The 71178-nt window shown below is 39.5% G+C and overlaps 5 protein-coding genes across 9 annotated transcripts in view; 2 read left to right on the top strand and 3 right to left on the bottom strand.

Moving 5' to 3' along the window:
- Positions 1 to 12488: 12488 nt before the first annotated feature.
- On the top strand, positions 12489 to 24626 carry gpr173 (G protein-coupled receptor 173). Of its 2 annotated transcripts, XM_034695455.1 has the most exons (3): positions 12489 to 13029; positions 13330 to 13440; positions 18050 to 24626. In XM_034695455.1, exon 3 carries the CDS (start codon positions 18222 to 18224, stop codon positions 19413 to 19415), a length of 1194 nt encoding a protein of 397 aa, XP_034551346.1. In that variant the 5' UTR covers positions 12489 to 13029; positions 13330 to 13440; positions 18050 to 18221; the 3' UTR covers positions 19416 to 24626. The 2 variants fall into 2 exon arrangements, 1 of the variants encoding a protein (XP_034551346.1); XR_004632938.1 differs by lacking the exon at positions 18050 to 24626 and adding an exon at positions 13578 to 14779 and having other exon boundaries at positions 12489 to 13440.
- A 5230-nt stretch (positions 24627 to 29856) lies between these two features.
- LOC117821288 (histone-lysine N-methyltransferase SUV39H1-like) lies at positions 29857 to 37471 on the bottom strand. 2 transcript variants are annotated; one of them, XM_034695452.1, is made up of 6 exons: positions 37355 to 37471; positions 36295 to 36440; positions 33777 to 34439; positions 33339 to 33485; positions 33100 to 33229; positions 29857 to 31650 (listed from the first exon to the last, which is right to left on the bottom strand). In XM_034695452.1, the coding sequence occupies exons 1-6, from the start codon at positions 37371 to 37373 to the stop codon at positions 31517 to 31519; spliced, it is 1239 nt and encodes a 412-aa protein (XP_034551343.1). In that variant the 5' UTR covers positions 37374 to 37471; the 3' UTR covers positions 29857 to 31516. The 2 variants fall into 2 exon arrangements, with proteins under 2 accessions (XP_034551343.1, XP_034551345.1); XM_034695454.1 differs by having other exon boundaries at positions 30209 to 31650; positions 33777 to 34436; positions 37355 to 37396.
- A 1658-nt stretch (positions 37472 to 39129) lies between these two features.
- si:dkey-16n15.6 (organic solute transporter subunit alpha) lies at positions 39130 to 43268 on the bottom strand. Its single transcript, XM_034696395.1, has 8 exons — positions 43155 to 43268; positions 42978 to 43073; positions 42715 to 42866; positions 42550 to 42623; positions 42303 to 42458; positions 41518 to 41629; positions 40763 to 41015; positions 39130 to 39931 (listed from the first exon to the last, which is right to left on the bottom strand). The coding sequence occupies exons 2-8, from the start codon at positions 43042 to 43044 to the stop codon at positions 39501 to 39503; spliced, it is 1245 nt and encodes a 414-aa protein (XP_034552286.1). The 5' UTR covers positions 43045 to 43073; positions 43155 to 43268; the 3' UTR covers positions 39130 to 39500.
- A 2116-nt stretch (positions 43269 to 45384) lies between these two features.
- On the bottom strand, positions 45385 to 53978 carry LOC117822072 (protein-serine O-palmitoleoyltransferase porcupine-like). 2 transcript variants are annotated; one of them, XM_034696699.1, is made up of 13 exons: positions 53896 to 53978; positions 52222 to 52364; positions 51880 to 52072; positions 51540 to 51583; positions 49671 to 49852; positions 49459 to 49589; positions 49184 to 49309; positions 47963 to 48063; positions 47788 to 47864; positions 47612 to 47675; positions 47380 to 47465; positions 46521 to 46631; positions 45385 to 46056 (listed from the first exon to the last, which is right to left on the bottom strand). In XM_034696699.1, the coding sequence occupies exons 2-13, from the start codon at positions 52355 to 52357 to the stop codon at positions 45955 to 45957; spliced, it is 1353 nt and encodes a 450-aa protein (XP_034552590.1). In that variant the 5' UTR covers positions 52358 to 52364; positions 53896 to 53978; the 3' UTR covers positions 45385 to 45954. The 2 variants fall into 2 exon arrangements, with proteins under 2 accessions (XP_034552590.1, XP_034552589.1); XM_034696698.1 differs by lacking the exon at positions 53896 to 53978 and adding an exon at positions 53677 to 53886.
- A 6146-nt stretch (positions 53979 to 60124) lies between these two features.
- Positions 60125 to 71178, top strand: part of myt1a (myelin transcription factor 1a) — a 24031-nt gene continuing 12977 nt past the window's right edge. For both annotated transcript variants that reach the window (XM_034696098.1, XM_034696097.1), the window contains exons 1-7: positions 60125 to 60358; positions 63562 to 63648; positions 63792 to 63846; positions 65213 to 65255; positions 65350 to 65415; positions 65768 to 66015; positions 68595 to 69737. In XM_034696098.1, the coding sequence (XP_034551989.1) occupies positions 63792 to 63846; positions 65213 to 65255; positions 65350 to 65415; positions 65768 to 66015; positions 68595 to 69737 (1555 nt within the window). In that variant the 5' untranslated portion in view covers positions 60125 to 60358; positions 63562 to 63648. The remainder of the gene's footprint in view (positions 60359 to 63561; positions 63649 to 63791; positions 63847 to 65212; positions 65256 to 65349; positions 65416 to 65767; positions 66016 to 68594; positions 69738 to 71178) is intronic.

Genomic DNA, 71178 nt, shown 5'->3' with positions numbered 1-71178 from the left:
TCAGTGCGTGGGATTCAAAGTGAATTTTCTATTGTCAATGTGCCAAATGATTCACACCTTCCCTCACAACACTGGGGCTTACTCAGCACATACTCAGGATTTCAAAGAAAAAGGCTTTCTGTCAAATTTTTCAATATACAAACTGAATGTCTGTGGTTTGAACGTGGGAAATAGTTTTATCTGTATGTAGTATTACTCTAAAAAGTGTGTGAACAAGGTCAGTCTTCACTCGCTGCAGATCTTCTCTTCTTTTGTGTTTGGATTGCAAAAATGTTTCCCTAAACCTTCTGACAGATAAATGAGTTTAAACTGAGCTTGGCTGGGCTTACTCCATGCTTACACTCAGAATATCAAACCCAACTAGCAGAACAGTTTGCAGTCAAAAGTCCCATTTGCAAAGAATTAGTGTTTTTCTTATGGATCTCCATTAATTGGGGTTACAAGATATAACTGTGGAGGTTGTCTCTTACCTCAGTCCAGTGGAACTTAGCATCTCAATGGAATAATATTTTTTTCCAGCTTTTTTTGTTTCTATTTTTCTCTTTCTTAAGTGAGAAATATGAGGGATGAAATGGCAAAATTGGGAAATTTGCAAATACAAGAGGGCTGTTTACATAACACTGAGAAAGAGCAGCTTTAATCTAGAGAAGAAAAATCTCAAGCCACATTCAAAAAGATGATGGCAGCCTTCGGTAAGGAACATTTTTCGATCTTTTAATGGCCTTGAAAGTTGTTATTAAGGTGATTATTGATCGAAAGGTGGGGAGGGAATGTTGTGTGGAGAGGGGATCATATTTTTAAATAGGGTTCAACACAGACTTGCATGAATCCTTAAAGGATGGGGGACATTTTTAAACCAAGAGGTTTACTGGTAGAATAGGGTCGGTGTCGACTAATGGCAGTTTTTGCACTGGAAGTTCCCACAACCTCAATTTCAGTGCTCGTCTCACCAGCACCTCTACACAGCACTTTCAATTCCCTCTGTAGAGACCCTTAGTTCCGTTTTAATATTTGCTTTATTTCATAGAAAGTTTAAAAAGAGAATGTAAGGGGAGTTTCAGAGTCAGAGAATGCACTGGTGGCCTAATGGTCTAAGTGCCCCACATACAGAGGCTATAGTCCTCGTTGCAGAGGTCGCCAGTTTGATTCCCGGCCATGACCATTTGCTGCATGTCCTCCCCCGCTCTATTCCCCACATTTTCGGTCTATCTACAGCTGTCCTATCAATAGAGGCAAAAACACCCCAAAATATAACTTAAAAAAAAAAAAAAGAGAGAATGTCAAAACAACATTAAAGGAGAACTTCACAACGTGGAAGTTGTACCCTTGAAAAATCAAGCTACAGAAAAAAGTAAAACAGCTGATAGGACGTTGAGCTCTGTAGGTTTTGTATGGAAAATAGGCACTGCAAGCAGAAAAATGTGGACACAGACCCTTAATCCTACAGGATTAGAGCTCAATACAGCCAGCTGCCTTCCTCCATAAAGGTCAAAATGTCCAGATTTGGCTGAATCTGTTTTAAAAGCTTTAATTCAGCTTTATGATCACTCTACAAAAAGGCATTTGGGATTTAACTCAATCGTTATGCAGATGATACAATCTTGTATGCACAAGACTTCAGTTTGTGTTTCAGAATTCCCTGCAGAAATTCAGAGTGTTGTATAACCTTCACCAGAAAAACAAAATAATACATAATACTCATGAAAAAAGAAGATATCTGGAAATATTGGCAACTTGTTGCAATTCATTCATACAACCTGGGATTGATATATGAATCTAAATATATACTTTTCATGCTGCATATGAGTACATATTAACCAAAAACCGAAATAAAATATTGATAAATGTCTCCATAGGCAGACTCTTTTTCTTTGTCTAATCAACGACTGCTTACTTTTTTTGCATTGCATGAATTTTACCATCTTCTGCTATATCTAGCTTAGCTTTTGGTTTCTGAATGTGTTATTTCTGTTAGAGTACATTTGAAAAAACTTTATAAACCTTCAGGCCTAACTTTCCTCCATAAGTACTGCCTCTCTATGCTCTGAGCAAAAATTTGAAGCTTTCTGTAGAGTACCTGTTTTTGGTTTTGTTTTTTTTTGTCTTGTTGCTTTTCAGTGATGAAGATCTTGTTTTTGTTTTAAACACTTTGTGAATATTATTTCCTGGTGACAGGAGAATTGTTCCGTGTAAACCCATCTTCGAAGTCGTTTTCAGCATCAACAACCTCAAATTGTTAACCAATACATGCCTGAAGAGGAAGCTTTAAGCACAGTACACTGGGGGAAAGCCCAGTAACATGCTGTATGACATTCTTCAGGTGTAAACAACTTGTTCTGAGGTTATTTTTGTGTTTTCAAAGGTCATCTCAGCCTGACAGAATGCCACGAAGACAAAACGGATGTCTCAGTCCTGTTAGAGCCCCCATATTATGAACCTTATTAGGTAAACCTGTGTTTTGCGGACTTCATCAGGCTATGCAGTTCTTTTTTTTTTTTTGAAGCTCTTCTTCTCTGAATGTGAGATGTTGTAAAAATATAAGAATGGCTTAAAGTTGTGCAAACTGAATAAAACGATAACAGTGAGAAGCAGGCTAAAACTCTAAAGGAAGATTTTGATGCAGTATGTGCTTTTATTTCTTTCAAGGAAACTGTTTTACCATGTATCTTTCCCAGAACAATTCTAAATGTTTGCATAGTTTTTGTCCAAGTTTTCACAAATAAAAAAATATATTCTGGCAATAACCACCCCCTTATCCCTTTAAGCCCCAATAAAAAAATCCTAGGCAGGAGTTTCAGCTTGCAAACCTACCCGTTTTACAGAAGACTTGCAATAAAGTATAAGAAATATCTCTGTGTGTCTGTGTTAATAACTTATGTTTTTGTAGAGTTTTTCCAGTTTGGGTAAGCTTTCATTTGTATTTATTTGGGCTACAGTGAGGCTATTGTAATTATTGGTCAGGCTCTAATCCCATCCAGTAAAAGCTTAGCACCACTTATGTGTCTTCTGCTTCAATTCACTGATGATTTCACATTGCTGTTTATTCAATCTTTGTTTAAATGATCATACTGTGAATGATGTAATGAATAAAATGAGTGATACACATGGACATTGTTATAATAAATATAACTGTTTTGCTGTCAGACAGCTTCAGTTTGAATTTGCATTAGAAATAAGTAAGGGATACTTAAAGGACATTCTATTTCACAAAGACACCTGCTCAATATATATGTTATCCCACCTCTTGCCCTGCTACTGACAAAAAAAAACGAATACAGTTGACACAAAATATTGATTAAACAAATATTTAGATGATTTATAAAAAATGTTTCTAATCTGAAAAATAATCTCCATTCTACATTTGACAACACTTCCATAGCGAAGGAATATTCTCATCAGCCATACCTGGAGGCTGAATATACACTTAAATTCACATTTAAATTCACAGTTAACATTAGTGTTTTCCTTTCACATTTTAAAATGATGCATAAAGTAACTGCAGCATCAGATCAAGGTCTTCTGCCCCATCACTTTCAAAGTCCAGTGACATTTTGTTTTCCTTCAGCCGGTCCTGAAACACCGCCCAGGCCCATACACTGTTCTGTTTTGTGTTAACTTTTTTGTGTCTCTTCTTCAAGTTGATTGACTTCTCATTCATTCAGTTTCTTGTGTCTTTTAACCTCCCTCACGGTTTCTGTTTCCTCCTCTCTTCTTTTTTCTATGCTGGTGAATTATCAGCTGTTAACCACAAATGTAAAGTTTCATGTTCTCCAACTACCATAAAATCTGGAATATAAGTCACACTGATATATAAGATGCAGTTTATTTTTGGGAGGCCCTCGGGGAGAAAAAGGTTCAAATTGGGCTCCTGCATGAAGACTTCCATTGTGCTCAGCAATGTGCTGTTTCTAAGCAGATGTGTGGCTCTTTCTAGAACCATCTGTTATCACGTTGAGGTGGTCGCTTGCTTCTTCCAGCGCCATCTTGTGGGGAAAATACTGTAACACAATAGGAAACCTCCCTCTGCATATTAAACTAGTATATTGGTTGCACCAGTGTGTATATGACGCAGCCAACTTTTTAGAAGACAAAAGAAGGTATAAAAAGTGAGTCTTATACACCAAATTTGGCGGTTAATTAAAAGCAACTTTAAAATGATCCTCCATGTTGTTTATCATGATATTAGAAACTAATGCTGCAGAGGTGAAATGTGTCAGACACCTTGTGTAGACTGATGTGATTTGAGGTGTGTATTAATCACTATTGTAATAGGTTTTGACCAATGAGAATCAAGTATTAACTAACACCACCTCATTTGTTATGAATGTTTGATTTTCTCTGTGTGCTTTTGAATTAAAATGTTTGCTTCTTGTGCACAAAATTTGGCCCAAAAAATTGTCAATCCACCAAAGTAACTAACAAATACTGAGGATTTTTTTTTTACTGTAACACAAGTGTACCTGATCATTCAAGGGACACAGGGTTAAAATGAGAATAAAGCCAGCTGCATGGATCCAATATATTAAGTGCATGCTGTGCTCTAATGTCTGTGTATTCCTGTGTTCAATGTTTTTCACTGTGATCGTAAATGATGGATCAGTGACAATTACATGTGTGTTGACACGTTTAAGTATTCCACATGTAAATGCTTTTTCGTGTTAGGTGGTTTTCAAACTGTCTAATTTGAATGAATGAGTCACGGAAAGACACGATAATATCTAATCCTTTTAGGTTTTTAATTCGTCGATTTTTCGGCTTCACTCTTGGATTTTAATTATTTTTTCAGTGAAACTTATATTGATGATTTATTGTATAGGAGATAAAGTTTCTTAACGTGTGAAATATGTTTTGCTTACGTCAAATCTTTGTTTTTTGGAGTGAGTTACACAATCGAATGAGTCATAAAACTAGAGGGAAGCAAACCACAATTATCAACCGCTCCGGCATTCTTCTACTCATTTGAATCTCGTGTCACGTATTTCAGTTCCAATCTGAATGTATTCATGAAGCAAAGCCTGTTTGTAGCTGATGAATTTCATGAGGGGACAGAAATTATTTTACTTGTGTTGAAACACCTTTAAATAAAGGCTCATCCATTGAACTCAACTTGATTATCATTTTCACAACACTTCAAGTGAAGCAATCATTGGGTGTGAAATTGTGGCTGCCTCAAAATACACAAACATATGGAAATACAAGTCATGAAAAAAATAAAGAAGTAACAAAAAAGGCAAGTTGAAGATTTTTTTATGTGCAAATATGAAATAACTTTAAAAAAGATTTTATAGTAGACAAATGTATAACATAGTTCAAGTGGGTGAAATGAGCTACTTTCATTTCTTTTTGCTTTGTTAAACGTAAACAGTGTTCTTAAACTGTGTACAAGAATTAAAAACTATTGAGTTAATTATATTTATTCACCTTTGCGCCACGGTATATTAATGAATAAAAATGCTGTTTTATTCTAAAAATGCAATTAAACCTAATAGTACTGAGCAGGTCAAAAACAAACTAGTATCTCAACACCTTGGCGTATGTGCAGGTGCACAAGCGTTCCCCAAAGGTTTCCCACCTTGACTCAAAATTTCACCTTTCTGACTCTCGGGTGTGCATTCACTACACCATATTGTGCATCTCTATTTTCATTACTGTTTGTCAGTTTATTCTAAGCTTATTGAGGCATACAAGTAAAGACAAACATTTGTTAGTATTAGCTCAGTTCGCGGTTGCACACTACGTAAAGGGCAATGAGTAAAACTGTAATGTAAAAAAGTTGTGGTGCATGTTCTTCCGTCCCATCACTGTAAGGACTTGTCTTCATATCAGGCTAAGGTAAAATCCCTCATGAAGTAATTCATACATTTTTTGTAGAAATTTAGTTTAAGGTTATGTTTGGGCATTTTTAGGTCAAGATAAGTCTCCAGAAAAATGATGTAGCTTAAAGCAATATTCTTTGAAGTGATAGAAACACACATGTGAACATGCTGCCTGTGGAATCAGACGAAATTATCACACTATCGGGGTTTGAGTCTACACACCCACTGCCCGCTGCTTGATGTATTGCCGCTGCCAAGTGAGTGGCCTCACTTATCAATTTTCTGATTTTTCTAGGTCAAATTTTAGGCCTGTGGGTGTTGCGGAAAGAATGGAAATTCGGTGAGTCAACGTTAAAATTCCCTTTTGTAGAATCATTTGTACCGAAACTGTAAAAGTGAAAAGGATTTTGAGTTTTGAGGTGTTTTGCTGTTTGGCTTGTTGTAGTTTCGATGATTCAACACGTGTCAAGTCATTTCTCACACTAACATGGAAGCACAAAAGTGAAACAGCCCATTAAACGTGACCCACTCAGCTTTTTGCTGTGAAAACGCCCTGAACGTTCGATCCACAGTAGAGCTAACAGTTTCATGGGAACAGTTAAGAAGAAGCAACAGAAAGAAGAACATTTTCCATCCAGCCTGAATCAGGTCTCAGCATCTACGTCTGTTCATCTTCTTTGTGGTGAGTTTGACACAGCAACTGAGAGAGGAGCAACGTGGTGGCATTCTTGTATACAACCAATTGATTTATGTCTTAAGTGAATGTTGTTCTCATGAACTAATGCTCTTAATTTACTGGTTTGTGGTGTTATTTGGAACAGCATGATATCAATTTCATTGGTATTAGTAAAATTTAGTTTATTTCACTAATGGTCAAGTTTAAACCTTATCCTGCATATTTGTTGTAATTCACATTAAAGTGAACATTTCATTGACGGTAACGTTAGACGAGGTGAACAGGACTTCTGCAGGAATATAGATGTTGACATTTCTGTCCTGGTTCAGCTTTCCTTCTTCTCTTTGATGTTGACTCACCTTTAAACATAAATGAGTCAAATGTCTGAGCTTTGAACATTGTGTCTGCCATCACTACCTCCTCTGGTTTCAGTGACTTTGTAGAGATCACCAGCTTAGAGATGCTCTCACCAGCTCTGCTGCCGTAACCTGGATTGCAGGACAGGATGTTGCTCCACTTTTTCCTATCAGAGATGGTTGGGGCCCAGTAGCTCCTCAGGCTGTTCTCACATCTGTGCCCACTAACTGTCATTATTTCCCCACTCTCAAGACCAGCCTGAGACCACACTAACATTTTTACCACAGTGTCAACAGGCAGAGGGGAAATGTGATGGACTAATACACGTGATTTTGATGCGCCAATTGAGCGAGTAAACACAAAATATTCTCACATTTGTATTCGTATGAATAGCACTATTGTTCACATCTGGTGTTTCCTTGTACTAACATAGTTACAGAAACATATAGAGAAGTGAACAGTAACACACTGTGCATGTTACTGACTATCACCTGCTGCATTCACACATCGACTCACTCTGACTTTAGTAGGACTGTTTTACCAAGGGGGGTAGGAAAAAATAGTCTGCTTAAAGTCGGGGTGAACAGATTTGGTCATGTACCCCCCCTGGATAATGTCTGAAAATGTTCAGGAGTGCAGTGATTGTGATTAAGCCTGATTTACTAGGAAGACAGTGTTTGTGTGAAGCGTTTTGCAGAGTCAAGCTTCCAACAGAGCAGACATCTGCTGATGTATAAATCCCTGCCAAACAAACACACACAAATGACCGGCCGTGAGGAGGGCAGTGATCCAGGCCATACTGTGAAGCTTTTCATGTCACCACCACTGCCACATGTTCTTGTGACCTCAGTTAACTCCGACACAGTGGGCTGCAGACACAGATCTGAGAGAACTGCACGACTGCCATTAAAGTCCACAGAGCACCACTGCAGCTGCCTCGTTAGTTAACACAACATTCATTACCAGGATTAACCGTCTCATAGTGGTGGAGAACAGTTGGATCCTCTCATTTCTTTGAAATCCTACCACTGCTTTGATCAGTGCAAACCTCACATTTCAATCGCTGTAGGAATTCTGTTATTCTAATTTACGTTTTTAAAAGCAACAGTTAATGCTTCTTTTGAAAACATTACAAATATAAGTACTTGAGGAATGACCAGACATCTTGTACACATCAAAACCAAGCATAAAAGGGAAAAATTGACTTTGAGAAGAAAACCAACAACAGAACAGGCTTTTCCGCCTACAAGGCAAAGAGATCAATATCTTCTCTGTGTTTTCAGTACTGAGCTGAAGGATGTGGTGAGCAGCTGTGCCTCAAAGTGGATGTCATGCTTTACATGTGAGGGCAAAGCCTTGGTTATTAATTTTCACGGCAGACTGCAATCATCTTAAACGTGCATGGGTTTGCTGAAATTAAGGTGGTATTTTGTTCGGAAGCACAGTCATCAAACATTACAAGAAAGGATCTCCTAATCACACGTTTTTGGGGTCCTGTTTTGTCTTTGTTGAATGCAATGCGCTTCCATAGGGTTGCAACATTTCATGTATTTTATAACTTTAATGTATCCATGCATTATCTCGTATTGATGCGGTCATTAACATAATCTACAGGAATGCAAAAGGGTTTCCAGTTGAAGCTCTGAGAGGCTTCACTAAGAGCTTAATGCTAAGTTAACCCTTTAATACACGAACAACAAATATAATGCCAACATTTGCTTTCCATCATTTAAGCTTAACATTTCCATAATCTTCAGCAAGGGTTTGTAGCTGAAGTAGGAATGTCAAAAGTTTTGCAGATATTTGACCATATCACTGAGGATCTCTGAGATCATGTTAAGGTGATTATGGGGAGCTGAATGATAAATATTTGTTGACATGTTTTACTGAAAATTTTAAAGTGTAGACCTTTGGCGCCACTTGGTCTAGTGGTCCATGTACAAAGGCTATAGTCTTCATTGCCGTGATTGCTGGTTCGACTCCCAACCACACCACCACCCTTTGTTGCATGACATCCCTCACTCTCTACACCCACATCTCCTGCCCTTCCTCAGCTATTTAACTAATAGCTGTCATTAGACAGGTCAGATGGTCACTAAAAATAACACTGATTCATCCATTTAATGTCTTCACAAAGTAGCGGACCCCATGTTTGGGGAAAACTTTTGTTTCAGGTCAACTATGTTGGGCTTAAAGACAGATGTTATGTTGTCATATAGTTGATTGTTTTGAATTATGTGGAAAAACTGATGATATCACTTGTAGCTATAATGTAAGTCATCTAAAGCAAAGATCAAGTCAACATCTCAATTTAAAAATCAGTTCTCTTTATAAAAAGTTTGAGAAATGGTCAATTCAGCCATATTTGTCCTTCTCAGTAGCCGCCCCCTCCCTCTGGAACTCACTGCCCTCACACATTAAAAACTGCACTGACCCTGCCAGACTCAAATCCCTAATAAAAACTCATCTTTTCCAACAAGCTTTTAGTGTGTGATGCTGTTGTTGCTTTGTTTGATTTGCGTGTAATGTTATGTTTCTTATTTATATTTTTTCCAGTTGTTATGTTTTCTTTTTTACTATTGTTCAGTGTCTTTGAGTTTCTCAAAAGTGCTTTATAAAGCCAATTTAGAACTAGTATCATTATTATTATATTTACATTACTTTTAACCAATAAAATCTGATCTTGAGGGAAAAGCTGATCAGTCAGCCTGGTTTGATCATATTTGCATTTTAAAGGGATTCAGTGTGTGGACACAATGTGTCTGATAGATGTTAGAGCTATGACGGGATGTCCTTTCTATTGGTTAGAAACAGGGAGAACAGAAAGAGGTCTGATCTGGGAGTGGTGGAAAATTAAGTCCACTTTTTGTATTATAGTCCGTTAAATCATGCTTTTAGATGTCAGCTATGGTGTAAAATCACAGAACATGCCCAGATTATTTTTCCATTTGTAATGAAAATAAACTTCAAAGTGATGTAGTGATGTCGTAGGACCCTTTAGGCAGTATACCAAGTGCTAAGGTTGTCTGGGTGCTAGGGATGGGAATTTACAGTAATCCTTGTACTCGATTACTCAAATTACCTAATGAACGACTACTCGCAATTATTATTTTATTTTTTTAACCATAAACAAAAATAAATAAATAAATAAAAGTCCGTCGGACACGGACCTCCCGGACCAGAATTGTAACTTTATGCCTGTAAAATGACATAAACATCTGATATTAAACATTTATATACATAACCAACAACAGAAAGAGATTTCAATTTCAAACGCATTTATTTAACAACCGAACAATGCACTTTTTCAAAGCACTTCCAGACATCATTTTTTATAACGCAGGTGTCGCAGACGGTTCTGTATTTGTTGTGCCTCTCTCAGTGGAATGATATGTTCCTAAAGTGTTGCCATAGCTGCCGGAAAACAGTTGTTTTTGCTGAAATCTGTCTGGGTGTGTACTAAAGGTGAAGCCGTGGCCGGAGAAGTCATACGTTTATATACTGTTAATTATTTTCCTACCTAGTATATTCAGTTAGGTGAAAACAAAAAGCACATGGTCACACATGTAATGCTGTATGAGTTCAAGTTATGTTGCCAGTTGCGCGAATAACAAAATGCTACTCAAATAATGGGGTCAATGGCGAGTACCCAAGTACTCGAGTATTCGTACCCATCCCTACTGGGTGCATTATTTTTTATTTATTTATTTATTTATTTATTTTTATTACACAAAATTAGAATACAGCAACACAACTCTGACTGGACAAGGTCTAAACAAACAAACAAATACACGTGATAACCTACAACAGGACAAGACATGGGAGCAAGGGGTGGAGCGTAAATATTGTTCAGTGTATAGATAAAGCGATAGAAAATTGAAAAATAAATAAATAAATAAAATGTATACATTCATGTTCATTCAAAAATTCCAAAAATTCATGGGGTTTCAAACTCAAGTCAAGTATCAATAAGAGCCATCAAGGTCTTTTATCCATCACTGATAAAATAAAATTCAAAGAGCCTCTGTGGCCACTGCCTGGTTCTACAAGTGCTGCTCCATAGATATCAGTTCCAAATAATCTTTAAGCCAGCTGTCTATATCAAAACATTTTGCCTTTCTTACCTTCCAATTCATTAAAATTGTCCGTTTTACAGATAGAAATGCTAACGTGATCAAGTGTTGTAATTCTCTGGATGTTATTCCATCTATCTTGTTTCCCAGTAGGGCCACTGTAGGACATAATGACATATTGATATCAATATTTTGCACAAAAAATCTTCAACATCAATCCAGAACCTTTGGATCTCTGGGCAATGCCATAGTTACTGCATTAGTGTTCCCGTCATCCCACAGCCATGCCAGCACAGATCTGAAACATGACAATTCATTTTCTTCCGTTTTTGTGGGGTGATGTATGACCTCCATAGAATCTTCATTTGGATTAACTTGTATCCAACACATTTTGACAAATAGTTTGAACGTCTCAGAATTGCTTCCCATTGCTCTGCTTTGAGGGGAACGCCCAGATCGTTCTCCCATTGAGATAACACAGGTGCATGACAGTCAAAACGAATGTGGCACATTAATCTATATAGTTTAGAAACAGTTCCTTTGCCAGTGGCTGCATCTCTTAATTGATTGTCAGTTGTTTTATTATTACCTAGGGTAATGTTTTTAAAATTGTATTTACGTAAAATAGATTTAAGCTGCAAGTACTGAAAAAGGTCTGGATTATTTAAACCATTATCTACCTGAAATTCATGAAAGTCTATTATATTTCCATCTTTTAATAACTGACCTAGTTTAAAAATATTTTGGCTTTGCCATGTTTCATTAGAGAGAGGTTTATTATCGGCTGTAAATAAGGGGTTTTTCCATAAAGGACAAGAGGGCAAGGACAGACCACAAATTTGTGTAATAGTTTAATGACTTCTATTGAGAAGAGAATTAAGGGATTTTTAATTTCATTGTCATGTTTCGGATAGTACCATAAGGAGGCAAGAGAAACATGCTTAGCCTTTTTCAATACAATCTTTTGCTCAAGCCATCTCCAGCTACCTGTATCTGCATGGTTTGTCTTAAAGGCCCAGGATAGTGGATATGCAGCATTATAAGCCAGATAATAGAGGTATATATCTGGTATCCCTAACCCACCTTTTTTCCTAGATACAGATAACTTAGTAATGCTAATTCTGGGTTTTTTCTCTTTCCAGAGGAATTTTGAAAACAGTTTATAGATCTCCTTAAACCATTTGGGAGGAAATTTTAATGGGATTGCTGAGAAAATAAAAGATAATCTTGGGAGTATATTCATTTAAGCACTTCTGCCTACTGGGTGCATTATAATTGTATTTTTGTATTGTCTGACATGTTTGGCAATGCATTTGCTATTTTTCTCTCATTATGTTGCCCATGCCTTTTTTGTATTCTGGAGTCTTCTAAGCCTATGTGGGTTTGGGACCCTTTAGGTGTACGATAGGTTGAAAAAACTACTTTTACTGCATTTAAAATAAATTATTTATACAAAAGAAACTGGATTTCACTTCGGGGATGAATAAAGTATCTAATTGGTGCTTCCTGATGTTTGTGGTGGGCATCAGGCACAGCCCACAAAAACCCCCATAGCGCCCCTGTCCATGGACCATTCAGACGGGATTAAAATCACTGCCGATAACAGCAGCAGTCGCCTCTTCTGACGCCTGGATACTGCGCTTATTCCCGAAACCAGCCCAGGTCTGACAGCCGGTCAAGGCAGCTCCTACACCTGCCTGCCACATCAACGGACCAGGCATCTCTTACGGGATATTTCCATCGTTAGTGTTTTCTTCATTGCCGCTCTCCGGTGGTGAGATGCCCGGCTGGCCGCTGACGGGCTGCGGGACAGAATGAGGATCGGCCTCGGTGTCATCCCGCAGCCCGAACCCGCCTGCTCGGGTCTTCCTAGCCTCAGCAACCGGGTCGATTTCTGACCAGAAGACATGGCTGTGACTGTTTCGGCATGTGTACGGATTTAATAAACAGCAATCATGAGGTTTCCTTGGGATTGACTTGAACAATGCGAAAGGAAGTGCGGCGGAGGATCGACAACAGGGTTTCCGAAAACCGCGAGCAGGAGATGCTCCACAGGGCGTCTGCTGGACTCTGTCAGCTGCAGGGAATTATGAGTTTACTCATTCTGGTATAGCATATTAAATTGTCAAGACTGGAGCTGATATACCTATGAAATAAACAGCATCTGAATGGTGATGTACCCACATCCTGTGCTGTCACTGGGACTGGGGATTTACTGGCAACCGGCACGAGTGTCTGTGGAAAACACGGAGACATGACATGCACAAGAAAAAAGAGGAAACGCAGCTTTGTCTTCTTTAAACATTTTGTTTTTTAAAGGGGGTCCGCAACAGGCTTCTTAGACCACCTTTGAGACAGACTGGGGGCACTGACACTGCTGTATTTCTCATTTATCGTTTGTTTTCAGCCTGTCGTTTTCAGTGGAGACAGCCAGGTGGATCGCTGTAGCCTGTATTTCATGTAGACTGCAACAGACGGCCTGCCTGCCATAGAGTGGAGGACAAGCAGCCCACAGCAGGTAAGCAGCACAACATGACTACCATTTTGTATAGCCCACAGGTCCCTGATCTGCAAAATGTCATGCTTCCTGCCTCTGCATCCCTGCATGCTATTTATCTAAGTGCTTGCTGCTGTCTTTCTGGCTACCTCCTGCAGGCCCAGACTGCCCCAGCTCCCTGGGACTGGTGTCTTTTGTCTGCCTCAGCCTCTACAGAATGATCATCTAATGCAGGGCAAATCCTAATATTACATGCATGCATCACAGCAGCAGTGACGCTGTGTTGTGTTGATGATAAATAATACAGGATTTCCTCCAGCTGTAGGGCCTGGCTCTGCACTGGGACAGCCAAGTGATTTAATACCATTTGGTGTAATGTGCCCTTCTGAGAGCGTAGCGCCACCTCCTGAAGGAAAACAGGCTCTGTGGTGTGTGTGATTTTACACCGGACTGCAGCAGCTGGTGGCTCTCTAGTCCTCATCAGACCTGTAGGCTCCACATGAGGAGGCCTGATGCTGGGCCCTGCTGTCGGAGACCAACTCTGTCTACATCTCATCCAGTGAGCTTTGTCGCCTCCTCCCACCAACATCAAGCCAGAGGTATTGGGCTGCTGTTGCTACCCAGTTCCTGACAGTGACTCTGCCCTCCGCCGCCAACCAACTTCCAGCTTCGCAAAGCCCCTCCTTCAAGACACACAGCCTCTCTCACAGTTCCCCACAGCTACATACACTTGTCCTTTTAATGGAGCACAAAAGGATTTAGATTTTTCAAATGATATTTTCTTGAAGCTGCAATGATACTGTTCTTTTCCTTAACTGAACCAATAATTCAGATTTATTCACCCATTTGCAGTCTTAAAAGGCAGCACCAAAATTCACTATTGTTCACTCTCTTCCACTCCTGTCAGATTAGATATGGTTAAACCAGATTACAATAGTTTACAGCTTTGGTACAGCAGCTTTTATAAAGGCTGCACATTTGCACAATACTGCCTTTAGCTATATGCTAACATCACTGTTCTAACGAGTGCATTTACATGCTCATTAAGGTCCTGGTTTCAATTATTTTAAGGATAAAATGTTAAATGAAACATTTTTTATACCATTCGAGGTAAAAATGATCATGACGAAATCCAGATTTTGGAAAAAACCTCTGTGAAGTTATGTCTTCATTTCAAGCTTTTTCATCCATTATGCTCCAAACCATCCAACAATGTTCAGAAGACTGTTTTCATGCATGATGCCGATCTACATTAGAGCCGCAACTACCGACTATTTTAAAAGTCAACTTTTCAGGGATTATTGAAAATGTAATTAAAACCACTTATCAACGACGAACCACGTAATGGCTCTTATTTAGATATCAGCTTTTAAACTCAAAACATTCTTACTAAAAATCTTTATCCAAGCCCTATTTTTGTCCTGGCTTTAAACATAACTAGTGATAATGTAAGACAGGTTTAATTTTAATGTTTAGCATGGTTACTCTTATAACATGGTAAGAGTTTGCTCTACTAGTGGTTGGAGAGGAGGAAGAAAAAGAGATGAGAAAGACAGAAAACGATAAAGTATTCTGGGGCAACGTCCAACGTGCCTTCCCGTCGAACTTTCATACATTACCAGCGCACTCCCATTATGAGCAAGATCTGCTTTGCAAATTTTGCAGGCAGCCCTTTCATTTGCAGGTTGTGGCTTTCAAAACGGTTGCAAGTTGTAGGGCAAGAATCTGGCTCATGAAGATACTCATCGATAATCCTCTTTTGGATCCCAGCTTCTGTGATGTGTCCTCATTGGACAGCCCCAAAATCACACCTTTGTCATGAGGACAAATGTAAAGTCACATATCGTAATTTATATTGGCTATCAAAGATGCTCAAAAACCACAATTCATAGCTGTTAAAGAGTAACTATTTGCTTTGTGTCGACACTGCAAGAACTTTTGAGGGCCGTGTAGATTTTACATTTTCAAAGTTATATTTTTTGGGGATTTTCGCCTTTATGGATAGGAAAGCTAGAGAGAAATGGGAAAATGTTAGTAGCAGAGAGCGGGGGAAGACATTGAGCCAATGTTCAAGGACAAGAGTTGAACAGGCGACGGATGCATTGAGGACTATAGCCTCTGTTTATGGGGCGTGTACTTTAACCAGTTAAATGGTGCCCTCAGACCGTGTAGATTTTGAGCAAATTTGTCATTTTATTTAAGGTGATTGGTTCAGCCAATAAAGGTCAGCAACAGGCAAAATCTTGAGCACCATTGCAGCTCCATGCACCTGTCTTCTTTGGAAACAAGCAGCAAATATATGTAGTGCTGGATGAAAAATCTGAGGGTGGGAGATCCACCATACGACATTTGGGCGTGCCACATGTTGAATTCCCACAAGTCTCTTATAAACAGGAAAATCCTGCACAAATTTATAATAATGTTTAACATTCCAACATCTGACACACAGCAAACGTTAGCATGTTGTTAACAGGACAGACCTGCTTGAGACACTGCATCGGTGTAGATTTTCACACTAGCTGGCTCTCAATCACGTAGTTCTGCAGGTGTGCAAAGAACAGGCGAAGAATCTTTCGGATAAGGGACCACTGTACACAAGTTTGATGTCCTGTGTGGCTTTTTTTCCCCCCTCAAATGAACTCTGTTTAGCGTTGTGAACGATTAAAACATCACCACTTACTTATAACTTTTCTGCCTCAGTTGCTTAGTGACTATGATGACATAATTATTGCACAAAAAAGTGAAAGTACTTGTGTTGTGAGCCAATGGATTGACTAACCAAGCTTAGCCTACAAGTCAAGCGGCAACCTCCAGCCATAAGAAATGAAGACAATGTGGAAGTGCTAAAAACTGCAGTTCCTCGAGTGTCCACTTGAGGTGGTTTCAGAAGCTCCAGGAATGTCATGTTTTCTGCAAAAATGAACGTGTTTACTGCCTGGTACAAAAAGTGAGTTTTACCTGAATAGCTCATTTCTCTATCGGCACACACTTTACAGGGGAAGTTTTTTCATATGTTAAGATTACGAAATTTGCATAATTAGGGCCACAGCTGACGTGATTGACAGACAGGCACGCCATAGCTGTTAGTGAGGAGGATAAAGGCCTGCATCAAGTCCGCCTCTTTGCCTTATGTTACGCTGACCAAAGTTAGGTCGAGTCAGCATTTTCAATATACAGTAGCTATCGCCAACGATAGGCTTCAGAAATGTGGGTGGCGTTTCGGCGACTACATCCATTTATTATACTATCTATGATACAAGGGCAAGCATTAGCTTATCAGGGGAAGATACGTTTAATGAGCATTAGCTAAACTAGTCAAACTAAACTAAACTGTTTCTGTAGCTCCATCATGACAATGCTTCAGGTTTCTGTCAGGAGGTCGTTCTTAAAAGGTGTTCAGGTTAATTCCAATGATACAGGCGGAGCTAAACGAGATGTGTGATTTCACTGTTTGATGAGAGACTGATCCCGTGATAGCCACAGACTGTATCTCATTTAAGGCAAAGACGCATAGTGACAGAAGTTTGACGTCCCTGTCCATCAAGCTGACAGAAAGCAGGACTGACACAGCCTCTCTGGCGTCCAACTCTGTTCCTATCAGAAAACATTGGACACAATCTACATAAAGGAAGGACCACCATGTCCCTGTCTTGTAATTGTAGCTGTTGATTTATGTCACACTATGATGCCAATCACCACATCACTTCAGTGGTAAAACACAAATAGAAAAGGATCCATTTAAAGTACCCAATGGGCAGTTCCTCCAAAGGAGTCCCAAGAACATTCAAATTCAAGTTTGGCGATGTGCCATGTTTCCTTCATTGGTCAAACATTACTCTGATTGTCTTCAGCCTGCTACGTGTAGCTGTCTGTGTTTCAGTCTTCACTCTTATTTGCAATAGTTTCTTCCTCCTGCTTCTTCCAAACATGTATATTCCTCTTGCCTGGTTTCACTGCCACCAGTTTAACTTCTTTATTCATGGCTATGTAGAGCTCTGGTAACAGAGAATCATTTAATGCAAATCATTAAAAAAAACTTACATGGTTATGTATTTGTAATATAAAATATTTGTGTCCCATAAAAATGTATATTTTGCTGCACACTTTTTTGTAAAGTCAAAAATAATGTTTCCACTGGCGTAGTTATTTTTAATCTCAAGTCAAAAGGAGTTCAATGATATTATTGTTTGTTTGAACTGCAACTGAATTGCAGATGTCAAAGTATTGATGGCTGTAAAAATGGTGTAAACATGTCCAGTACTTCATTTGGTATGCCGACTTTATGGTTTCCAGGTTGCATCTTTTTTACTTGCTTTTTAATAGGAAACTTAGGTACTTAGTGCACTTCTGTTTTAATTAACCAAGGTGTGAGGAAAGCCCCTTTCACAGTCTCTCTTTAACACCAGACTGAAGAATTACTCTGAATGAATCCCAACACGCTTGGTGCGAGGAAACCCAAGGCAACAAATCAGTATTCTCAGAAACATTTCTGTTTGCAAGAAAGTTTCATGATTAGAGCTAAATAAGTCGATTGTTTTTGTTGAATTTATTTGGTTCTACTTGGTATGATCATGCACTGACATCTCTAAAAGGGACCTACCCCAATTAATTCTTTGTCTTCTTTGTTTAGGGATCGGGAGGTTTGAAGAGGTGTTACAAGGGGACCCTGCTCAAAATGGAGCGATGTGGATTGGCGTGTTCCTATTCCTTGTGAACTGCAGAAAGGAAGCAATCACGAGGACGAAGGATCAATTAGCAGGCGGAGGAGGCGGTGGGGGAGTGGTGTCAGAAGAAAAGGTGGTATGGCTGGGGGTGCATTTGGGATGGCGAATGGAAACGAGAGCAGTGAGGGGCCTGCAGGGCCTGCAGGGCCCATGGCAGCGGTGGTGGCTACTGCTGGAGGTGTTGTAGCGGATAGTTCTTCTTCAGCTGTCTCTACGTACATCAAGCTGGTGCTACTGGGGCTCATCATCTGCATCAGCCTGGTGGGCAACCTGGTGGTGTCTCTGCTTGTACTACGGGACCGGGCCCTGCACAAAGCACCTTACTACTTCTTGCTGGACCTGTGTCTGGCAGACACCATCCGCTCGGCCATCTGCTTCCCCTTTGTCTTGGTGTCTATTAAGAACGGTTCAGCCTGGACCTACAGTGTGTTGAGCTGCAAAGTAGTGGCATTCATGGCAGTGCTCTTCTGCTTCCATGCCGCCTTCATGCTGTTCTGCATCAGTGTAACGCGCTACATGGCCATTGCACACCACCGCTTTTACTCCAAGCGTATGACATTTTGGACATGTGTAGCGGTGGTGTGCATGGTGTGGACACTGTCAGTTGCAATGGCATTTCCCCCAGTTTTTGATGTTGGCACCTACAAATTCATTCGAGAGGAGGACCAGTGTATCTTTGAGCATAGGTACTTCAAGGCCAATGATACTTTAGGCTTCATGCTGATGCTAGCTGTACTCATTCTTGCCACACATGTCGTCTACATGAAGTTACTCCTCTTTGAGTACAAGCACCGCAAGATGAAGCCAGTCCAGATGGTGCCGGCCATCAGTCAGAACTGGACCTTCCATGGGCCGGGTGCCACAGGCCAAGCAGCAGCAAACTGGATTGCAGGCTTTGGAAGGGGCCCGATGCCGCCAACTCTGCTGGGAATCCGGCAGAACTTGCACAACCAGAACCGGCGCCTATTGGGCATGGAGGAGTTCAAAGCGGAGAAGCAGCTTGGCAGGATGTTTTACGTGATCACCCTGCTGTTCCTGGTGCTTTGGTCTCCCTACATAGTGGCTTGTTATTGGAGGGTTTTTGTCAAGGCTTGCACAATACCACACCGGTACCTCTCCACCACGGTGTGGATGAGTTTCGCCCAAGCCGGGGTCAACCCTATTGTCTGTTTCTTCCTGAACAAAGACTTGAAGAAAGGGCTCCTTTCCCACCTACCAGCCTGCTGCAGGACTAAACCTCATCTGCCACGAGAGCCTTATTGTGTCATGTAAGCAGAAATGATCTGAAACTGGAGAAAAACCAAGGGGCAACCTAGAGATGTGATGTGGGAGTGTTTGCTTGAGTTTTTTTGGCTTTTGATTCAATGCGAGCTGCGTTTAAGTCTAGGGTGTAAACAGTTGAGTGTAATGGTAAAAACACTGGAATGGTAAGCATGTGTTTTCATCTACCAAACCCTTTGTCACTCAAAACATACACAGTCAGACCCTTACTTTTGATAAGACATACTTAAACAGCAGACAAGACAAGTAATAATGCAGTCATTGTGGAAACCAAGCCAGATGGATAACCACCAACATAGTTCATTAGCTAGCTGCTTTAAAAAGAATGTAAAAAAAAAAAGAAAGCTGATAAGAAAGGATTGAAACAAGGGATGTTTTGGTGGGTTTGCTGAAAAAAAAAAGACTCCTTGGGAGGACAAAGAAGCAATTTATGAGTTTAAATCTAAATTTGCTTAAATGCTGAAATAGTTAGGTAACCTAATATAAGAGTACTGGTTTGACAAAGAGAGAGATTGTCCAGCCAAATTTAAACTAAACACATTGCCTTTTGTTGGTCAGCATATTTATACTTGGTTTTAAGGGCCTATGAGGTCATCATTTATATTGTCCAATACATTAATTCCAAATGTAGTATTTTCTTGTTCAGCCCTATCATAATTAATTGTTCAATTGTGGCCAGAAATTGGTTCTAAAATCAAAGTAATTTACTGTTAAGACAAAAGAAGACGCGCTGAATACTAATGTTTGGTAAAGGCAACCTCAAAGAGTGAATTTTTAATTCTGGGTTCGTTAAGTGGCAAGGGAGATGTTTAAAACTGACCTTAAGCTTGTTAAGAAATATAGATTGTTCCCATTAATGCCCTTCACCAAATAGGGAAAAATGTACTGTTCGTGTGTCTGGCATTGACACATAAGTGACAAAAACACCAGCTTTCATGTCTATGAAAATTTACTTCCCATTGTTTCACCTTTGTTGGCAGGTTATCGTGTCGACTTTATTTTCTGTTTTACATTGATGTTAAGACGAACTGTGGTACTTTCAGATGGTGGCAGAATATAAGTACCACCAAAACATGTTTGTTTGTATTGCTGTGCATCACTTGAAGACAAAAGATCATCTCAGTGTTAGTATCAGAGGTTTCTGGCTGACGACAGCTTTTTAATACCTATGATTTAAGTCTTAGCACAGTGCCCAGTTACATAAAACACCTGTCTTCAAAATTAATTAAAACATGTTCCATACCTGAACATTATGATTACAAGATGTGAAAGAAAGGTCCCCTAGCTAGGCTCAAAAACTTGACCTAACTTCCCTTTGACTTCGTACACCATCCTGAGTGTCTGAATGTTTAAAACAGATGCACAAAGTCCTCAAAAATAACCATAATGGAAATAAACAATACCAGGAATGGATTTCTTTTAAATAATTCAACAACTTAATGTCACCCTCAATGCCCACAAGGCATGTCTCAGTCTAAGATGCCAAGTACGATCTGCTGTCAGCTAGTCTGTTTTGATATTCACCAAACATCTTAGTTAGCGCTAAGCTCTCAGTCTATTTCTAACAAACCACCTCGCGCTTTTGGAGCATGAAATTCACTTTTGAGTGCATATAAATGGATGTAATTGTTAAAAGTTTAACTGAACATATTAATATTTTACAATGCAATTAGACTGTCAGCAGACCATTTTCATGTAAAAAGCAGCAAAACTAGCTTATCCTCTTTGAAGAGATGCTCCAGTTCTCTGCTGCTGTTCACACTTCAGTTCTTAATGTGAGACAGTTATGTTATCAAACTAAATAAGTACAGCTAAAACTGATCTATTACCACTTTGATCATGTGAAAGGAAACATGCCTCTACTATAGAGTGCATATAAGAAGTAAAGTAAGCACTGTTTAGTCACCCACTAGTTTGTTTACTACAGTTTTTACGCCTCCAGTTTTGCACTTTGACACTCGCCGGCTGCCCAAAGCTTAAAGCATACTCTGCTTTATTGTTTGTTTTATCTTAATTGGGACTAAAATTTGAAAAAACACAACATGCTGGTTGAAGAAGACCAGAAACAAGGGACTGAGACCATACACTAATGAGTTGATAATATATTAAAGCAGAAGTAGGCTTCGTTTCTCATTGACTTCAATACAATCTGACTGTGTGCACTCAAGTTTAAGGCAGTTGAGTCACTAAAAGCATAACCTTTAAGCAGTTAATATTACACCAGAAGAGTTTTACTTAAACTGGACATTGACACAACTCCAACTGGGACTCCTCGGTTTCAGAAATGTATGGACAATTCAATCATCATTTACTCTCTAAGTCTCTAAGTGAGTGTGGATCATAAAATCCAGTTATGTTGGAGAATCTGTGGGCGGGGCACGGTGCAGGATCCTCTTGGCAGATTTTCACTCTGTTTGTCAAGGATACAAACTTCCATCTGTGCCAGTGATGGTCCCCTCTGTCATCCTCACTTGTGCATCATCCAACAAATAGTAAGACACTGAATCAGGCTTTGGATACACCTACAAACATTCACAAGTGACAACTGAAAAACGTGCTTAAAAAGTAGTATTTCTACAGTAATCATTTTCTAGAGAGACTTTGTGACTGGGCACTGCTAACTGCATACATCTCTCAAACTTGAATGCCAAATTTTGTGCACGTAAGAAGCTGTTTGTCGAGTGAAATGTGATTACGTACAACCAAAGCACAGGTCAGACTGTCTCTTCTATGGCAGGATGGGGGCTTTAGATAACGGGATGATACTACGCATCTATGTTCTCAGTCTAGCTATTGGTATTATTTTGGCCTTGATCACTCTCCTTGGTGTATAAAACAAGCTTTGCTGAATTATTTTGACCCCTCTTAAAAAGGTCTGAATTTTGAGAAAATTCATGGTGAGATACAGAGTCAAAATGTATACAAAGATGCAAATATGATCACTGTTAGGGTGAAAATTATGATATAAAGTTTAACATTTTGGCTGCAGTAACATTTGTTGTCTTGACGCTTGCAGGACAAACATCACTAAAGCCTATGTTATATTAATTCATTTTAGATGATCACCGAAAAATGGAGATGAAATCTGTGAAATTCGCAACACAAGATAAATCTGGTGTAAAATGAATGTAGATATGATCTAGTACGTTTATGTCATCATTACTACACACTGAGTACTGAAGGTTTGAGATTGCGGTAGAAGTAAGGTCTGCTTTATTTTTGCACAAATCTAGATCCAGAATCGATTAACTGTGCTTCTTTCTTGTTTCTCTCGGAGAGTGAACTGTAACTTGAAGTGGAGTTTAGGTGGAAGTAAAGAACAGGGCACAGAGATTGTAATTTGTCAGTGAATGTCTGAAAAGATGACAAAGTGAGTACTTGAGATTGAGGGCAAAACAGTGTGCTTGTTTGGGGGGTTTGAGGTGCCCCTTTGTCTCGGCCGTGGCGTACACGAAACACCCGACAGCAGCATGCCACAGAGAATCTTGTTTTTGATTTCAGAATTATGGCCTTACTCCATGAAAAACCAATGCAACAAAAAGTAGACAAATGTGTCTCTTCTGTGTGCGCCGAAGTCATTCAAACGGAGGAAACTGAACACTGTGTACACACACTCGTGACATTTTTGGAAGACTTGTTGCTCTTCCCATCAACACCTGGAGGAACTGAGGTCATGGACAGATAACGGAATAGTAGACTTTTCTACCACAGACTGATGATGTGAGCAAAATCTGCTCCAGATTTTTGTTGGATTGTTTTTCTGTTCTTTTGTTTCCCTCTCGGATATCAACATGAAAATGAAGGAAAAATGACCAGTCTTTCCATTTTCATTTGTGGGACAAAGCCAGATCACCGTTTGGATCCTGAGTTGATGCTGGAGAGGCCTGACCATGCTTTTTTAGTTGCCTCAGGCAGATTATCTTTTGTAAATTTACTGTGACCTCTGTACTATTTAGTGTGTATTATATTGACAGCAAACCAACTTTGAAATGCAAAGGAAGAGTTCCTCATCATCGTATTTTTACTGTGTGTGTGAGTGAGTGTTTCTATTGGCAGGTATGATTGTGTGAATGTGTAGGATGATGGTAACATGAATGAGACAGGAGGTAAAATACTGACCAGACACATTTTGCACCCTGAAGATATCATTCCTGCAAATGCTTCCTCAGTACTTCTCATGTCGATCCATTTCCTCACACAAAGATCTGAATGTGTTACCAAACCAATGACGTTTACTGAAAGTCCCTTTTGTAAAACATGTAATGGGTTATGATTAACTGACTGGATTTTTCTTTTCTTTATATGTAAGGTTGATGAAGGTAAAAAAAAACAAGCTTGATTCAAAGCTTCGGTAAGGCCAAATGTTATCGCTAACATCAGCCACCTTCTGAATGTTTCTTTGAAGAACTGATGCAGATGAAGAGCGTGACATTTCAGTCTCTTGTTGCAAAAAACCAAGACGAAACAACGTGGCACTTTCACTTTAAAACCATATCAGCATTCAGTGTGCTATTTTCTGTAAGGATAGCACCAGATTGTTCAGTTTGGGTTGTCTCCATCAGTAATACTTGCACTGTGAGCATTCATATGATCCGACAAGCTGGAAACAAACTTGCTAGCTGGAAATTATAAGCGTGGGCAACAACATGGGAAGATGCTGTGCAAAGCAATAAGGCTGGCCTGTGTGCAGGTAATGTCTGTTAACAGCATGTACACAAGAAAGCAAAATCTAATGACAAGAGAGGGGAGTGTTGTACAGAAAGTATTTTAGTGCCTGTTTTTAAATCTGAGTTTTTGCCAATTCTGTTTGAGATTACTTTAGTTTTTAGCAGGAGAAGAGTAAAAGAGGTGGCAAAAATTCCACACCCCTTAGTGATCGTATGTTGACAGTAGAGATCTCTGTGCCTAAATATCTGCTTATGAATGCAGATTACATCCAATGGTTGATTTTTTTTGCCTCTCAAGTTACTTTAAATAACTACCATCGCACAGAGGAGGAATTTTTGGCCCAGATAATATTGTGGTTTCTGCTCCAAGATACTTACTGGCTGCGCCATAGTAAAAAAAAAAGTTGGACAACACCTATAAAAGGTGAATCGGCACAAGGCCAATCCAATTGGCAGGCTTTGTAACTTAAAATGGCCAACGTGCAAAAGCAAAATGCCAATGTTTTCTGAGATGTATTAAAAAATTGCCAAGAAATAGTCCACAAGACTCATTTTACAACATATTTCCATATCATTGACCAAAGCATTGACCGGTTTGGCTTCTACCATTCCTGAAACCATCAGCTAATGATTAGCAACCCAAGAACTCAAGGATTTTGACAATTTTAACTCACAAGTTAGTGAACCCAACTAACAGGACCCCATTTGAAAACAGTAATTGCAGTTCATATTCCCACTCACAACTTTAGTTTATTTACCTAGTATACATCGATGTTGTGCATGTTTTATTCAGTAAATGATAGTTCTTAGTTTAAGCCATTTGGAGAAGTGTTGCTGTGTTTGCCTCCAGCTTGTCTGATCAATTTGACTGCCGGCTTAGGTTTCAAAGAAATATAATCCATGCTGTTATAATCTGAAATCAAAGATTAACAGCCTTCTTACGCCAGAAATGAGCAGAGTCTGAGCAGAGATGCTAGGTCTAAAGCTAGTCAAATAAGTTATACTAATGAAGCATTTATGGACAACATACAGTGCATGTTTTTCAGAGACTAATTTCATAAAACTGAAGCTACTATGGAGCTCCTAAAAATACATACATTTTCGCAAGATCATAAACTGTTTGGACAAAATCAAAGACAGTTTGAATTAAAGAACGTGTTGGTCTGTACCAGTGCATCCAATTCTGCTGTCATAAGTGCTGATGTGACTGAGCTACGGCAGGAAATGAGCCACAAACCAATTTGACAAGCGAATGTTCAAAAGAGTCTTTGGTTGTTTTGGTGTGAAAGTAAAAGAAAGTGCATTTATCACAGTGGCTATCATCAGCTGTGGGGGAAACTCAAAATACAACGCCTCAGACAGGTTGAGCTTTTCAGATTTCAGATTATTATTATTATTCATTTAAACTTCAAAGTAGAAAATTAAATGTTGGAAAGAAGAATCTCATCTCAATGCATTCTGTCAAAGTCAAAAGATTAATACCAAAAGGTTTGGAGTTTTGAAGGATGTGAAGGGGAATTTTTCTGACTGCTGGAAATCATGAAGGCCAGTCAGACGCTGCGGTTTCCCTTTGTTCTGTATTATTAAAAAAAGTGGTTGAGCTATTACGCATGTCTCTGGCGATTTCTGATTTCTGTTGTTGGTTTTGTAATGAAAATAAATTTCAATTGAAATGATCAGGTCATTATTATGATTGGGAGATTTCCTGGGAATGGTGTGCACACAAGTGAGAAATTTACTTAGAGATGATGGTGAAGCAGAATATAACGGGGTAGGACATCAACAAAAAAACTGACAAGTCTCTCACAAAGAATCCCTCAAGATGTCCGGTTTCTTGAGATTTGACCCTAACAAAGCAAATCACAAACTTTGTTGATGATTTCTACGATAGAGGAAAATACTGTACATAGGCTCTTAGGCTAGCGGACATGCATCCACACTAGAGATTATTCAAAGAGACTAATATGTTTTCAGTTATTCAGTCAGTTTCTTCTATTTAACAATTTCCTTTAAATAAGTTGTGATTTGAATCTCTTGCTAACACATTATTTATCCTGTCCTCCTCAAAATTCCCCTCTGACTCAGTCCAATCCACTCTGTCAGCATTCACAGTGCCACTCAGTCTACTCTTATGCCTTATCTCCAGCCTTTAATAGTCCACTCTGTCCACTTTTAACCCAGCGGGAATCATTAACCAGACACACACTTCCTCTGCCCTCTAACAAAAACCTCCAAACCCTTATAATCACAAGACAGTGTGTGTCTGTGTGTGGTTCTGTCTAGATCACCGGAAACTTCTGTCGTTATCACAAGAATTCAAGCTCCGTTATCAAAGTAACGTGAAAACAGACAAAAAATACTCATTATTATAGAAAAACTGAGTGAATCAAACATGTGGGTAAAGTCCACCTTACGCATTTATAGAAAAATCCTGCCTAACATACTGATGATTTCACGCCAACAAGAGTGGAGAAACTGAGGGAATATGGTTGATGGTTGTTGTGTGGGGAGTTGTTCGGTAACGGTAAAGGCCTGTGTCTACAAACAGCATTCTTTGATAAGTCTGATTTAGATTGCTCTGTATGTTTCAAATTTGCTTATAGAAAAGGATGTTTACATTGAAATCTTAAAAACAAAAGAAAGGAATCATGCAGCAGACCTTGAAATTATGTCTTATAAAAAAAGGAGCCTTTACTTTCTCCTCCATCGTTGCTTTTGAAGAGTTGATATCCAAAGTCTAACCTCTTCTTGATTTTGATTGGCCGATTGGTAGAAAGAGGACTCATTGCTGAGTGATGCCGGGTTTAACTCTTTTCAACCATGAACACGGAGTGCAGAGACCGGAAAATGCTGAACACCATAGGTTTTGTATAGATTTAGGTGAAGCCAGTGCAAAAAAAAACAATAGTTAGTGGACACAGACCCTAAGATCAGATTTCTATCTGTAAAGAGCACACACTCCAACCAACAGCTCTAGACTTTTTTCAGAACGTAAAAGAGTATGATATGCTAATATTATTTAAAATGGATCATTGATGATGGACAACCCAATGCTGTTTCTAATCTACTGAATATACTGAAACAAAGACACAAGGTTTTATAATAAGTGTTGTTTTAAGAGTATTACAGCTGGTTTGTGTTTTATTTTAGTTTATGTTGGTCTCAGGCTACAGCCCGAACCGTGCTGAGATGTGGCTGTTAGATTTGTTGCATTGTATGGTAAACCACATTTACATGAATCGGAAAACTATAGGGCTGCAAGCAGCACTGATTGAGCCCTTGCACTGCATGTCGGGTTGGTGCTCATCAGGACTTAGTGTTTATCGAGGTATGCTGTGGTTGATTTTTTTTTTGCCTCTTTGGTGTCTTAATCAGACAAAACAGTAACAGCACACAGTATAAATTCAGTTATACTACTCCAACGTATCATCCATATTTCCTGCCTCTTACCTGGAGGTGACAGCTACTCTTATCTTACATGTAAATGTTTGGTAACAAATGACTACAAATAACTTTTGAAAATTCATTCAAAAACTTAACTTGTACAGCAGTCATGTGAAAGCGGTCAGCAACTAAGTCCCTGAGAAACTAGGTCAGGAAGTACAGTGTTAAAGTTTTTCCTCATTTCACTTAACCTTCTGGGATTGAAGTTTGTGCAGCACAGAAAGAGGCTGTAACACTTAAAAACTGTAACAGATTTCAATAATTCAGACTGCTCAGGACTCACACTACCAGCTGAATTTTTACACAGAACAGGAACAGTGAATTTTACTCCTATCTTTCATTATGTATGCACAGGGTCCATGTTGTTGGGAAAATGCAATATTAATTTTGTAGTTTAAAATGTTTTTGGGTAAAGGAAAATATTTGAAATCAAGCGAAATCCATGAAAAAATGCTTGATTTGCTTTGTTGTTGTGAGTTTTCATCTAAATATTCACTCAGGCAAAAAAGAAACACTTCAATATTTGAAATTAACCATCTAGTTTCATTATAACCTTGGACCTTGTTGTCTCAAAGCAGATAGAGAATGAAGGTAAAGAGATAGATTTGGACTCAAGGTGAAAAGGGAGCATTATTTCTCTGCTTTTCTTTTGTATTAAAACCACTTTAAGAGGGCAACCATTTCAGACGTACATTTTTTATGCGATAAAATATTAAACAGTATTATCCGCTGCTGTGTTAAATACTTCCTTTCATTGGTCAAAACCCGATCACACATTTTTTTTATAATATTAATACACGGAAAGGAATTGACACTGGCATAAATGCTAGAATGTAATGGTTTAGTTGAGCGCCCATGTAGCAGGCAGTCTGGGTTTCGAATCCAGCCTGTGGCCTCTTTCCCGCGTGTCATTCCCCCACTCTCTCCCAGTTTCCTACACTATGTACTGTCCTTTCCTCTATAAATAAAGGTGGAAAAGCCCCAAAAATATAACAAAAAAAACTGTTAGAATGGAATGGGACAGAGTAGAATGGAATGTAAAGGAACTGAATGGAACAGAATACAAAAGAATGCTTCTGATCGGTCAAAACCCCTTAACAACAGTGATTAATTCTCAACAACATAAGCAATACTTGAGACAACCTGATCACACACCTGTTAAAGGGACACAGGGACAACCTGATTAGACGCCACATCAAATCAATCCACAGAAAGTAGTCTGTCTCATTACCCCTCTGCCTGTTGACAATGTGGTAAAAACATTAGTGGTTTCAGGCCGGTATTGAGGGTGGGGAAATAATGACAGTTAGTGGGCACCGATGTGAGAGCAGCCTGAGGAGCTACTGGACCTCAATAGGGTATGGGGAGATAGCAGATAGGGAAAAGTGGAGCAACATCCTGTCCTGCAATCCAGGCAACGGCAGCAGAGCTGGGAGAGCATCTCTAAGCTCGCTACAAAGTCACTGAAACCATAAGAAGGGTCTTGTTCACCCTGTTTGGATTCTAATTCACATTTCCACCCGTTCCCTAGACATTATTCTTTACATAATAATTTTGATGACAAAGTCTTTGAGAGTCTAGACATTTTTAAGCAGTAAGGGCTTGAGTTTGAATGGTCAGTATGAAAAAAAAAGATAATGGAAACCAAATTACTTCAAAATAAAAGCCTTTGGAGGTCTAAACTAAGCACTGTGGTTTCATTTGACCCAGACACAAGCTACCTGTCTAATGTGGTTTTCACTTTTCAGTGACATCAAACCCCTAGTGTCTACCTCACTGTGAGCTCAGAGTCCTGATCCGCCACAAATCCACCAAATCCAGAGAAATCCCTGCCACATGATTTGAGGTAGACACCCTCAGGTTAAAGGACTGGTCGGATTGAAGAAGACAGGAGCTGATTGACACAATTAGGCCAGACATTGATGTCATGATCCTTCTACTTTCATGCCGACTTACCTCACCGTTAATTACTCCAGACAAAACAAGATCCAGATTCAATAAATACAACATGTACCAGACACTTGAGTTCACTTAAGGTAAAGGTACAACTTCTACCTCACTGATGTGTGCCTCTAATAACCAGCCATGTTGCTGTTTTCATCAGTGATTCCCACACAGCGATTGTACACCAGTGGTCATGATGGGATATTTATAAATGTGGTTAAGAACATATTTTGGAAAAATATGGGGGGAATAAATCTCAAAGATAGTCTCTATACAGATGCTGAAAGATAAAACTGATCAAAAGCACCATCTAGTGGAATAAGGTGGATATCACTCCTAAACCAGTAAATCTGCAACAAAGAAAATGAAACACAAGATAACTTTTTAAGAATTTATTTCCATTGTTTTGTCCTCACCCTAAAATAAATTCACACTCTGGTGTTCTAAAAAACTAAAATGTTTATGTACAAAATCATCTATTTGAGCACATCTTGATACTGTACAGTCACAAGTGACAGGAAGTTCAATGAAATCACAATCCTACTTTTTAAACACGAACAGGTTAATGATGTTTGTACGAAGTTCTGTCACCGAGTTTCTTCTTAATGTGCGATTCTTATCTTTGGTAGGTTAGAAATGCTGAACAGAGCTTCTAACCTGTGTGAAACTGTACGACGATGATGCTGAACAGTGAGACAAACTGAGCAGCAGTGTCAGCAGAGTTTGGTGTAGAGGTTGATAAAGGTTTATTGCATAGTGACTGATATATTGAAGAGACCCGTGAAGTGTATCAAGTGTTGGTTTGTAGGTAAAACTGTTACAAATGGTCCCATACTTAAAGCTCCTGTGAGAACTTTAGGGTTTTGTTAATTTTGTCAATCCAGGCCTTAAATGTAAATTGATCAAAATAACAGGTTCTTCGTGACAGGTTTGTTTGTTTTCCGCAAGTTACACAAATGCATCAGATTTATTACTTTAAAAAAACTCCTCACAGGAGCTTTAAAACAATCACCTACAAACCTACATTTTTTTAACGGTAGACGAGTGAAGATGGGTAATATTTCTGACAAACTGACACCCACTTCAAAATGTGTTAAAGGTATAGTAAGGAGTCTTGAGATGAGTTGCACAGATAGGCGTTTCTAAAGAAGACTTTAAGTTCATGCGGAAAAGGCAGTGTTCTGCAGCAGAGAGCACTTTTAACTTCTAGTGTTGACATCCAGAAGAGAGACAAAAACAATCCCACAGAACCAACTCTTTCAGCGAAGTGAGATTTTAAATCGACTCTTAAATCAGCTGAGCATGAGCAGTGGGATGAAAAAAATGAAACCTTGATGCGAAGCACAAAGAAAAGGTGACACTTCATTACAAAAATTCAATGTAGAGAAAATAGATTCACATTTGATCTCCAAACGTAAACTCCAGAATGCGTGAGAGGATTTCTGCTGAAGGAACAAAGGATCAGTGACGGCAGAAAATCCAACTGCTGGACAACACGCGATTGGCATCAGAGAAAAGCAAGGATGAGTTCATGCTCTACACAAAGATTAGTACGGGTACCTGGAAAGAAAAGTGCCATCACGTATTTCAGTGCTGTGTAGGTCAATTCTTCACGTCAGGAAATCCAGGATTATGGATTTACCTGCACAAATCACATCCCTGCTTTTCGTTTTGTGTGTGCAAAATCAAGAACTGGCATTATTATTTCATTATTGCATTTCATTGGAAAATGTTGACTGTTTGCTTCACCTTATGTATAAACATGCTCACTTCTCTATTTACAGCTATTAAAAAGGGGACAGAGAAACGTATCTAACATTGGCCTAAAGCGATAAAACAATCCACCGATTGAGTCTTCAATTCTGACACATTTGCCACTTTTGATCAGTGTTTTCATCTCAGAAGAGTTCATGATGTATACAGAAACACAGTGACGGAGAATATCAGCCTCAAAGCAACAAAAGAAAGTATATACAAATCTGTACAAATGTCCACATCTTCACACATAACGCGTGTTATGTTAAGAGCAGTCTCTTGTCAGAACAGGTATTTTCGACACGAGTCCGATCCACACCGACACTCCACTCGGATCCTCTTCTTCGGAGAGCTCGGGAGACCGGCAAGACTGAAACTGGAGTCCATTTTGGTGCTTTCTGTGTCCACAGGATCGACTGGAAACAGACAGGAGAGGTTAGTGAGGTGTCCTTAGAGACGCCGGCTTTTATCAAGCATAAAGATTTTAAAAAATCAGCATGACACCGACCGATGGTGAACATGACGGGGCCTGGATATTTTGCAATGTGGGAAAGTATTGTTCCAACATTAATAATATAATTAATAATATACATAATTCACACATTACCTTTCCACAACTCACTGTCTCCTTCGAATCCAAAATAAATCCAAAGTAAGAAAGGTGCTGTTCTTTTTCAAAGCAAGGTCTCCATCAATTTCTTCTTCTTCTTCTCTCCCTGTGCTTTCATGCTAGCTGACCTCTCAGTAGCCTCAAAAATAACGTCGGGACATCAAATATCCGTCTGCCATTGCATTGCTTACATGCAACGACAAGGGTTGTCGACTGTTTCTATGAATTGTAACGTTTCAGCCAGCGACAGAGGCACGGATTATCACCTGACTAACTGTCCGTCCGACGTTTACCGAAGCCGACACAGGTGTGTGACGTGGGATTGTTGAGAAAATATGGGCTTTTTCCCTCCTGCGATCCAGTTAAAGGCTCATTTTTTGCCTTTAAATTACTTGATTTAAAGTTTATACAAGTTGATACATCAAATTATAGTTGCTATATTTGGAAACAGATCCCAGTGCATATTTACAAGCACTCTGTTCATTTATACACTCAATCACCTTTCTGCAAACTACAAATAAAATCCTTCTTCTGACGTACAAAGCTCTTAATGGTCAGTCACCTTTGTATCTTAAAGAGCTCATAGTGCCCTATTGCCCTCTAGAACACTACGCTCCCAACATGCAGGCCTGCTCGTCGTACCTAAAGTCTCTCAAGTTATCAGGCACCTCTCCTCTAAAATCATCTCTCAGTCAGGATCCGGGAGGCAGACACCCTCTCTACTTTTAAGATAAGGCTTTAAACTTTCCTTTTTTATAAAGCTTAGAGTTAGAGCTGGCTCAGGCTTGGACCAACTCTTATTTATGCTGCTATAGGCTTAGACTGCTACAGGTTTAGACTGCCGGGGGAACTGATACATGGGGATCCTGTCTTTTCCTCTCTCTCCTCTGTCTGCCTGTCACTTACGTTAACTCTTCCCGTCCCATTAAAGTTACTAACCACAGACCTTTATGGAGTCTCTGAGCTCCCTTGTCTCGTAGGTTCTTCTGGATCTCTGCTGTAGACGGCCTGCTGCTGTGGACGTGCCAGACTCCAGCTGCTACAACTACTACTGTCTCCCACTATCATCTCTCTCTCTCTTCATCTCTCTCTATCCCTCTCTCCAACACGGTCTCAGCAGATGTGTGTCTAACATGAGTCTGGTCCTGCTCGAGGTCTCTGCCTGTTAAAGGAAGTTTGTCCTTGCTGCTGTAACTTTCTAAATGCTCTGCTCAGAGTTTAATCTAAAAAGATCTGCCGAGCTGACGACACTTACTTTGCATTTTGTAGTCGAAGGTGAGCTCCTCTCCTGCCCGGATGGACCGTGTTGAAAATAAAGCGATTCTCGGGAGCCTCTCATCGATGTTGTCGATGAACACGTTAAATACCTGCAGGTTGGGGTTACACTGCAGAGAAGGAAACTGATGTCAGAGGCTTTCTGTGCAGACTGCAAATATCAAGATACTCTGAATATTTCCCTGCATAAGATTAGACTGCTTATAAAGAGACACTCACGCTGTGGTTGACAAAGTGAGAGATGTTGCCTTGGTGCGCAGCATCCACTGTGTAGACGTCTTCCACGTAGTCCAGGTCAAACAGATACGTAGAGCCTTGACGGTCGTACACGTGACCTCTCCTCTCTGCTTCGTCTGTCGTGATGATCTGAAGGAAACAAGAAGGGTTGACTTTACTTGGACCTACACCTCAGTGCAGAAGTTATTTACTTTAGCATGTGCATGTACGTACAGAGTCTTATCCAAAATAAATCACCTGAATCCTGATTCATTATGTATCTAATATTCTGAGCTTCAGCCATGCTCTTCTTCTTGACTCTTATGCACAATTATGCTGGTTATTTCCAAAACCTGTGGATTTCTTTTACATACATCAGGATGTCACTTAAAAAGCTCCAAATGAATTTCCTGATGATGATGATGAAACCCCAGGTCTTACCTCTCCCACGTACTCCATGACGAATGTGTTCTTCCTGATGCGCTGCAGCGCGCGGACGCCCCACCCCCGCCCGTTTTCTGTCCTAAAGATGCACATGTCAAACTGGATGCCCTTCTGCACCACTCTGTTCGGACAGTCGGAGCCACAGCTGCACCGAGAGTTACACTCGTATATGGGCTTCCCTGCGCGGATACGGAGCTGCCCCTTCTCGTTGTAGGCTACACGCTGCAGCGAGGCGCCCGGGCAGCAGCCGTTCACCGAATCCTCTAGGCAGTTCTTACAATCACAACCCACCGCCATCTCGTCCAGCACGATGCCCTGCCCTACTTTGTAGGTGTTGATGTAGGTGAAGTTTTTTGGTGGGCCCTCAAAGTCTACATCGTTGATGACGTAAATTCGACCTGGGCTGTTTTGGATGTGGTTCAAGTGGGCCTCCCAGCGCTGCAGACTCTGACGCACTTTGGCTTTCTGCACCAGGAATGAGGAGACTTCCTTATCCAGCTTCTTAGGGATGCAGCGTCTCTTGTGGCGCCTCAGCTCTTTTTCCAGATCCAGGTGGAACTGCTTCATCAGTTTGGGGCATTTCAGGTTCCTCTTGGGTTCCCATGTGTTATCCGACTCAGGGAAGCCCCTCCACTTCACCAGGTAGAACTCCTCCTCCTCCTCAAACACACAACAACTTCAGTTAGGGACAGACATTTTTTATAATTTGCAATCTAAGCGTATGAATTTAAATCAAATCCAAAGAGCGGAGTCAGATTAAAACACTTCTCCGCAAGAAAAAACTGTTTACTGCAAATAGGATATGAAATATTACAGACTGATCATTTCATATTTCATTTCTATGTAGTAACAGATGATTCACAAAGTATCTTAATATATTCCTTTTCCACAGTATAAGAGCTCTAAGCTGAAACCTATCTGGAGGCTGACTCTGTAGTAAAGCTCAGTGCAGAAGTGAACCTCTCTTTGTTTGATAAAAACTAAAAAAGAAATGTTCCCATGATCTCATGTTTAAAGCTCCAATGAGGAACTCTGTCTCCGGTTTGGTGGTCATTGATTCCTCTTATATCTTTGCCTATCTTGTCCCGGACGTGTACGTCATGTTTTCCAATCCTGCTGTCTTTTAAAAGTCAGATGTGCCATTCATCAGAAATATTTGCTGCAGAAAAGGTTAAAAGAAAATAGATTTTTCTTCACCTGTGGTGATGTGCCTCGTCTAAAGAGGCACCACTGTTAATTTCAGGAAGTTTCACACTGTACACTCCATGATTTCGGTCCCAAAAACTCTGCTTAAAACAAGGGGGGACAAGGCGTTTTCAGTCCGGGCCCCACAGCAGTGGAATGAACTGCCTGAGGTAATTAGGTTGGCAGATACTGTGCTCTCCTTTAAGTCATTTCTCAAAACGGACTTTTAAATCGGAGAGCATTACCTCATTTTATTTGATCAAAGTGTCTCACACAGGGTCCTGTTTTATTTCGTTTTTATAATTTTTTGTTATTTTAATAGCAATGGTACTTGCACTAATTGTATGGTCTTTTAAAATGTTCTTTATTTTGCACCTGTCCTTTGATGCATTGTAAAGCACTTGTAATGTAGATTTATAAAAGTGTATATAAATAAAGGTCATTATTATTATTATTATTATTATTATGATGATTATTATTATTACAAGAACAGTGTAAATTTCCTTACAGGACATTTTCAACTTCAAAACATGTATGACAGCAGAATTAAATAACTTTGAAACCTGTTTGGACTGATCCTTAAAGTGTCTATTAAGAACACATTTCTGATCCTTCGCAGGGTGAGAACATTAAATCATTAAATAAAAAATTATGTTCCAATTGAAATACAATTGCAAAGTTCGACCTTTCAGCGTCAGCTTTTCAATGTTTGCTTTCTTGATGCAAAAACGGGCGTGGTATATGTGTAAGGCACCTTTTTCGGAAACACTAGGTATTTAAACTTGATGAGAGGAAATGTGCATAGAGATGGTAAAAACTGGTGAATAATCATGTTGAAAACTGTGGTTTATTATATCTTCTTAGCGATGTTTTTTAAATACTGTGTACATTGCACAAAGCTTGATTTTAAATTATATGTTGAGTAAGTATGCTGTAATATAACTCTGGAATATGCATAAATTGATGCTTAATTTGGAAAGTTCAGTGGCTAACTGAGACAGCTTGTCCATGTGTTAATGTTTTAAGACAATAGAGCCTTGGCTGTTTCTTTTTGGTGACTTTTTGCAGATACACTTTGTTGAACTTTTGTTTGTGCATATATACTTTTGATTTGGATGCTCTGCCCAGTTACATAAATGAAGCCCCACAACTTTAGATGTGATATGTTGTCAATACACAACAGAGCAAAGTATGGATGGCGGATAAGAAAGGGAGGAGGCTTTGGTGATGTAGATATGGACACAGCCTGAGCTCTAAATTATACAGGGGTTGTTGCTGCACAGCCTAAATACTGAGTTTAACATTAGAGATGTACTGTTTAATTTCTCACCTTATTCTTCTTGTAGTCGCACAAGAACTCCACCTCGTAGTCTTTGAAGTTGGCTTTGTTCACCCCCAGCTCTTTGCAGTAGAGCCCTTCAGCACGACAGAGGGCTTCCAGCTCTGCCCAGGACAGCTTACAGGGCACACTGCAAACTTCACAGTAATAATAATATTATTATTATTAAGAGTTAAAGGAGACAATCACAAATGTAAATAAAAACAAAAACAGCTAAATGCAATCATAAAGTTAAAAGACTGACGTTAGAGTCAAACCTACCAACACCAAGCCCCATTTAAAAATCATGCAATTTAAAAAAGACCCTGCTTATTGCTGACATGTGCAAAGCAATAACACAAATATTTCATACTAAGTGACAAAATAAGAATGCATATGATAAATCGGCATACATGCAACTAACTGATAAACACTTCAGAGTTTTTAAATCGCATTTTTAATCTGAAAATTGCGCTTTGAACCGACGAAACGGCAGTGTGGTATTACACTGAAAGCACGCCAACATGCGCAGTTCACTGAACTATGTGCTCACAACTTCAACAACAGCTGAGAAATATGAGTTTACAGTGTTCTACTGCTGCTTAATGTAATTCAACTTAATAATCACTTGAAATGTCATCCCGAAAACACACGCTGGCCATACAGAGAAGAGGCTGCATGGCGCGTTAAAGATACCGTTTTGCCGCTAAACCACAAAGCCTGCCTCGACAATGCAGGTTGACGAAATAACGTCGAAAAGCAACTAATTCATGGTTAATTGAATATAAATCGTATATATGTTTGCACAAGGATGATCGTCATTCACAAGCAATCGATATCCAGACAACTATCAGCATTTAAGTGCGTGATTACTTCATCTGCACTAACTTCGCCTCCTTCAGTCACCATGATAAAAACATTCACAACCCCTCGTTGGATTTATCTGTTCTCATCGATTGACAAGCCTTTACCTTCAAAGTCTTTAAAGAGTTGGAACTCAGACTTAATTTAATCCGAACTGTAAATACGCCTATAACAACATTTAAAGTCATATGTAGTCCTTGTGAGTTACCTTTCAAATTTTCCGCCATGTTGCCCGCACAGCCGCCAAAATAAGAGCAGCTCACAGTGGTGGGGAGGATTGTGACGCAGCAAAGACAGAGACGGATGCTGATTGGATGAACGTCATCTTCTAGCCCTCTGATTGGCTCAGAGCTAGTCAGCAGGTCAGACCGTAAGGCGAACAGTCGGAGGAAGTTAGTTGAATTCAGATAAGAGGCAGCAGTAACAGAGCTCAATAGTTACTTCAGACGGCAACAGATTGTTACAACAATATTTCCTTGTTTTTAGATTAAAGAAAACAGTGACAACCTTTAAGCAGCACATTGAAGCGCACACCCATTACATTATAAACTCAAATGTGTTGTAGAGCCATTGTTAACATGGCTTTTGTAATAAAGCAGCACAATTTAACAAAGCTAAGAGCTCCTAATAAATGTCCCCTGGTGAAAAATCACAAAATGTCTTTACAGACTCTTACAGGAAGTATAACGTGACTATCTGCAGTTTTAGGTGCCCTTAGAGCAGATAAATCCTGATGGAATGCTCTCTCAAGTGCCTCTACAATGGATAAAGCAATGCAATGGATTAGGGCCACTGAAAAAAATGTTTGGAAGGTGAGGGAGGAAAAAACTTTTAAGTAGGACTTTTTTAAATCCTGAGCTTAGAGTAAGAGATTAATTTTAAATTATAAATTAAGAAATTTAAGATCAAAGCCAGAATTCTGAAATTAAAATCAGAATTCTGAGATTTAAGTCAGAATACTGACTTAAATCTCAGAATTTAAAAAAAAATTACATCTTAAAAAAATCTTTTTACCAAGCGGCAACATCTGGCCTAAAAATATGAGTCCAATGCGGAAGTGCTAAAAACTGCAGTTCATCAAGGATACTCTTTAGGTTGGCTCCGGATGTACCGGAAACCACATACACAACAATTCAAAAAAGCCGATCTTTACAGCAGAAACAGACATGTTTGCAGCCTGGTACAAAAGACGAGTGTAGTCTGGATAGCTCATTTCTCTATCAGCACACACTGATGGGGGGGGCTCTAACGCAGCAATTTCGAAGATATTTAGATTACGAGTCTTCCAATGAGAGGCACAGCTGACTTGATTGGTAGGCGGAAACACTGTAGCTGTTGGCTAGGAGGCTCAAAGCCCACCTCTTTACCTCACATTGGCTCGACAGCAGCAATATGGCTGCAGACGACGATTGGCCTCAAAACAGCGCTTCAGAAACAGATGTGTGACGTCATGGATACTACTTCCATATTTTATACAGTCTATGGTTTTAATTCACCCATCATCCACATTTTTTTTATTTTCAGTGGCCCTCATCCTCTTCCCTATAAATCCCCTCATTGGTGAAATATCTAATTCTATATTTTGTGTTTAGCTGTTATGTAGTCCTAAGGGTTGTGAATTAAATTAAATTCTCTGGAGCAATCTGTATTTGTAAGTGTTAAAGCAGTCAAACACAGTTGTGTGATGTGATTTGTGAAGCCATGTCATATTAAAATCTAGTATTAAAATGACACTGAAGCTTGATAGAACTTGAGATTTCTGCAGAAATTATGAAGTAATTACAACCAGTTTCCATTTTCATTTCCACCGCCAAAAGTTGCACTTCTGTTCTCAAATATGCACTAATTTAAGCCCAAAGTAAATTTATCCATGTTGTGTATTTTTTCAAACAGAAAAGCACAAATCCTTTTCATACCAAATTTTGTAAGCTTTAGCATTAAAAACAAAGGTGTGTTTTTTACAGTTATATTTTACTTGTACATTCAAACAATGCATGGGGGAAAAAAGAGCTGACATTACTTGTGTGGCATAAATATGTACAAAAAACTATAAGGAAGTAGTAAAATAATCAGGTCTGAAGATTTTACGGAGCTTGAAGCTGCAACATTTCTGGAAACTTTGACAATGACAAGTCCGAGTAATGAAAGTCTCCTCATTCTGTAGCGTCTTGTGTCAGTATTGCACAGTTTAAAACCTTAAAACCTTTAAAACATAAGCTGTAAAGGTTTGGGGACTCCTCATTGTTGCATTTTTCGTCTCAGCACAGGTTGCTGGATCTATGGCCACAGATCCAAGCCATCAACATCCCCATGTGATCATCACTGTGTGTTTCAGGTCTGCCTTCCTTTCTTTGTTAAACAACAGTGACATCCTTTGAGTCCTGATAGTTGACATCAGCCCTGACAGTAATGTGGGTCACGTCTGCATCAGGCTCCTCTGCAGACCTTAGCTCCACTGGTTCTGGTCTGCGTGACCTCTGACCTCTGGTTGGAGGGAAGAGGAAACCCTCCAGAGGTGCATGCTCTATCTTGCACAGACTGTCCTCTATGTTACTGTAGCTGGGATTGGAGGCACTGATGCTCCCACGGGAGGGCCAGACCTCCTCAGACAGACAGCCTGGGTCTGGATGAGTTCTCTGAATGTCGTCTGTTTGAACAGCCTTCTCCATCACGCTGACTGCCATCTCCACATCCTCCATCAGAAACGGCTCCACCTTACGGAAAGTGTGGCGGGCGTATAAGCCAATGCAGAACATCTCCACGATGACACAGTAGTGGTAGATCACTGAGGTCAGACAAACAGAAATGAACTTTGTTGTATTAACTTGTTTATGTCTTCAGCTGGTAGCCCGATAACTAGCAGAATAATGTATCGTAAACGGGTGGTTATGTGAATCAGAAGTTCTTCAAGGTGAACATGACCTGTCCGCTTCACGCAGGAGTCAGGATTCTAATTTGCTGCTCACAATACCTTATCTCTTACTTGTTGAATTTCATGCAGCTTAAAGAAAAACAAGCCTCTGCTATTTAAAGACCTGTGTCCACTAACGCTGATGTTTGTGCTAGCAGCGCCTATTATGTTTACATTTCTTGACCACCGACTAAAAAGAATCAAGAAGAGGCGGGACTTCTGATATCAACTTTGTCAAACAAAAATGGTGACAACCTGTACCACCTTGTTTTTTCAGTGTACAATTCCCAGGTTTAGAGGTGATGCTAATGCTACGACACCATCTTAAATGCTACTGAATCAAAGCAAAGATGAAGCACACAGAGCATTTTAAAGGTGACTTTAAAGGTCACTACTGAGGGAAGAGAAAGTGTTGCAGGACTCCTGGCAAAGTGAGAAGTGCTCTGAAAATGAGTTTGTGGGCGGTGCCAGCGAAGAAGAAATGCTGTTAATGTACACAGGCCCTAACTCAGAGGGGAAGAGCTGCCATCTGATTCCTGTGAAGCTATCATACAGCTGTGTGATTCCTTGAAGTTCATCATCAGCATGCCAAAAAAAACAACTCCCTGTGCTTTTGTTTCAGGAGTCTCTACGGATGTAACTACATGAGATGAGAATGATTGTCAAGACTTGAGACTCAAAGAGGCCACAAGTGTTGAGACTTACACTGGGACCTGGTGAGGACAGAGAAGGGCGGTGTGCAGGGGATCACCTCCAGAGCTCCCATGGTCTCCAAAATGCCGCTCTGCAGGCCGCATAGCACCAACACCACGATGATGCAGATGAATTTGGCTCTGAGGCCATAGCCATGTAGAGCGCTCTTTGTGGCTTTGTAGAACAGGAGGTGGCCATAAAATGACAAAAATGTTGACACGCATATGACGGCGTTCACATACAGGTTGGGGTCGACAGAATCAACCTGCAGATCCAAAAAAAAGTCAACGTCACTGATTTTTATCCGTCAACTCAAAATAACACATTAAAAGTTGACTGTCTGCGAATTAGGCTTCTGTTTGCTTCAAATTGCATATGTTGTGTTTGTTTTGCGTCTCCAGTTCTTACGCCCCTCTCTTCTTTAAGTATCATTGAGTTATAATGCAGGGCAGTATGAGTCTGATCTTCTAAGCTACATCCTCCTGCTATAATGATTCATCTCAAACAGTTGCTGGTTGTGCAGCCTCCTACACATGAAGATAACAGCGCCTACTTTCAGACCATCTCTGCATGGAAACATTAAAGTTTTGTACTTAAGGAAGTTCATCATCTGAAGCTTAATGAGGCCATTAGGGCGGCTGTTTTTGCAAAAGACCGCACAGCTGTACGAGCATGCAGAAGAACATGAAGAGCTGAAGAAGAACAGCACATCGTCAGCGTAATGCATGATAGCAGAATAAGCACTGAGATCTGAATCATCGACTCACATCACCGTAGTCGTACTGTTCATCTGTCCACAGAACCAGAGTGACAAAGAACAAAATACTGCGGACCACAGAGAGCTGCAGCACAGCCGCCATCATCCAAACACGGCTGCTGCTGCAAACAAGAGAGGGGGGGGGAAATGTCAACATACCAACAGCAAGAGCAGCAACGTGTTTTATTCAAGATGACTTCACACTTATCTAATTGTTTTAAAATGTACAAATGTAAAAAATTCACCCCCCGTACAGTGTGTGCTGATAGAGAATTTAGCAATGTAGACCGAAACCGTTTTTTAAAATCAGGCTGTAAACATGTTTATTTCTGCTGCAAATATCGTCTTTTTTGAATTGGTGTGTTTTGGGTTTCTGGTATTTCTGCAGCCAGCCTCAAGTGGATTCTGGATGAACTGCAGTTTATAACACTTCCATATGGGCTTCATATTTTGAGACCGGAGGTTGATGCTTGTGTTCAACCGATTAATAGAGAAAGAGTGTGAAGATGGACCGAGGAGACATTTTACAGAACAAACATAATGTTGCATTGAGGAAGACTTAAATCTAGAGATGAAGACCAAAAGCTCATCAGAAAAATGTTTACTGAGAGAATAAATCAAGGCAGAAGTGAGTCAATTTGTCATAGGCATCAAAACAATCAGACCATCCTTTACTTCTAGGAGGTTTTCTCTGCCCCTAATACACAGTCCATCCAGCTGCTACAATCACACCTGACAGCTCTTTCAAGATCACATTTCTGTTTGTTTCTCAGCTGTGTAAGGTGAAGTGTGTACCTGTTGATGGACACCATGGGGAGGCAGCAGCAGCAGCAGCAGGGGAACGGATCCGGAGATACCTGCTGTCCCGACAGAGCGGAGAGCATCCGAGCTTTCCCTCCGAAGAAGTCTGTGATCAGCCCCATGAACTTCAGCAAGGTGATGGAGTGATACCTGCAGAATGGTGCTCAGAGAAGAGCAGCCATGTGTGGAAGCAATGCATGACAGGTGGTCTTATAATAACTTCAAGACTCTTATTACTCACAGTGAGGCGATGAAATTACACAGAGAGGAGGAGCGAGGCACATACAGCGCGATGAGGGAGGTGATTACAAACACCTGAACACAAAGACCAGACATTAATTATTTCTCAGATGAGTCAGACTCTTAGTGTTGGAGTTAAGAGTGTAGAAGAGGATGCTGAAGTTACCGGGTACATCCCTAATATCCACAGGTAGAGCCGTCTCCGCCTGGACGAGCGGGTGTGGCGCAGGAAGAAGCCCAACTCCTCTAGAAACACACCGAGGATGATGACAGCCAGGCCAGCCGGGATGAGGAAGAGCCACAGCTCATCTTTGATGACTGACAGAAAACACAATCACACATTTTTTGTAGGTAAACATCAGATTACAAGGCGTAAATAAAGGTTGATGATGAACAATATGAAGGTGAAAGTAAAGAAAAGTCACTCACCACTAAAGAACTGTGATGACAGCGGGATCTCAGGCTCAATCCAGCTGCAGTTTGTCGTCCTCCCCATTCTCTGTATAACTTCACACCTGTGCACACCTGTCACACAGCAAACACACACAGGAAAAGATCAACCACTGCCACCAAGGATTGATTGATGGCCTTAAGCTCCACACTAACCGTCCTCTGATCAGGGATGAATCCTCACGCTGTTTGGAGCAGTTTTCTTCTGTGCTGACATTTCCGTGTTGATCTGTGCGCTTCCTCTCAGACGATAGGCGTTAATGATTGACTGGAGACAGGTAAGAGCATAGGTGAGGGATCCAAGTCCATCCTGCAGACTGCTGGTACTTGAGGCTGGTACCTGAAGGGCAAAACACGTCATTTCAGAAAACACAACATTTCAGAGAACACAACATTTCACAAAACGGAAAGGGGATATTATTTGGCGGTAAATATATAATGTTTTCATCACAAAGGAGACGAGCTGTGCTTTTTAAGTACCAATAAGATATAAATGAAATCATCAGCGGGAGCCATATTGTATATGCTGAGGTCAACCTAACTTCTGCTGAGCTAGTGTGAGGTAGAGGTGGGCTTTGAGCCTCCTAGCCAACAGCTATGTGTTCCCACCTGTCAGTCAAGTCACTCATGTCCTAAATGGGCAAAACTCGTAATCTTAATATTTTCTGAACTGTAGAATTAGAAAAAATTCACCCCCAGTGTGTGCCGATAGAGAAATTAGCTAATCAGACCTAAACAGTTTTTTCAACCAGGCTGTAAACATGATTATTATTGCTGCAAAGAACTTCTTTTTTGAATGGGTGTGTATGTGGTTTGCGGTGTTTCTGCAGCCAGCCTCAAGTGGACGCTCAATGAACTGCAGTTTATAACACTCCTGCATGGGTTTCATATTTTGAGACCAGAGGTTGCCGCTTAGGCATGCGCTTACACTGCTAGGCCAATGACACCCCAGAACTATTATTTTTATAATGGGGCCCTAATCCTCTTCCGTAGTAAGCACTCCTCACTGAGCGCTTATGTTATTAGAGCAAGAGTGCTATGTGTTTATAATATTTTGAAGTCAGGTGACAGAAAATTAAAAATATATATTTTTTGCGGTGATTTAACTCAAATGAAAAAAGGATCTTCTACTAAGAAAATGTCCAACAGATGCCGCAACATTTCTAAGATAAGATAAGATAAGATATACTTTATTTGTTTCTATTGTTACAGCAGCTTACAACCCGGGACAGGGATATACAACAATGTACTAACAAAGTTAAAAAATATAATAACAGTAATAATAGCAATGACAAGGGTAAAATAAAATAAAATGAAATAAAATAAAGTAAAGTAAAAAATAAAATAAAATATGGCAACTATTACAGATATATACACACTATGTACACTTCTATCTGATAAATAGATAGGTAAGTTATTGAACAATATAAAAATGCACCACGTTATTTAAAAACAAACATACACAGTATGAAGAACAGTGCGATTCAGATGGATACAGTAGTTATTTGTGAATGTGCCAAGTCACATAGTAACTTCCATGTAGTGTAATGAAAGATGAGAACAGCTGATTAACAGGACACAGCAGTGCTGGTGTTAAACAGTCTGATTGCAAATGGGATGAAGGACCTGTGGTAGCGCTCCGTCCTGCAGGGTGGGAGTCTCAGTCTGCTGCTGAAGGAGCTGCTCAGGGACCCCACAGTCTCATGCAGGGGGTGAGAGGGATTGTCCATGATGGATGTCAGCTTGGCAAACATCCTCCTCTCACCCACCTCCTCTATGGAGTCCAGAGGACAGCCCAGGACAGAACTGGCCCTCCTGACCAGTCTGTTAAGTCTTTTCCTGTCCCTGTCTGTGCTCCCTGCTCCACAGCAGACCACTGCATAAAAGAAAGGAGACGCTACAACAGTGTCATAAAATGTCCGTAACAGAGTCCTTCACACTCCGAAGGACCTCAGTCTTCTCAGCAGGTGCAGACAACTTTGGCCCTTCTTGTACAGGATGTTGGTGTTGTGTGACCAGTCCAGTGTGTTGTTGAGGTGAACACCCAGGTATTTGTAGGTCTCCATCCTCTTGATGTCCAATCCCTGGATGTTCACTGGTGTAGTCTGGGGTGTTTTCCTGCGGAAGTCGATCACCATCTCCTTGGTCTTGCTGGTGTTGAGCTGAAGGTGGTTTAGCTCACACCAGTCGACAAAGTCCATGATGACCTCCCTGTACTCCAGCTCGTCCCCCTCAGACACACACCCGACGATGGCTGTGTCATCGGAGAACTTCTGGAGGTGACAGCTCCCAGAGCTGTGGTTTTTAGCACTAGTCCATGGTTCACTCTTTATGCATAAAGTGTTATGTCTTAACAGAAAAATAAATCACCAGAGTGCAGCCTCTGTTCCTCTTGTTTTTTTTATTAGAAAAGAAATGGAAAAAGCAGCAATACAAAAAAACACTCAGGTGTAACAGTAGAATATATAAACGATTACAGTATGGACCCTTTTAAAAAAATCGATATAATCAAGTACCTTTAGTGAAATGTGTTGGACATCATTGAATCTCATCGTTACAGCTCAGTTCTGCAGAAATACATTCGAACCTTACCTCTCTCTAATGTGTAGGGAGAAGTTATTCATCGCCTTTTTGGGTTTATTTGAGGTCTGCATGCAGGATTCTGTTTCGTCAGATCGCATATTTAATTCAGTCAAGTCATCAGAGTGACACCCCTCTACATCTCATTTTAAAATGTCTTGAATGCTCCTTTAACCCAAGAGATACTGCACTCTCACACTCCACAGTAGGCATGTTTTCAGGGACATCCAAACAGGTGTGAGAAAGTTTGACTCCATCTTCACCTCCAAAGCAGCAGACTAAGTCCTCCACATGTCAGAGCAGATCCTCCTCCTCTCCATCAAATCACAACATCCTGGTCTTCACTGACACACTCTGCATTATGATGTTTTTGGTCTCACTGAATTAACCGATAGAAGACCCAGCAGCCGAAAACGACCCAGTGACTCGCCCAGTTCAGCTCAGACCACCTCTGGATGGTGTGGATGGCTGCGTATCCCTGCGAACACATATGACAGGCATGCACACATCAGCTGCATGTGTGGGTTTGTGGTGTGTTCATGCAACTTTGAAAAAAAAAATGCACACAGTATATTCTTCAGTAGTGGACTTAAATGAAGAGAAAAAAGGGTTCCACTGAGGCGGGACTTTGCAGAAAGCTGCTGTGTCTTCAGATCTGTTGCTGCATTGAATTCACTCTTAATCCTGACGCTAACTCCATAGAAAAACACACACACAAAGGATTTATGTCATGCTCACCTGAACTTCTGCTCTATAATATAGCCTGTTTTTAAAACATGATGTTAGTGTAGCATTGTTTCTGGATTACTGTGAAACCTCTGTTATTACACACTCACACAGACGCTCTGTGTTCAGCATGAAGTGCAGCCTCAGTATCCTGCTCCACATCCTGCTGCTATAGGTGTGTATTATTTGTATCTGTCTGTCTTCAGGACCTCATACCTCTTCGACTTCTTGTTCGTCTACTCCAGGATCAAACATGGAGCCCAGGTAGGTGAGGTGGAAGATGGCCAAGAGGCCGAAGAGCAGATTCAGCAACATCACCCAGTACTCCTACAAAGAGAAGGAACAGAAAACTCACAGTGGAGGAGGCGCAAGAACATTTAATGAATGAATACTCAAAATGAAGCTGAGACGCTTTAATTATGAAGTCAAACTTTCTGGTGTTTTCACCCTAAAGAGAGTGAGGCGTTTGATTTTTTTGTGACATGTTTGTTCGATGCTGCTGGCAGACATTATCTGTCCCTCTGTTGCTTTGTAGAATGTCAGTTAGCAACATAATCGGCCCTTCAATCCAGTTTAGTCTGCATGATAAAGATTGCAATTTAAACTTTTCGAAGAATTCTTCAAACGGCACGAGAACAATCTGACAGTCAGTTCTGCTTTGCATCTAGAATAGTTCAAATTGAGCAACTAACGCATCGTTCTGAAAGATTAACCTGCCATAAGTGTGATTTTTTGCAATTTATCTTAACAGCTGTCAAACTTTAATCAAAAATTGCATCTGGGTTAACATAGGTGGTCGAAGTCAGTGCTCTTCTTTGTGGATTGAGCATCAACAAACCTTTCATCTTTGCTGTTGGGGTTAAACTGAATGTGCGCTGTTCATGTCTTTACTTCATCTGGTGCAGAAACTTGATTTATGCACGTAATATTCCTCTGTTGCATTTGCTGTTGCACTATGTGTCATGTCTGCACAGGCAGCTGTTGATTCATGTTGATGTACTTATGCATGCCTCCAAATTGAAATAACCTATGTTTGCTTTTTGCATCAGAAAGCCGTGAAGAGCTGCAGACATACTTTCTTGTGTTGATGGCTGCAGTCGGAGGTACACGGCCGGGACAGGACACAGGCGCTGAAGATGGATGCAAGCTTCTGTCTCAGAACTGAGGAATCAAGAGAAACAACATGGTAAGGGTTCAGGGAGGCTTCCTCAGTGCTTTTGCATTTTGTGGAGTATTTGTGTAATTGTTCCAGTGATGCAAATCTTCCATTTTTGCAGCTTCATTTCAAGCAGAAGATTTGTCCTTACCATGTTCCACATATGTGATGAAGCCCAAAGAAAGCAGAACAGCTCCCAGGTGGAAACTCAGACCCTGAAGGAAACAAACATTTTATACTTAAATACTACTTAAATACACTTAAAGTGCTTTATGTTTGAATGGTCTGATAGTGGCTCTGGATAAACGTGTGCATCATGCTACTTACATGCAGTAAGGCGCTGGCTGTGTACGTCACCAGGATGGCGGGAAACGTTCCCAGTTTCATGGTGTTTTTAAACACATCTGACAGAAAACAGTAACCACACAACACAGGGATGCAAACATGAAGATGCATTTTGTATTTCATTTTGATAAAAACATTTAAACTCATTTGGACTCACAGGTTTTCAGCCAGCGGGACATGGGGATGTTCCACGACGTCACCACCAGCACCATGGAGCGAGGCATCTCGACACTGAGAGGCTTCACCACACTCATGTCCCTGAACAATACACAAACACACTGATTATTAGAGAACACAGAGTGAAGGCTTCACTCCTTCACCTCTTGACCTTGTGTGGATTTTTTGGCAAAGTGAAGTTAATTCTGCACAAAGCTCTCTGAATCACAGACTCTGTGTTTTTAGCTGGGCATCCTGCATTACATTAATTAATTTACTTTTCAAGTACTGGTGCACCTGCTAGAGGGTATATTAAAGCTTTTCTGTAGTGTATTGTGGTACTCTAAAAGTAGTATGGGGGTCTGCTGGTCAAGGCTTCAATTATCAGGCACCTTGAATCCTCTACCAGTCGGGGTCCGGGAGACAGACACCCTCTCTACTATTAAGAGTAGGTTTCAAACTTTCCTTTTTGATAAAGCTTATAGTAAGAGCTGGCTCAGGCTTGGACCAGCTCTTATTTATGCTGCTATGGGATTACACTGTTATAGACTTCGACTGCTATATGCCTAGACTACTATATGCTTAGACTGCTCTTGGCTCAGGCTGCCAGGAGAACTGACACACTCAGATCCTGTCTCTCCCTCTCTCTCCTCTGTCTGCCTGTCACTTACTTTAACTCTTCATGTCCCATTAAAGTTACTAACCATAGAACTTTCTGGAGTCCCCAAGCTCCCTTGTCTCATAGGTTCCTCTGGATCTCTGCCATAGACGGCCTGCTGCTGTGGACGTGCCTCTCCAACATGGTCTCAGCAGATGTGTGTCTAACATGAGTCTGGTCCTGCTAAAGGTTTCTGCCTGTTAAAGGAAGTTTGTCCTTGCCGCTGTAACTTGCTAAATGCTGCAAAGTGCTCTGCTCATGGTGGATTAAGATGAGATCAGACTGAGTCCTATCTGTAAGAAGGGACTGGATCTTATCGGGTCTTGATGTTGGGTCTTTGTTAATAATAGAACATTGAGTACGGTCTAGACCTGCTCTGTTTGTAAAGAGTCTTCAGATAAAGTTAGTTGGGATTCAGAGCTATATAAATAAATATTGATTGATTGACATGTTATGTTTTCTTTTATGCAGCTGTGGTTTGAAGGACTACAAAGAAAGTGCTCTTTATTTACAGACAATAGGATCTCTGTCATGTCACAGCAGCTGACCCTCAGCTTCACTTACCATCTGAGGTTTTCTTTCTCTTCAGTGAAGCCGGCTCCAGCCAGCATGCAGGTGCCCTCACTGAGGTGACCCACAAAGTAGTTGCTGAAGTGGAAAGACACTGCGTTCTCGTAAGCATGCATCCACCTAAGAAACACAGAAAGCACACATCAAACACACACGCAAATAAATGTGACCCAATGAATGATTTCAGGGTGTTAATCCAGAATATCTCTTGATTCATGTTTTATGTGATGCAGAGAGGAAATAAGTTGAATGTGAACAATGAGCTTTACTTCTGTGAGAACGCGTTCCCTTCGATGGGGATGAACAGTGTGAAGAGGTAAGGGGCGATGCAGGTGGACACCAGCAGACAGAGCTGACTCTTCATGAGGCTGAACGAGCAGCCTTTCACCCACGAGAAGCTCTGAAGGAAAAAAACACATCAGAGTTAAAAACACGAAGAGATGCATTTTATTAGACCAAGCAGGATTCATGAATCACATGCCAGTTTTCTGCCTTCAGCTGCGAGCTTATAGCTGGAGAAGCTGATCCAGGGGCCGAACACGACGGAACCCACGAAGAGGACATAACCCAGGAACTCAGCGGGTGAGGGCAGCGAGCTCACTAAGCCTCGGTCCAGGTCGAAGGCCAGAGAGATGGCCTTCATAGCCACTACCATCTGAGAGCCTTAAACACAAACACAGAGAGACACATGCATCTGCATCATCATCATCATCATCATCATCATCATCATCATCAGCAGCAGCAGCAGCAGCAGCAGCAGCAGCAGCAGCAGCAGCAGCAGCAGCAGCAGCAGCAGCAGCAGCAGCAGCAGCAGCAGCAGCAGCAGCAACTTAAAAGAAACATTTCACATCTACATACAAAGCCAAAGTACAGCCATTCTTTGTTATTGTTGAAAGTGTGCAGGTATGCTAAGTCTTAAAAAGAACACAGAGGAATACAAGAAGCATGTCAAGCTAAGATTGTGCATTTAAATAAGTGTCTGTATTTTGTTTTTAATTCTTTGTCCACGGGGCAGACATCTTGTTTCAAACTTTTCACCAAACCCTGTGCTCAAATCATCGATCAGAGGAGTTCCACGTTAATAGTTTTCAAATATAACTCTGGAGTGTCTATGCTATTATGTTAGTACATTGTTGTATTCCCCTGTCCCGTGTTGTAAGCTGCTGTAACAAAAGACATTTCACCCAACAGGGGACAAATAAAGTATATCTTATCTTATCTATTTCAGTTAAATATAAGAGTTATTACATTACTTTTTTAACATTTAATTAAATCCAAATGTGTCTGTTCAGCTAAGATCAGAACAACATCCCTGTTACAAATCCACCTGATTCATTTGTTAGTGAAGCAGCTGTGGAATTATGTATCCCTCACTCTTGTAGTTCATGGTTAGGGTTGCAAAATTCCGTGAATTTTCAAAGTTGGAAACTTTCCATGGGAATTAACGGGAATAAACCAGGAATTCACTAATTTGAAGGTTGGCTCTTAATAGTGAACTGAAATATAGTTGGGGAAAATATATTCTAGCGTAATCCTGACTAAAACAACCAGATTTCACGCAAGAACAGTATATATAGGGCTATAGAGACCACGTCCCCTACATGCACTGTGCATTCCTTCATCACATGCACAGATGAGTTCTAGAATCCTGCAGAGGCTTGAGAAGCTTGAGGGAAGATGCTTTCTTATTTGCATGTTGAATGGGACTTTGTTGGAGGGAGAGGATTTTGAATGGGACTTTGTTTGGATTGCATTTTTGTTCATTTTTGAATGGGTTGGGTCGGGGGGGGGATGAGTAATATTTAACTCAACATTCATGTTTTTGTTCTTCAATTAAATAATTTATTGTTCAATAAAATATTTAACACTTGATAAAGTTCTACTTACAAATAAATCTGTTTTAATTGTTTTATTTTGGATGGATGTCTGTTTATAACAAAACAAATATTTATGCTTGGATATGATACCTTTCAATTAAATTATCCTCAATTCCCAGTGAATTAACATAAATTACCAAATTCCCATGGAAAGTTTCCAATTTGGAATATTTCCAAAATTCCCCAGCTTAACTTCCCATGGAAATTTACCGGAAATATTCCACCCCTTTGCAACCCTATTCATGTGCAACTTTTTCTTCCTTAAACAGGAAAGCTTCATCCTCAACACAAAGAAATAGCTGTGGGAAACCTATTGATACTGTAAAAACAAATTTAAAATGAAGAACTTCCATGAGGATTATTCGTTAAAGGCTAATGATGAGAGTATATGCAGCACTCCTTGAGTTGATATTTACTTACTATGACGGAAACATTTAAATATATAAAAATAAACATATTCTTTACATATTTACCTCGTATTTTATGCCAGGTCACCACGTCGATTAAATGCAACTCCCTGAAATGTAAAGGTAGAAAAATTTTAAACTTACTTCTGCTCCATGACCTGAGAGACTATTGAGAGGAGAACTTTATAAGATAACAAAAGAAAATGTAGAATTACACACTCAGAGGGGAATTCACAAAGAATGGACAGTGGCCAACAGAAGCACCAAGAACTGCTCATCATTCTCCTGCTATCTGCTCCATCTCAACATGCAATTTAACAAACTAAACAAAGAGCATGTAGTCATCACGAGCTGGAGGTGAAAAGCATTGGATCTGTTTTTGTAGTTTCTGTTGTGCTTTACTCACCCAATAAGTAAGAAGACGAGGATGATAACAGAGAGGAAGACGCCTCTGCTGCTAGAGTGTCTGCCGAGGACTAGGACGAGGTAACAGAGCGCGCTGAGCAGCAGCACCCACAGCATGTGCAGCTCAAAGAACAGGAAGAGTGCATACATCCCGGTCAGAGCTGACACTACATGCTTCAATGTAGACGCACAGACTGAAAAACACAAGTAGGACGACACAGAATCACAGTTACAGGCGTCCAATGGCCTCTTGTTTCCATAACAGGGCATGAAAGGTAGAATGGTGTGAATAACAAACAGACAAGGCAGAAAAATCAGCTGACATTAACTCCGTGCAGCTCACCCAGTCTGAAGCAGACTCTGCAGATGAGGCAGAGCAGCAGGAGACTCCAGACCTGCTGTAGACCCTGCTGGACCGTACTGAGACCACAGCTCTCTGCCAGCTGCTGCCACAGAGCCAGCCTGATGGACATGTCCATCCTGAAGCTGCACGCACACACAAGAAGGAAGTATTAACATACTGAATTATTACAACTCTCATTAACTTGAAAGAGGTGTAAATACAGACGCAATGAGCTGACATGCATTCAGACATTTTATTTACTCATGATGTGAAATTTCAGGTTGTTTTCTTGGTACCTTGAAATGCTAAAGCTGATGTTGGTAATCGCTGTCTCACCTCCAGCTGGTCTATTACTGACAATATTATTATATTTATTATTAATAGTATTATTGTTATTACTATTTATTATTATTATTATTATTATTATTTTATTAATGGTATTATTCATATTATTATTGTTTTTTATTAATTTTATTTATAGGATTATTCATATTATTGTTGTTATTATTATTTCATTAATAATTATTATTATTTATGATATTATTCTTAGATTTTTTTATTATTTTGTTGTTATTATTTGTGGGATTCTTCATATTATTGTTCTTGTTATTATTGTATTATTATCATTCATATTTTTATTGTCATTACTATTTATTTTAATTATTATTTATAGGATTTTTAATATCATAATTGGGATTATTATTTTAATTACATTATTGTTAATAAGATTATTATTATTATCATTATTATTATTAATATTAGTAGTAGTAGTTGCAGTTCATTTAATCGGTCTTTGTATATATATTTGTATATATATATGTATATATATATGTATATATATATATATATATATATATATATATATATATATATATATATATATTATATGAAGTAATATCTTATTATTTTATTATTAGTATTATTATATATGTCCTTTTTTAGGTTGTGCTTGGATTAAATTCAGGGGTGCAAAAACCATCTTAAAAGTAGGAATATTAATCATATGACGTTATTCGTTTTTCCACTTCCTTTCTTATAAGACAGTCTTATTATTTTAAGGCTTATTTCTAGGGAAAGAACAGAGAGGGAAGCTACAGTCTCTACAACTCCTCAAACTGTCTCTACTGACTATAGTCTCAACTAAAGGACCATTATAACATCCCTGGAAGACGGTGATATTTCAGGATTGGTATCAGATGTCAGAAACACAAATAATAAACACATAACTTTCCTGAACAGATCGATAAGAAGCCGGTCTTTATCTTTCATGTTTGATAACATCAAAGTAGCCCAGGCTAACTCACTCTGACCAAACTTATTCAAACTTTTCTGACTTTGTAAATGCTGCAAGATAAGTAACAAAGCATTAACCGTCTAACTCGACACACTTCCGTGAATTAAAGAAAGCAGTCTGACTGCATATATCAGAGATTATGTGTGTTTTAAAGGACTTACATGTCGTTAGTTTAGCAGAATAAATCACAGCATTTCAGTGAAGACAGCAGAGCCTGCCCTTACTATCGTAACTAGTTTGACTTCAGCTGTAAAGACAGACATGCAGTGGGCTCGGTCCAAGGTTAAAGTGTGTTTTAGGTAGCTATAAATCAAACCTGAGCTGTTTAAGAGGAGAAAGGATCACAGGTTTGACACCTGGAGATAAAAATAGCGTCGTACCTTTAGTTCTCCTCGTCCCTCTTCTTCTTCTTCTGTCCCTTGTGAATGAGAACCGGCGTCATGCTGCGTACCGCCATCTGCTGGACAGAGTGTGAACAGCAACAGGAGCTGAACAACGTTCTGACATGGCTTCATGTCTTTCCATCAGACACTTTAGCTAAATAACATTACCCTGTGTCTTGAATCGCTCGGATTAACAAGGTGTATGTTTATATTAGAGTTTTTTATTTCTTGTGTTTCGTTATGCTCATGGTTTCCTATGGTTACTTTGTGACCTTGCGCTATGTTCTGTCTTCCCGGTTCATTATCTATGATTCACACCCACAAACTGACTGTAAACTTCTCACATTTAAATTTCTCATATTTAATCTTCTCATATTTAAACTTCTCATATTTAAAATTTCTCATATTTAAACTTCTCATATTTAAACTTCTCATATTTAAATTTCTCATATCTAATCTTCTCATATTTAAATTTCTCATATTTAAATTTCTAACATTTAAATTTCTCATATTTAATCTTCTCATATTTGTATCGCTCTGTGTGTGCTTTTCATTCTGTATATGCTTATAAAAACCTGGTGACATTTTATCTGTTCAATAACATACCTTACTATCGATTCATAAGATAGAAGTGTAGAAGTGCACATAGTGTATATATCTCTTATATTTACTATATATTATTGTATATTCACCTTATCATTATTAGTATTATTACTAGTATTTTATATTGTTAGCACATTGTTGTATTCACCTGTCCTGTGTTGTAAGCTGCTGGAACAAACAAATTTCCCCCAATGGAAGATTAGTAAAGTCTGTCTGTCTGTCTGTCTGTCTGTCTGTCTGTCTGTCTGCCTGCCTATCTATCTATCTATCTATCTATCTATCTATCTATCTATCTATCTATCTATCTATCTATCTATCTATCTATCTATCTATCTATCTATCTATCTATCTATCTATCTACAATTTGGCCTTGTGTGTATGTTTGTATTTACAGTTTTTCCCTGTCGCTTTGGTACATTTCTCAGATCAGAATTGAAATTCTAAAAACTACTTATTCAATCTTCACATCATTGCATCACTTGTGCACATCAAAAAAGCAGTTTCTCATTTCTTTGAACAAGTTGCAAATGCTTTGGTACATCCATGGAAATGATGATATACAATTCTCTGCTGTTTCCTACATTATCAAGTGCTTACTGTATGTTATGTTGATCAAAATGTACTATAATGGGTCTCTGTGGAATAGTCTCACCCTCCACAACATTTAGGCATTAGTTCATCGTATAAGCCTTCACATGCAAAATGGTTGAACATGTTGTCAGAATATGTCAGTCATATTTCTGTACATTCCCATTAGACTTTTTGTCTAAATCTGTCTTGAATTAGTAAATTTCTCCCAGGTGAATCTTGACTTTCTCTAATGAAGGGAAATGTGTGAAGCATTAGATCAACCAATGATCAACCAATTTTCTGAAATAGCTCAAAGTATATATATATATATATATATATATATATATATATATGGCAAGCCGTTCAGGAAATAATATATTGAATGAAAGTCTGAATATATTGAATGAAACTCGATATATATGGAATGAAGTCTGAATATATTGAATGAAACTCGATATATATGGAATGAAACTATATATATATGGAATGAAAGTCTGAATATATGGAATGAAACTCCATATATATGGAATGAAAGTCTGAATATATGGAATGAAACTTGATATATATGGAATGAAAGTCTGAATATATTGAATGAAACTCGATATATATGGAATGAAACTCGATATATATGGAATGAAAGTCTGAATATATGGAATGAAACTCGATATATATTGAATGAAACTCGATATATATGGAATGAAAGTCTGAATATATGGAATGAAACTCGATATATATGGAATGAAAGTCTGAATATATGGAATGAAACTTGATATATATGGAATGAAAGTCTGAATATATGGAATGAAACTTGATATATATGGAATGAAAGTCTGAATATATGGAATGAAACTTGATATATATGGAATGAAGTCTGAATATATGGAATGAAACTTGATATATATGGAATGAAGTCTGAATATATTGAATGAAACTCGATATATATGGAATGAAAGTCTGAATACATGGAATGAAACTTGATATATATGGAATGAAGTCTGAATATATGGAATGAAACTTGATATATATGGAATGAACTCTGAATATATGGAATGAAACTTGATATATATGGAATGAAAGTCTGAATATATGGAATGAAACTTGATATATATGGAATGAAAGTCTGAATATATGGAATGAAACTTGATATATATGGAATGAACTCTGAATATATGGAATGAAACTTGATATATATGGAATGAAAGTCTGAATATATGGAATGAAACTTGATATATATGGAATGAACTCTGAATATATGGAATGAAACTTGATATATATGGAATGAAGTCTGAATATATTGAATGAAAGCTTAAATAAGTTCTCTGAACACCACTTATAATCGTATTGTTTTATTGTCATCAAAGAGAACTCATCTTTTATTAATGTCTCTCTGAAAATAACCTTTTGCACTTCTTTTTAGTGTTTCTGAGGGGACACATTTTCCTCTACCTCTGTAACCTGTGGTAATTTGGTCGTACTTTTTCATTACACTCACTCACTGTCAGATGATGCACACAGGTATGAGCTCCACCTGTTAACATTGAACAGGATGCTACATTATCACAAGTCATAACAAAAGTTAGCTAGCGAGCTAGAGGACTGAACCACCTGAATAAAGAAGGGGCAATATCTTTAGCCTTTGTAGAAGTGTGTATAACCTGTGATATTTAATATTTTCGTATTTTCACTTGTTTACTACCCTCCTAAATGCTTCTGCAGCCCACAGCTTCGTGTTCCTCTCGTCTCTCTGTGCAGACGGTCCGATCATCACTTTTGGATGAAACCAACTTAATAGAGAGGAGGGGTGGGTTCCTTTTTCCTATACGGATTGACTTAACAGCACATGCATTACCCAAGGGGTTGATAACCCCTTCATTAATTAAAATTGCAGTGAAAACATCTCGTGCCTCCCTCATGGTTGCATTACTAAAAGCTACGTCTAACCGGAAAACAAAATCACACCCCTATGATCACACCCCAGAAAGACAAGATGGCGCAGGCCATACATGACGTGATTTTTCATTCCATATATTCCGAGTTTCATTCCATATATATCAAGTTTCATTCAATATATTCAGACTTCATTCCATATATTCCGAGTTTCATTCCATATATATCAAGTTTCATTCAATATATTCAGACTTCATTCCATATATATCGAGTTTCATTCAATATATTCAGACTTCATTCCATATATATATCAAGTTTCATTCCATATATTCAGACTTCATTCCATATATATCAAGTTTCATTCCATATATTCAGACTTCATTCCATATATATCAAGTTTCATTCCATATATTCAGACTTCATTCCATATATTCAGACTTCATTCCATATATTCAGACTTCATTCCATATATTCAGACTTCATTCCATATATATCAAGTTTCATTCCATATATATCGAGTTTCATTCCATATATTCAGACTTCATTCCATATATATCGAGTTTCATTCCATATATATCAAGTTTCATTCAATATATTCAGACTTCATTCCATATATATCGAGTTTCATTCAATATATTCAGACTTCATTCCATATATATCGAGTTTCATTCAATATATTCAGACTTCATTCCATATATATCAAGTTTCATTCCATATATTCAGACTTCATTCCATATATATCAAGTTTCCTTCCATATATATCAAGTTTCATTCAATATATTCAGACTTCATTCCATATATATCGAGTTTCATTCAATATAATCAGACTTCATTCCATATATATCAAGTTTCATTCCATATATATCAAGTTTCATTCAATATATTCAGACTTCATTCCATATATATCAAGTTTCATTCCATATATATCAAGTTTCATTCAATATATTCAGACTTCATTCCATATATATCAAGTTTCACTCCATATATATCAAGTTTCATTCAATATATTCAGACTTCATTCCATATATATCAAGTTTCATTCCATATATATCAAGTTTCATTCCATATATATCAAGTTTCATTCAATATATTCAGACTTTCAATCCATATATTCAGACTTCATTCCATATATATTAATTTCCTGAACGGCTTGCCATACATATATATATATATATATATATATATATATATATATATATATATATATATATACCATTTACTTATACGTAAATGTGAATCTTGTCCAGTCACTTGCAATCAATCTCCCACATACACTAAGGTGTAACTTACAATTTACAATAACTGTCATCAAAACTTTAGTCCTAGTTTACATAAGAACGTCCCTCCAGTGTACACTGTTATTTTGACAACATAACTAAGCAGTTTGATTGTCTTATCCGTACACAATGACACAAGGAGTTGTAGTGCTAATGGCACTGACATGTTCATTGACACAGATATTTACTTTTGATAGATGAACTAATGATTTTGAGCAAGATACTGGCTTTTGCAGGTAATCCATGGTTTTGAGAAATGCACTTACTGTTTTGCAAATGTCGAGGATGATTCAACAAATATACCAAAGCGACTAAGAAAAAATGTAATTGCCAATGTGCAAGTAGAATAAAGCCTTTATTTGAATTAAATAAATGAAAATTATGTACAGAAGTATGGGTTATCATTGGAGGTTCTAAACTATAACTAACAACAAAACTGTACAGAAATGTTATTAAATGAGGTTATAAATCATAGTTTATTCTTCCTTTGCAGGTCACCACAGGTTTCTCGGCCACTAAAATTGATTTTTAATCTGGCAAAATTGAATCTATATAAGTTTAGAGAGCATCATTACAACAGAAGTCATTACATTTACTTGCAAGACTAGTCTGCACTTAAAGTTGTAGTATTATGTGACATAAAATGTGATCCCAATACCTGATAATGTCTTAGTTTGAGAATAAACTTGTGACAATGCTGTATGTATGATGAATGTATTCAAAATATGATAGTTATATATATCAACTCTCACCACATTACAATACTAGAACACTGTAAAAGATGCAAAGCTGGTGTCACGGGTATTACTGTAAGAATGGGCAGAGACGAGTTAGATGGGGGTAAACACCTAATCATATATTACTTATTTATTGAAAATGTCATCGATCTATATTTATTAACTTAATTATTTTTCTAATTTTTAATAATTATTTTTATTTGTAATATCTTTATTTGAAAAACACTTTTCTGTCTTGTTTATTTGTAGTCTTTTTAGGTAAGAATGGGCAGAGATGAGTTAGATGGGGGTAAACACCTAATCATATATTACTTATTTATTGAAAATGACATCGATCTATATTTATTAATTTAATTATTTTTCTAATTTTTAATAATTATTTTTATTTGTAATATCTTTATTTGAAAAACACTTTTCTGTCTTGTTTATTTGTAGTCTTTTTAGGTAAGAATGGGCAGAGATGAATTAGGTGTGGGGTTAACATCTTAATTATTTATTGATTACGTTTAAATTACGTCGGCCTATATTCATTAAATTACTAATTTAAATGTATCTGGTTTCTTATTTGAAAGTTATTTTTACTTACTCTTTGAAAAACACTTTTCTGTCTTCTTTATTTGTAGTCTTTTTATAAGTCTTGAAACTGTCTCCTGTTTCTATTGGCTGCTCCAGAATACATAAACACTGTTGTGCTCTCTGATTGGCTGATTTTCAGAGATGCTATGAACTGCATTGTAATTGGTTGCTGAGTTTGTATTTGATATAAATTCTAATTAAAAAGAGCAAATATAGCACACGTGACGATTTGTTAGTGTTTGTGACTGTTTTCGTGTTGTCCAGGGCTCACTGGTGATATCTCACTGTTACAAGACATGGATTTATATTAGAGCTGCTTGAGCTTCCATTACTTTGGCCACCACTGTGCAGTCAGCTGGTTTTAAGTTACAGGGAGTTTTGAGGAGTGTGTTTGGTGCCTTCCTCCGTTCCCCTTCGTCTCCCAGCTGCTTGGCGTCTCTTTAAATATTGACACCGGTGTCCGCCACCTCCAGCAGCAGCCCACAGACCGGGACGTGCCTCCGTGGGGGTATCCAGCTACATCTACCCCGGCCGGCTGCAGCTCCTCCAGTGTCCTGCAGGAGGCGGTGCAGCGGGGCTTCTGTCCATGGTGCTGAAGATTCGGCTGGCTCTGTCCGGGGTGCTGAACACGCTCCAGGGGTTTGCTGGGCTTATTCTGAGGCTGCTGTAACACCGGTCTAGTCGACTCCTGCCCGGTGCCGGTCGTGTATTCCGGGATAGAGCCGCTGCAGGGTTAGGGTTAAAGTGAATCTTCCAGCCCCGGAGATGTCGGAGCGGAGGGGGAGGGGAGGGCAGTAGTCTGAGCGGAAGGTAAGGCTTTATGTCTCCGTGACAAAGAGCATGAAGCTCACTTATTTGTCGGTATTTTCTGGAGTCTGTCGTGCAGGCTTCACGGTGGATTCTTCTGAAAGCAGGGAGGACGGGGTAACACGGTATGTGGGTTGTTGTTCCGAGGATGTCATCGAGATTTCTGTCGGGTTTTTTTTTCCTCCGCGGAGAATAATTCCAGCTCGGTGTGAATGAGCAGTTTTTAAACCGATTATTATTCCTAGTAGTTGTTTCCTACGGCTCCAATGGCGGCTCAGTGTTTCCACAGCCGTTTTTTTACGCTAAATCTAAGTGTATTCCGCCGGTGGCCTTTGTATGTTTGTTGTTTTGTCACTGTGCCAGTTTTTGAGAGGAGAAAGGCCTCGTCCTGGTAGCAGCCCGGCCTACATCTCTCCTGTCACCGTCTCAAACCTTTTGACGCTTTGTAAATTTACCTTTGTTAATTCACATAGAATATCCCTGCTTTGTAAACTTTAGCACATGTGAACTACTTCTAGGTCCTTTAAAGTCAATATAAAGCGTCTCTGGTTCTCGGATGTGTCAAAGATCCCCAAACTGTCATGAGCACCGCTGTCTGCTGTCAAACTGTCACGTACACATACCTTTGTATCCGGAGGAATCTCTGGACGGGCATCAGCGCTTATTTCTGTCATTTATAAGTTGATGTCAGTGCATTTTTCTAAAAAAATATAGATACATTTTTAAAGTGCCTTAGTATTCTAAAATATTTTAACACTAAAAGCTGAATTAGAGACTTTGTTTTTTTTTGCAATTGTGAAAGGAAATACACGTTTTATTATTATTATTATTATTATAGGATACAGTACAGTAGGATATATTATGATACCACCAGTGGTAGACAAAGTACACGTCAAATATTACTCCAGTAAAAGTGAAAGTTGTTCCATCAAATTATAACTTGAGTTAAAGTACTGAAGTACTTGATTTTAAAAATACTTAAGTATTCAAAGTACTTTAAAAATATCTCTAAACTTTGTATTTTCACAATACACAAGTGCAGTCAAGAATACATAGGAGTACATTCTGTTACATTATGTTTATCTAGAAACCATTACTTGAAATCTCTAAAAACTACACCATGGAATTAAAACAGACACTAAGTTACTCCAAACACAGACACCTTAGTTTAAAATTTTCATCTGGAATGAAACAAATGTTATGTAGGACAGTGAATGTTTGTATGTTTGGGCAGAGTGGGAAACAGGGAGAACATTTCAAACAATACATATCATTCTTCATTTCAAAAACCTCTAACACGGGCTGAAGATATGGCCATGGGTGCTCAGGTGGAGAATTATAGCCATCATTACCACCTCTAAATGAACTGCCTGATCTGAGTGAAGTTTGTTCTGTGCTTGCTCCACGTTCAACTGTGGAGAGACAAACAGAACTATAAAAACACATTTTACTGTCTTAGGGATCAGATTTCAGAAAAGAGAAGGACATTCATGAGCTGACGTCAAAGCAGAAGTAGTGAGTAACTAGAGCATTGATAGAAATATAGTGGAGTAAAAAGTACAATAATTGTCTTCTTAATGGTAGTGGAGTAAAAGTAATAAGTTTCCTCAAAAAATAATACTCAAGTAAAGTATAGATACTCAAAAACTGTACTTAAGTACTGTACTCAAGTAAATTTACTTTGTTACTGTTCACCACTGAGGATACCACATGCTACGATATGATACTGTACATTTTGATACACTACGATATAATAAGTGATGGACAAAATGAACAATCTCATTTAAGATCCTCCTAGTCAAATTTTACTTAAATACAAATAAAAGTTACTCAGTAAGATTATTTCTTGAGTTAAAACTCTTCAAAAATACTTAAGTATTCAAACTATTTTTTAAAGAAATCTATAGAAGTTGCTTTTACACAATACATCGATGAACATCTTGCTCTTTTATGTAAATTTAGAAAACTCTATTTGAACTCACATTCTGCAGATTAAATGATTTGCAGCTCAGTAACAGTAGAAACAATAACAGGAACGACCAACCAGAGAATAAAAACAGCGGATAAGTTGCTCCAAGCACAGATAACTTGTTTTAAAATGGTCATCTGGAATAAAACAGATGTTAAACTACAAATTTGGAAAGGTTTTCTCATGTCGGATGGTGATTTTTCAAAGTTTATGCAGTGTAAATATAGCGTTCTTCATTTCAAAAAGCTCAAACATGAGGTGAAGGTAAGGCAAAGGGAGCTCAGGTGAAGAATCGTAGCTGTCATTACCACCACTAAACACTCTGCTTTAGCTCTACATTAAATTTTGAGGAAGGGCGACGTACAGGTACCGCAACACCACTTTGACAAACCACACACAGAGCTACAAGGTTGTCGTCTTTCATAACATAGTGCAGAAAAGGAAACAGAATGCATCAGCTGACCTCAGAGGAAATTTAGAGAGTGACGAGAGCATTAGATATGGTACGATCCAATACATGCTATAATAAGCAAATGTAGCATAGCCTGCATGTGTCTTCAGAAGCACTGTGCATTAAGCTGGTGCACATCAGGCGTCACTTTGTTTTTGCAACTTGCACCAAGCATAACATATCGGCCCCTTCAGGGTTAAAATAAGCGTGACATTTAAAAGCATTGTGTAAGGAATAGCTGCATCCTTTGATAAAAAGAATAGCATCTGTAAGAACTTTATTTTACATTTTCCACAACTATGATTCTCAATAAATGATACATGTGACAGTAAAAAGACTACAGGATGACACGGTGTTGTTGAAAATCATATTCTTACATTTGCAGGACAAAGTCAGAAGACATTAGAGTCACCACTTTGTCCACAGGGGGTGCCAAAACCAACATAAACTGAAAGTTCCTCACTGGAGCTTTAACTGCACGTTTAGTATTGAGGTTTAAGTTGTAGACTCCATGTTTTTAATGATCCCCATCATATAAAATGTACTGTAAGTGCAATGTGCATCAACATGCATGTTTAACTTCCTTTAAATATTAAAATACTTGAACATTTTCCTCCAGAAACACAGAGTTTTACGATATGACTACAGACTTTTTAATTGTCTTAGCAGCAACTAAGGATACATCGAATAATAAACATGAAATTTAGTTACTTCAATGTTTCTGGTTCATAAAGCCAGTAAGCAGAACTTCCTTCTAACCTTTGATTTTTCTCTGTGTGTCATCAGAAAATGAGTTCAGAGGTCAGATACTGAGACACCGGAGGACCAGGGGAGAGCCAATCAACGAGAGAGAGGACGAGCCTCAGCATCAAAGTACCTATCTATCTAACTATCTATGTATCTATCTATCTATCTATCTATCTATCTATCTATCTATCTATCTATCTATCTATCTATCTATCTATCTATCTATCTATCTATCATATTGATCTTTCTCATATCCTTCTGTTCCTCAGATGAGCCAAGAAACAACAGAGACACGAACAAGAACCCGCTCTAAAACCAACCGAGGTCAGAGCGTGCACACACACACACACACACACACACACACACACACACACACACACACACACACACACACACACACACACACACACACACACACACACACATACACACACACACACACACACACACACATCTGATGTAAAGTGATGCTGATGTGACCTTTCCTGTTGTGTATTTATGGAATACACTCAGAGCCCAAAATTAGCTGTTTTCCTGAACTGACCCTGAAATTGACACGATGCATCACTCAGAGATTTAAAAACAAACTAACACGTCTCCAGACAGTGTGAGAGTTAGACCTGATGCCAGACCTGATTGCATTTTACTGTTTTCTACTCTAGATACTTCAGATATAGCAGCTTTGACTTACAGAGAACTCATGAACGATTGAGTCGTTAACTGAAACTCAACCAAATCCTTTCTTCCGTGAGTCAAACTGAAGTTTTTGCGCCAATGAATAAACCTTTGGCATGTTCCCTGCATAAACTTAGAGTACTCAAAGTGTTTATTTTGTAAATGACGGCAGACTCCTGATGCATGTTGTTCATCATCTAATTTCCAACAGACATACTTTGAACTTTGGTTTCTTTAAATAAGAGTCAAAAAATGCAAACAAACTCATTCATTTGCAAAAGTACATTTGTTGCAAATATTTTGGTTGTAGACTTCAATGGCCAAAACTAGCTTTTCTTAAATCAATCAGTCAATCAATCTTTATTTATATAGCGCCAAATCATAAAAATGTCATCTGAAGACTCTTTTCAAACAGATCAGGTCTAGACCGTACTCTATGTTCTACTATTAACAAAGACCCATCATCAAGACAGGACAAAATCCAGTCCTAACTCACAGACAGGACTCAGTCTGATCTCATCTTAATCCACCATGAGCAGAGCACTTTTCAGCATTTATTAAGTTACAGTGGCAAGGACAAACTTCCTTTAACGGGCAGGAACCTACGAGACAAGGCAAGGCAGGAACCTACGAGACGAGGGAGCTCAGGGACTCCAGAAAGGACTATGGTTAGTAACTTTAATGGGACAGGGAGAGTTAAAGTAAGTGACAGGCAGACAGGGGAGAGAGAGGGAAAGACAGGATCCCAGTGTGTCAGTTCTCCTGGCAGTCTAAGCCTATAGCAGTCTATAGAAGTGTGAGCCTATAGAAGTCCAAGCCTATAGCAGTTTAAGCCTATAGCAGTCTGAGCCTATAGAAGTCTGAGCTTATAGAAGTCCAAGCCTATAGCAGTCTAAGCCTATAGAAGTCTAAGCCTATCGATAAACAGTGTCCAGTGTAGATTTCATCATGCATGGGTCACGTTTTGAGGCTTTTAAATCTGCGTCTAACGCCCCTCCTGCTCCCTTTCTCTCAGCGTCTTCAGAGCTTGCAGGACAGGACATGAAGCAGGACTTAAGGTGAGTGATTCTAAACTTTAACAGCTATCATAGTATTTTAAAAAGGGTGTTTTATTTGAATGAAGAGTTAAACTTTGGTGCTGTGTGTCAGCAGCAGCTGCCCCACCCCTGGATGTGACGGGAAAGGCCACGTGAGCGGACGATACTCACGGCACAGGAGGTACGATTCAATATATCTCACTTATGCATCGCAGCCAGGAAGCATGCTACCATGGAGGTGTAGGCTAACCAACCTGCATGCTTTTTACTTATAGAAGCACAATCAGCGAGAGACACATCCACTATTATTACACACATGCACACGAAAGACAGTGAGAGGACTGAGGTGGTGTTTTTTTGTTTCAAACGATGCATATAGTCAGATTTTTTTTGGGTAAACGTTTGTAATCTTTATCTTCTCTCATTCTCTGCTGGTTTCTTTTCAAAGAAATGATCAAGCTGTTGTTTTTTTCTGTTCTACATTAGCTTATTTGATGTCAGCACGTTAACACATACACTCCTGCTTTCCTCAGCGCTCTGGGATGCCCACTCGTGAAGAAAAGAAAGCTGGAGGAGGCCGAGGCCGAGGAGAACCAGTTGGCTCCTAAAAGGAGGAACCAGCCTGCTAAACAGACGCCTGACGAAGGCCTGAATGCAGAGAGTGATGTAGCAGAGGAGGAGGAGGAGCAGAAAGAGGAGGAGGAGGAGGAAGAGGAGGAAGGAGGGGACCTGAAAGAGAAGAAGAAAAACAAAACGAAAGGACGGTCCGAGCTGGCAAATGGTGAGTGAAACCGAGAAAGTGAAATGAAGAGGAGTCGTTGTAGTGACAGGGTCGAAATGTGTTCATGTTCTCTGTAGTTTTACAGGATTTCATTTCAACCAGATTCATCTTGTTATTTTCAGCCAAACACTCTTCTCCTTCATGAATGTTTTTATAGTGTCTATCAGATGAACAGTCGGACATGCGGTCAACTTTTCTTAAGCTTTATATGCTCTGAGCTGAAGACAAATAAAAGCATGCAAAGATGAAAACAGTGACACTCTTAACATGCAACATATTTAGCAGGTGCTGTCATCCTAACGTTCAACATAAAAATGTTACATGTAATCATGTTTACAATAGCAAGTAAGGTGCAAACAAAGCAGCACCAACTTGGAACATTTAGGCTGATGGAGAAAGTTTTGAGATCAAAGTTGTGAAAAATTCTTGGAACACCATCAGGCTGCAGAGATTCAGCTGCCCTCACAAAGTGCACTGCAGAAACTGAACTAACTTCCTGACAGTGTGTCTTAAGTATATGCCAACACTGCAGAAACTCAAAACTACTTACGTTATTTTGTCTTACTTCTAATAAAACTTAATGCAAAGCCACGATCCCCTGATGAACCTCGATCTTTTTCATCAGTGTGTCTAACATTTTGCAAACACTGCAAAAAATCAAAACTAAGCAACTGTTTCTGTTTTATAAAGTCTTATTAGACTTTAAATGAAGCCACAGTTGCCTGACGATCCCTACATGTCTGCTTTATCTAAAAATGTGTACTCTTTAAAGGTGCTAAAAACGTAACTTCCCATACAGGGTGTCTGAGTGCATTCATTCTACAAACACTACAAACACTCAAAGTTTTTTTTTTGACATATTTCGACTAAAAAGTCTCATTAGACTTAAAAAGCTGCAGTCTCCAGATGAGCGTCTTATTTTAAGACATTAAGCCAAAAATAAAGATTGAAGTAATCCAAGTGATTAAAACAAAATCTGTCAATGGGGAAAGAAACATGTTATTGTTAAGTTCCTTAGATTAAGATATTATTCTATACACGTAACTTTTACTACCCTATTGGCAGATTGTTTTTTCATTCCAAGCAGTTACAGGTCCTTTTTGGGGCTTGTAATGTCTTTAAAATAATGTATAAATAAGATGGTTATCTGTGCTTGTCGGTGTCTGTGTTTTAAAAAAATATATATTTAGATTATTTCATCATTTTCAGAATAAAAACAGAACATAATTTTGAGGCTCACTGTATTTACAAAGCAGATTTTCAGACAAAGATATGCACTGTCTTCCCCTCCCCCAAACATGGAAGATTTAATAAAAAAATAAAAAAATAATAAAAATAGTAATAATAACTGTATACAATAAAATCACGACCATCAATTAAGAGAAGAACAAAAAGAATAATATGAATGATATTAATATTAATTGATAGGACTTTTGTTGCGCTTTTCTAAGTACTCAAAGATGCCTTACATGAAGTGTGAAAAGTACAAATGAAATACAAAAAAAACAAACACAGGGAGGGAAATAATAATATTAAGACAAAAAAAGTTCTTAGTTTTGTGTTTTTGCAGTGTTTGCAGAATGCATGCTCCTAACACACCCTGCTTAGTGAGTTAGTGAAGAGCAGATGTCACAAAGTGAGATTAAACAGCAGAACAGAGAGATCACAAACCGACATAAATACAGACAAGCTGAATTAAAACAGACGTGGAGAGATGAAATAAAGACTGAACTTGTCTTCAGCTGCTTTTTAAAGATGTCCACAGTCTCCTTTAGTTTTAGTCTGACCTCAGAGTCCTGCAGGTGTATGACTCACAAACGTCTGAAACCAGATTCTGGATCTGAAAAGAAGACCGGTATTTGAGCTATGCCATGCACTGCAAAAACTCAGATCTTGATTTCTCCTTTAGCAAATATTTTTTCTCAATAGAATTAAACAAGAGCTTACTGTGGGGTTGTAATATCTTAAAATAAGATCTCTATCTGGACTCTTCCGGTTAATGTGACTTGTGTGACTACAAACAGACAAAAACACTTGCTGAGATTTGAGTATTTGCAGTGTCGTTCAGAGGCTGTTTTCCAATCTAGCTTAGTCTGACGTATTTTTCTTTAATCTGATTGGAGGAGAGGCGTCCTGTTCCATTCATGGCAGCAGTTTGGTGAGTCTGTGATCACCTGAAGACACACAGGATGCAGGAATGTCCACTTTGTTGTTGAGTTGTGGAGCAAAAAGTAATAATGTGTTGGTTTTTTTCGATGCACTGTTTTTAGAGCTGTTATATAAAGGTGATGTCACACACCTGCAGCCTCTTGCCTCTGACTGAAACACAGCAGAGCTGATTTTCAGAACAAGAGAGGCGACTGTGGGTCAGAAAAGATGAAATAACATGTAAAGTTGCACCAGTATTCTGCAAAAACACTGATGGGGTGCAGTAAGACATCACTTTTTTTCAAACTGGCGATAGATAAATGTTTAATATATGCATTTTAGGATGCATTAACTCTTTAGTGGGACAAGTTATTACTGGATGCAACTGTAGAGTGAGAATAACGACATCCATCTGTTCTTTGCATCCACAGCAGACTCCCCCCAGGTGATCCAGGACCCAGAGCAAACAGAAACAGAAGCTTCTCATCCAGCTGAAGAAGTCCAGAATGAAAGCGTCCCCTCAGAAACCGAGATTATAACGGAGAATGAAACTGAGAGTGAGAAAACGATTGAGGAAGAGAAGCCGGCGATCCTCGCTGAAGATCTTCAGCAGGAGGAGGACACGGACACAAAAGAGGTGGAGGAGGTGGTTGTAGATCAGCAGGTTACAGAGGAGGAGCCACCGGAGCAGGCTGCAGAAGAGAAGGAGGTCATAGAGCTGAAAGAAGCAGAAGAAGAAGAAGAAGAAGAATTAGAGGAGGAGGAGGAGGACGCAGCAGAGGAAGAAGAGGAAAAGGTGGAGGAAGAGCAGCAAGAGATGCAGGAGAGCATTGTACAAGAGCGACAGATGATGAGCCAGGAAAACTCGGATCACCAGTACTCCAGCGGGGACTACAACCATCAGGCCAAAGATCTAACAGAAAGGCAGAGTAAGAGGGAGGAGCTCGAGGATGAAGAGGAGGATGAGGAGGAGGATGAGCAGGACGAGCAAGAAGAAGAAGAGGACGGAGATGAGAGGGAGGTCCACCAAGAGGTCCACACTCTTTACACTTTGAGCCCACACACTCAGGGATCCGAAGCCGAGGATTCAATACGGGAGGAGAAGGTCAGCACCCCTATGACTGAGGAAGAGGAGGACGACGAAGAGCAGGAGGAGGAGGATGAGAGGCAGGGGGAGGAAGAAGGAGAGGTGCTGGTGGAGGAGGAAGAGGAGGACAGAGAGTCCAGCAAGGGCTCTCCAACAACAGTGGTCATAGAAGTCCGCTCCGAGGAGGACGAAGATGAGGACGATGAGGAGGAGGAGGAGGAAGAGGAAGAAGAAGAGGAGGAAGAGGACGAAGGAGAGGAGGAGCAGGATCGTGTCTCAGAGGGCTCGGGGATCACAGACGACTCGGAGAACTGGGATATGACTCGGGGGAATTTGGGTCTGCTGGAGCAGGCCATTGCCCTGAAGGCGGAGGAGGTGAAGGGGGGGCAGGAGTCCCAGAGCTCCCCCGAGTATCACCCGTACAGCTCGTCCAGCAAGAGCTCTGAGCCATCCACGGCACCGCGGCGCCCCTCACACTACAGCAAAGGTACGTCTACTGTCACTACGACCAAACACAACAAACTGACCTTTTATTTAACATATAAAGACACGTTTCCACCAAAAAAAACAGGAACTTTCACTCAGTTAGAAAGGTTCCTCCAGACTTTTATTGTCCATGTGTCCGATGAGATCTAACAACCCTTAAAAGTAGTCAGTTTTTGTTACTAGACCAGAGTGTTTTTCTTTTTACCTTGACATGTTTCAACTACAAACTTCCTGCAGTCTTCTTCACACTAGTCCACAAACAAGAACTGTCTTACTATAAAGCCCAAGATCCACAGGATGCGTCGCGTTACGTTACGGCTGCGCCGCGCACGTCGCAGCAAATAGGTTCCCATTCAAGTCAATGCTCTAGAGTCCACAGGGCGCGCTGCGGCGCGTCTCAGCTCCGTCTCTGGAGCGTTCCGCCGCGCCGCTCTGCCAGAGATACGCGGGGAGTCTATTTTCGCCGCTCCCCGCGCCCAGCACGCGTCAATCGACACAGAAATGATCGAACTATCCCGGAAGTCAGGCACGAGGATCGTATGCAACATCCGCTCACTTTCAAAATAAACACCATGTGCAAACACAAGATCGTAAATTTCACCACTTCTTCAACATTACGTCATAACCTGTGGCATCGGGCCAGACGTCAGTCTCAAAAGATATCCGACACCATGGACGAGGAAAAGTTTATACTGTGTTGTTCTCGCGCGTTTTGGAGTTCTCGAGGGATCTTGAGTTTCCTGCTCCGGAGTGCGCGCCGCTCCAAACACGCATCCTATGGACCAGGGCGAAAGCCCCGGGACGGAGCAGAGCCGTGTCGCAGCCGTAACGCGGCGCACACGCATCCTGTGGATTCCCCGAGTAAGTATGCGATGTTAGACCTAATTAACCTTTTTGGACTAACCCATTAAGATCTCATGAAGACATGTGAAGAGTTGTCCTCACCCAATCAGAAATGATCAGCACCACAAAGTCTGTGTACTATCAGGGACGAAACATAGTTCTTGGGACTTTACTTAAAACCAAAAACACAGGCTAGAATCCCTTACAGTTCCTGGTCCCTGGATAAAGTTCCTGCAATGGAAACACAGCTTTAGACAGTTTATCAAAAAGGGGTTTGGCCTCCTGGTTTCCACTTGTGTAACTTTCTTGGAAGCACAGGCTGCAGAAGCAAAAGTGAAACCATTCAGTGCATGTCATCCCCTCTCACTCCAGAGATGGTCTGTCTCTTTTCTGTCGTCCTTTCAAATAAAAAGCTACAAAAGTATTCTTTAAAAAGAGAAGCCTTTGCAGACAGGGGTGTATGCAATCTGCACTCCCTCCAATGGCACGCAGGAGGGAATGCACTGGTTGCAAGGTATTACATCATGAGTGTATGGACTAAAACACTAGTTTCAAGCGTCCTTGAATGTAGCATGATGCATTTTTGCAAACTATGGTGC

The sequence above is a fragment of the Notolabrus celidotus genome, chromosome 11, assembly GCF_009762535.1.
Source record: "Notolabrus celidotus isolate fNotCel1 chromosome 11, fNotCel1.pri, whole genome shotgun sequence".
NCBI classification, from domain to species: Eukaryota; Metazoa; Chordata; class Actinopteri; order Labriformes; family Labridae; genus Notolabrus; species Notolabrus celidotus.
The sequence above is the reverse complement of the archived record's forward strand: the minus strand, read 5'-3'. Positions and strand labels throughout refer to the sequence as shown.

What these genes read in the sequence shown, in the direction of transcription:
- gpr173 (XM_034695455.1), top strand. Translation starts at nt 18,222, where the DNA reads ATGGCTGGGGGTGCATTTGGGATGGCGAATGGAAACGAGAGCAGTGAG.
- LOC117821288 (XM_034695452.1), bottom strand. An exon ending in GCGACTACAAGAAGAATAAG is followed by an intron (nt 34,440 to 36,294) that starts GTGAGAAATTAA and finishes TGTGTGTTTGAG; the next exon opens with GAGGAGGAGGAGTTCTACCT. An exon ending in CTTCGACTACAAAATGCAAA is followed by an intron (nt 31,651 to 33,099) that starts GTAAGTGTCGTC and finishes GTCTGTTTCCAG; the next exon opens with TCGATCCTGTGGACACAGAA.
- si:dkey-16n15.6 (XM_034696395.1), bottom strand. Translation starts at nt 43,044, where the DNA reads ATGGGGAGGACGACAAACTGCAGCTGGATTGAGCCTGAGATCCCGCTG. An exon ending in AACAGTACGACTACGGTGAT is followed by an intron (nt 41,016 to 41,517) that starts GTGAGTCGATGA and finishes TTGGATCTGCAG; the next exon opens with GTTGATTCTGTCGACCCCAA. An exon ending in TGTCCTCACCAGGTCCCAGT is followed by an intron (nt 39,932 to 40,762) that starts GTAAGTCTCAAC and finishes GTCTGACCTCAG; the next exon opens with TGATCTACCACTACTGTGTC.
- LOC117822072 (XM_034696699.1), bottom strand. Translation starts at nt 52,357, where the DNA reads ATGGACATGTCCATCAGGCTGGCTCTGTGGCAGCAGCTGGCAGAGAGC. An exon ending in GACCTGGCATAAAATACGAG is followed by an intron (nt 49,853 to 51,539) that starts GTAAATATGTAA and finishes TTTGTGTTTAAG; the next exon opens with GCTCTCAGATGGTAGTGGCT. An exon ending in GAGAAAGAAAACCTCAGATG is followed by an intron (nt 48,064 to 49,183) that starts GTAAGTGAAGCT and finishes TGTATTGTTCAG; the next exon opens with GGACATGAGTGTGGTGAAGC.